The following is a 72,089-nucleotide window of genomic DNA, read 5'->3' as shown; positions in this document are numbered from 1 at the left end:
TACATCTCATATCTCTTAGCTAACATCTGTCACAACTCACTAGTGAGGACTACTGTTTCATCTCATATCTCTTAGTTAACCTCTCTGTCACAACTCACTAGTGAGGACTACTGTTACATCTCATGTCTCTTAGTTAACCTCTCTGTCACAACTCACTAGTGAGGGCTATCCAATTGCGATCCAATTACGATCTTGTCTCATCGCTGCAACTCCCCAACGGGCTCGGGAAAGGCGAAGGTCAAGTCATGAGTCATCCAAAACATGACCCGACGAACCGTGTTTCTTAACACCTGGCCACTTAACCAGGAAGCCAGCTGCACCAATGTGTCGAAGGAAACACCGTTCAACTGATGACCACCGTCAGCCTGCAGGCGCCCGGCCCACCACAAGGAGTCGCTAGAGGGCCAAGTAAACCCCCCCTGCCAAACCCTCCTCGGACGACGCTGGGCCAATTGTGTGCCGCCCTATGGGACTCCCGGGAACGAACCAGGGTCTGTTGTGACGTCTCTTTTAAAGGAATGAACACTTAAACAAATATGACATAATGAAGATGGACATTCTTCGCACAGGAAACCATAATGCTGTACAATCAGTATATAAACAGACAGTAACGTATACACGGACAGAGTGACCTGAACTTACGGTGCCTGACCTTAAAGGACAGTAATGTTATAAAGCACAGCATATCTGTACAGACACACACCATCTAAACATTCAGTTTACATGAACTTCACAACCTTACACACGCACGAAAGCTTGGAAAACAGTCCTCCCATCCAAGCCTTCTGCTACATGTGAAATGAGAAGATTGCTGGATATCTGGCTTGTGTCAACAGACTATTAAAGCCTGGTCAATATTCCCCTTGACCCTCTTGTATGAGAGGAATGCCAGAGGTTTACCTCTGGACTGCGATTTAGTGATAACAGTGTATGAGTGCATACAGAGTTCTCATAACATCACACACACACACATAGGCGAAGAGGAGAAAACAGGGTCCACCTAACAACATTGTCAATGCATACCATCACCCCTCACTCACACCTAACACACACTGGCTTCTCTCTCTCACACACACACACACACACACACACACACACACACACACACACACACACACACACACACACACACACACACACACACACACACACACACACACACACACACACACACACACACACACAGAACAAGAATAAACATGTACACAGATGGATGTAAACTAAAGAAGAACACAAAGCCACACATTAGTTAATTTAGAACATTCCACACACACACAACGACGTGACGTTAATATGAACAAAGGTTTAAGATTTCTATCTAGATCCTCGTAAGAGTCTTGTCCATGATTTAATAGCACTAGATGACAGGGACCCAAAAGGATGACTTAGTGAAGCTCCCTGAGACACAGCCACACTTTAAACCACCACACTATGACAACACCGATCACCTGGAACTAACAAAAGGTATTACATTATTCCAGCAGCTCCCTCTGTTCTCAGACCAATAGGGTTCACTAAAATCCCCAAAGTCAGCTGTCCAGTGAAAAGTGTTCTCACCTGGGCCATAGTAGTGCTGCTGTGGCATCCTCTGACAGCCAGCGAAGACACAGGGAAACGTGAGGCTACTAGCTAGGCTAGGCTAGCTGTGGAATTCCAACACACCCAAGCCGAGCGTTCATTCCAGAACGTTAGACAGTTTCCCCTCACGGCACGCCAACACTACAGCTACAGCTTGTTTTCTCAGTCCGGAGGCAGCGAGCCCAACCCCAGAGAAGCACAAGAGAGGGAGGAGGGAAGGTGGAGGGAGGGAGGTTGGAGGGAGGAGGGACGGTGGAGGGAGGGTGGAGGCTGGCTAGCAGTTAAGTCTCTGAAAAAAAATATGTTTGCAGGATAGCAGAGGGCCAGCTGGTTGCGTGTGTGAGACTGTGTGTGTGGCATCCCTTTCGGCTAGCCTTTCTCACACAGGAAACGGGTCCAGGTGAGACTGTTAGCATCCGTTAGCGGGATGCTAGCACCAGGTAGATGGCTCCCGTCTACTTACTACTTTCCTCTTGAAGACTAAAAAGGGGAAGTGCCATCTCACCCTGTCTACCAGGAAGCATGTGGAAATATCTGCCCTCATTAACCTTAACATAAAGGAAGGAATTAAGACATCCACATCCAAGATGTACACCTGTTTTACCAATCAAGGCCATTGAATGTAAGGGCACCTCCAGTAAGCTTTATCTCTATTGGTCAATTCAGTGTCCGTTCAAGGTTGGTTGGCTCTGCAGAACAAAGGTCTTGATGTGGCTGGCTGACACAGTGGGTCTTAGACTTTAGCAGCTAGCCAAACGCAAAGAGCTCCCCAGCTACTCCCCGGCTACGACTTCAACGCAGGGAAACTTAAATCCGTTTTTACCAAATTTTTACCATCAAGTTAAATGTGCAACCAGAGGGAAAAAAAAAACTCTGGACCACCTTTACTCCATACACAGAGATGCATACAAAGCTCTCCCTCGCCCTCCATTTGGTAAATCTGACCAGAATTCTATCCTCCTGATTCCTGCTTACAAGCAAAAATGAATGCAGGAAGCATCAGTGACTAGATCAATAAAAAAGTGGTCAGATGAAGCAAATGCTAAGCTACAGGACGGTTTTGCTAGCACAGACTGGAATGTGTTCCGGGATTCCTCCGATGGCATTGAGGACTACACCACATCAGTTATTGGCTTCATCAATAAGTGCATCGATGACGTCGTCCCCACAGTGACCGTAAGTACATATCCCAACCAGAAGCCATGGATTACAGGCAACATCCACACTGAGCTAAAGACTAGAGCTGCCGCTTTCAAGGAGTGGGACTCTAACCCGGAAGCTTATAAGAAATCCCACTCTGCCCTCTGACGAACCATCAAACAATCAAAGCATAGTTCACCGGCTCTGACGCTCATCGGATATGGCAGGGCTCGCAAACCATTACAGACCACAAAGGGAAGCACAGCCGAGAGCTGCCCAGTGATACGAGCTAAACTACTTCTATGCTCGCTTCGAGGCAAATAACACTGAAACATGCATGAGAGCACCAGCTGTTCTGGAAGACTGGGTGATCACGCTCTCCGCAGCCGATGTGAGTAAGACCTTTAAACAGGTCAACATTCACAAGGCCGCAGGGCCAGACGGATTACCAGGACGTGTACTGCGCTAACCAACTGGCAAGTGTCTTCACTGACATTTCAACCTCTCCCTGTCCGAGTCTGTAATACCAACATGTTTTAAGCAGACCTCCATACTGCCTGTGCCCAAGAACACTAAGGTAACCTGCCTAAATGACTACCGACCCGTAGCACTCACATCTGTAGCCATGAAGTGCTTTGAAAGGCTGGTCATGGCTCACATCAACACCATTATCCCAGAAACCCTAGACCCATTCCAATTTGCATGCCGCCCCAACAGATCCACAGTTGATCAAATCAAAGTTTATTTGTCACGTGCACCAAATACAACAGGTTGAAAGGAACCTTACAGTGAAATGCTTACTTACAGGCTCTAACCAATAGTGCAAAAAAGGTATTAGGTGAATAATAGGTAGGTAAAGAAATAAAACAACAGTAAAAAGACAGGCTATATACAGTAGCGAGGCTATAAAAGTAGCGAGGCTACATACAGACAGCGGTTAGTCAGGCTGATTGAGGTAGAATGTACATGTAGATATGGTTAAAGTGACTATGCATATATGATGAACAGAGAGTAGCAGTAGCGTAAAAGAGGGGTTGGCGGGTGGAGGATGGGACACAATGCAGGTAGCCCGGTTAGCCAATGTGCAGGAGCACTGGTTGGTCCGCCCAAATGAGGTAGTATGTACATGAATGTATAGTTAAAGTGACTATGCATATATGATAAACAGAGAGTAGATGATGCAATCTCCACTGCACTCCACACTTCCCTTTCCCACCTGGGCGTAAGGAACACCTATGTGAGAATGCTATTCATTGACTTCAGCTCAGCGTTCAACACCATAGTACCCTCAAAGCTCATCACTAAGCTAAGGACCCTGGGGATAAACACCTCCATCTGCAACTGGATCCTGGACTTCCTGACGGGCCAGGTGGGAAGCGTAGGTAACAACACATCCGCCACGCTGATTCTCAACACAGGGGCCCCTCAGGGGTGCGTGCTCAGTCCCCTCCTGTACTCCCTGTTCACTCACGACTGCATGGCCAGGCACGACTCCAACACCATCATTAAGTTTGCCGATGACACAACAGTGGTAGGCCTGATCACCGATAACGACGAAACAGCCTGTAGGGAGGTGGTCAGAGACCTGGCCGTGTGGTGCCAGGACAACAACCTTTCCCTCAACATGATCAATACAAAGGAGCTGACTGTGGAATACAGAAAAAGGAGGACCGAGCATGCTCCCATTCTCATTGATGGGGCTGTAGTGGAGCAGATTGAGAGCTTCAAGTTCCTTGGTGTCCACATCACCAATATGTTCCAAGCACACCAAGACAGTCGTGAAGAGGGTACGACAAAGCCTATTCCCCCTCGGGAAACTACAAAGATTTGGCATGGGTCCTCAGATCCTCAAAAGGTTCTACAGCTGCACCCGAGAGCATCCTGACTGGTTGCATCACTGCCTGGTATGGTAACTGCTCGGCATCCGACCGTAAGGCACTACAGATGGTAGTGCGTACAGCCCAGTACATCACTGGGGCCAAGCTTCCTGCCATCCAGGACCTCTATACCAGGCGGTGTCAGAGGAAGGCCCTAAAAAATGTCAAAGACTCCAGCCACCCTAGTCATAGACTGTTCTCTCTGCTACCGCACGGCAAGCGGTATCGGAGCTCCAAGTCTAGGTCCAAGCGGCTTCAAAACAGCTTCTACCCCCGAGCCATTAGACTCCTGAACATCTAATCAAATGGCTACCCAGACTATTTGCATTGCCCCCCCTTTTACACCGCTGCTACTCTCTGTTGTTATCATCTATGCATAGTCATTTTAATAACTCTACCCACATGTACATAATACCTCAACTAACCGGTGCCCCCGCACATTGACTCTGTACCGGTACCCCCATGTATATAGTCTCGCTATTGTTATTTTACTACTGCTCTTTAATTACTTGTTACTTTTATTTCTTATCCGTATTTTTTTTAACTGCATTGTTGGTTAGGGGCTCGTCAGTAAGCATTTCACTGTAAGGTCTACTACACCTGTTGTATTCGGCGCATGTGACTAATACAATTTGATTTGATCCGGAAGATGTTCTGGAAGGGAGATGTGAACAGTGTCATTCCACTGGGTAGAAAGGAAAGCTCTTGGCAGCAGAGTGTTAAGACTGAGTGGCCCAGTGGGTCAGCCTTCAGATGACTGGTCTTTCAGTTACCCTCCTCTACTAATCCTAATGCCTGCCAACACAAACCCAACGAATGATCCAGCCATGTGAACAACAACTACTGTTCACGTTAAGATGAACACCAGTCAGCTTCTTCAATTCTGCAGGAAATTATAGCTAGAAAGTTTTGAAGGCAACAAAGGAGTTGGCAGAGGTTAGGATTATAAATAGTTTCTAAGAATTAACAGCCATTGAAAGCCAGTGTTTGATCAGGTTTTGAGCAAGGCTAATTGGCTCAGATAAAAATATTTCTTCCTGACAGAGAGGTATCTTTTTACGGAACTAAAGCCTACACTAAAAAGGTTTCTTTGGCTGTCCCCATAGGAGAACCCTTTGAAGAACCCTTTTTGGTTCCAGGTAGAACCCCTTGGATTTAATGTAGAACCCTTTCCACAGAAGGTTCTACATGGAACCCAAGCGTTCAACATCAAACCAAAAAGGGTGCTACCTGGAACCAAAAAATGGTTCTCCGATGGGAACAGCCGAAGAACCCTTTGGAACCATTTTTTCTAAGAGTGTACCGGTGAATCACAAATATCATTGCTCAAGAAAAGACCATTGGTACTCACACTTTCCATTATAGCTGTGCTGTAGTTTCAGAAAACATATAGAGAGCATTGTGGTGGAACTTAACCCCTAGTTATCCCAAGCAGCAGCTCCCTCACTGGGTCATGACAGCATAAATTACACAGGCTCCACCTTTCACCCAGAAAAGCCCTTTGAAAGTGTTGCCCGGGCTTTGGTTTGCATTGGCACAGTGAATCTACCTCCCTGGAAGACCGAGCGCGAGGGGACTGGTACGGCTGCCAATTTCACTGCCTTGTACAGCACAGCACACACACACGGATATACACTGAGTGTACAAAACATTAGGAACACCTGCTCTTTCCCTGACATCGACTGACCAGGTGAATCCAGGTGAAAGCTATGATCCCTTATTGATGTCACCAGTTAAATCCACTTCAAGCAGTGTAGATGAAGGGGAGGAGACAGGTTAAAGAAGGATTTCAAGCCTTGAGACAATTGAGACATGGATTGTGTACGTGTGCCATTCACAGGGTGAATGGGCAAGACACCAGATTTACGGATTAGTAGGTGCCAGGCACACCGGTTTGACTGTGTCAAGAACTGCTGCTGGCTGCTGATTTTTTAACGCTCTAACAGCTTCCTGTGTGTATCAAGAATGGTCCACCGCCCAAATGACAGCCAGCAAACTTAACACGACAATTGGAATTATTGCAGTCAACATGGGCCAGCATTCCTGTGGAACGCTTTCGACACCTTGTACAGTCCATGCTCCGGCGAATTGAGGCTGTTCTGAGGGCAAAAGGGATGCAAATCAATATTAGGTAGATGTTCTTAATGATTTGTACACTCAGTATACGTGTACACACACACACACACACACACACACACACACACACACACACACACACACACACACACACACACACACACACACACACACACACACAGAACAGCTCGACTGAAATAAAATACAATTTGATTTGATCAGAAAAGAAGCCTCAGCAACAAAGAGAAATGGCCATAGGATTTTCATTTTCAGCTTGTGGAAGTCAATTCCACTGGCTTCTCTCTGCTTTGTGCCTTATATTACGAAACAAGAGTTGGCTTATTTTTTTCCAGATCTCCACGAGGGCTAAGCCCCTGTGAACATTTCTGCAAGCCTCGTAATACAAAGCCCTTGCTTCAGTATTTACTTAGGGTTTTTATTAATGTAAAGGCCTCAGCATTTCAACCGGCTGTGAAAATCTAAACGAGTGGTGTAATACTGTAATCATACGGATCTAACTAGGAGTTTGAAGCTGCTTGAACCTTTGAACTCATCATTAGTCAAAGATCCAGCAAACATTGGACAGGTAGAGAGAGAACACAGAAAGTCCCAGGGCATCCAAAACAGCTGAACAATCATTACAAACCTGGCTGTAATGACAGATTCCGGCATCTGCTGACAATATGTCAAATCAAATCCCTTCAATCCAATGTTCTCTCGGAAGGATTTGTATGTATTGTCCGATACTACTGCACGTTTGGAGCTAGGAACACAAACGTTTCCCTACATCCGCAATAACATCTGCTAAAAAATGTGTTTGCCACCAATAACAATTGATTTGAACAAAGCTCTGAAGAAACCGGTTGAGGTGAAAAGGTAGTGAGTGAGTGAGTGAGTGAGTGAGTGAGTGAGTGAGTGAGTGAGTGAGTGAGTGAGTGAGTGAGTGAGTGAGTGAGTGAGTGAGTGAGTGAGTGAGTGAGTGAGTGAGTGAGAGAGAGCCATGATTCCTTTCTTCCAGTTCTGTCGATACCGCTTAGTTTATTTAACACAGATATTTAAATGACACAAGATCCAGACAAACAAGCTAAAACTTGAACTTGTAGAAATCCCGACTTCCCATCCCAGACATCCTAGAGCGTAGTTGACTGGAAGTCATCTATAAGAAGCCCAGCCCTGTATTACAGTAGCTATCCAAACAACACGCCTCCATGCTCTGAACATTCACAAAACATTCACCAGTATCTCAACGTTCCAATCCGTAAAACATCAGAGCTGTTCACATTTTAAATACCCACCTTATTATTCAAAATGGGTTTTACATTAGGTGTACCCCAAATGGGACCCTATTCCACATATACAGCAAGTAGTGCACTACTTTTGACCCAGAGGCCTATGGTAAAATGTCCATTGAAATGGATGTAAATGTCTATTAAAACATTTCTTCCTCACCTGTGGAGAGGCAGGCGCACATCGTAGTCTCTGTGAAGAGGACAAGAGAACAGAACATTAGAGGTCGTGCACCGCCCTGCAACAGACGCCAGGCCTGTTAGCTATGGTGTCAACAAACAAACAAACAAACAAAAAGATTCAAAAATACAGCAGGCTAGCTCTGTTCTTTTAGGTAGCATCCCTGACCTTTCAGAAGTGCTAGAAGCGTGTAGCTTCATTAAAATATACTTTAAAATGAGGAAACCCACAAACTACACATAAATATAATCTCAGTTCAGAAAGACAAGCTAACTGTAGCATATGATGCGTTTAGCGCCACGTTGATACTGAGGGAAGCCTGTCTCAGCACCAACTGATATGGCAGTATGACACAAAGTGCAAATGGCACCCCCATTTACTTTGTAGTGCACTACTTTAGAGGGACCTATAGGGTAATAGGGTGCCATTTGAGATACATTCAATAAAGCAGCTACACATAAACATATTCTCACTTCAAGCTAAGCTAACTGTAGCGTACAGTGTGGTGCGTTTACTACCACGTAGATATTGAGGGAGCAGTATGAAGCAGCTACACATACATATTCTCACTTCAAGCTAAGCTAACTGTAGCGTACAGTGTGGTGCGTTTACTACCACGTAGATATTGAGGGAGCAGTATGAAGCAGCTACACATAAACATATTCTCACTTCAAGCTAAGCTAACTGTAGCGTACAGTGTGGTGCGTTTACTACCACGTAGATATTGAGGGAGCAGTATGAAGCAGCCGTGTACGGCTACAAACAGACCGTCGTAAAATGACAGACACAAGACAACAAAAAATATCTGCCTAATAAAGATAAACTGAAAATACATCAGGGGGACTGGATAGTAATACATCTGTATACTCATGGTGCTGCATTCAGAACTGGTTGTTTCCCCACTGGGGATTTCCCAGGGAGCACCACAGAGGCTACTGCAGCTGCTGGTGCACGTCAAACCTCTTTTGCTAGGGGGCAGACGTGTGTGTGTGTGTTTATGCATTTGTATATAGGAAGAGGAAGTGTGTACCAAAGGTACCTCATTATGACACGTACGACTTTCAGAGGTTGACGTCAATACCGGTGTTTCCACTGAACCGAGAACAAGCCTCATTAATTAATCTTGACTATCAAGTTCTCGTTTCCTGACTGGTTGCTAACTCGTTAAGTCTAAAAAAAAAAGGTCAAAGGCGAAACTAATGGAAAAACAAGCATCACTTGACCAGGATATCAATCTTTTAAAATAACCCGGTAATGAGCATTGTTTCGTGGCCTACTGCACGTTAAGTTCCGTGACTATAAAAAAATGCATGTGTTTTTGATCTACTTGGTGTGTGTGTGTGTGTGTGTGTCCTTGACTGACAGAGTTAACGAGAGCAGCAGACCTGACACGACCTCTGACCATAGAATTAGGAATTAGAATACTACTAATAGTAATTTAATAGGATCACTATGGTTGTGGTTCTCGGACGTGTGACCCTCGACCCCACCAAATCTCCTCCCAGACTGGGACCCGGAGCGGTTCTTTAAAACCTATTCCTTCCCTCTACGTGCTCACACCAAAAACATTCCAGACTCATCTGGACCAGCCCTGACTACAGCGGGTGGCTTTCACCTCAGCACAGGGCAAGCGGTTATGCACAAAGAGTTTACATTACATCATGTATACGTTGTAAATATGTTATTAGATTATTATAACTAGACGTCCTGTATACATTTCAAACTATTGAAGTGAACCGTTAATATTACGTTGATTCCGACAGGTTGAATTAAGCGACCTGCCAGTGCACACCTTCCCTGATTACCATATCTCAAAGCCATCATACCCGTAGGAATTCAGAGAGGCAGTTCAAAGTGAACTAAGAGGTTTTACGTGATAAGAAGAGCTGAATCTGTGCACGAGTTGAGACTGGGGCTGTGCTCTGTGTGTGCTCTGTGTGTGTGTGTGTGTGTGTGTGTGTGTGTGTGTGTGTGTGTGTGTGTGTGTGTGTGTGTTTGGCTGAGCTTGTTGTCCCTGTGGTTACTTCCTGCACAGTGTGGAATGTTAGAGGAGTTACAGGGAGACCTAGGGAGAAGTTTCTTGTCCTGACAGACAGACAGACAGACAGACAGACAGACAGACAGACAGACAGACAGACAGACAGACAGACAGACAGACAGACAGACAGACAGACAGACAGACAGACAGACAGACAGGCAGGCAGACAGACAGGCAGGCAGACAGACAGACAGCACCACAGAGGGCGATATCCACAGTGACATTCGTTACACCCAACAGAGAAGTGTTCCTGACCTGACTCATAATGGGTGTTATAATGTTACCTGCTGCGTCAACCCGATGTGCCCGTGGATCTGTCAGACTCATCCCTCTGATACACTTCAGGAACCATTTCAGGGCTGATCACACAACAGAAGTCGGAGGGAACTGTAATACATGAGGATTCACTGTGAACAACCTGACTAACAGAGCCAAGCCACCCCCTGTCCCCGTGATCTTTTAAATGACACTTCATTAGACGGGAAAACAGGAAATACATGTTCCACATCAACACTTTACAGGAAGTACAGTACAGGTTCCTATTGTCCTGATCTGCTTCCCAAATTAAGCAGTACTTCTCACCAGGACCTATGTGGCTCTTGTCAAAAGTAGTGCACTACATAGGGAATAGGGGTCCATTTGGACAAGCCTATACATTAAGTACATCTACCTGTCATGCTGATAACACTGACAAGCAGACGTCAAAACAGAGTGAACCGGAAAAATTGTTTGACAGCAACACACACTTTTCCATAACACCCAAATAGATTGATTACACTTCTGGGAAAGTGTGACTTTATTTGGATGAGCCGAGGTGCTGTATGACAAAACATACAAGTTTATTCTACCGGGGGACAACTGAGAGTCCAACACATGACCTCAAATCTATAGGGTGTGTCTAATATGGGTTGGGCCATCCTGATATCTTTACCCCTGGGTAAATGGGACTGTGTTTATAAGGGCCTATATCCTGATATCTTTACCCCTGGTTGAATGGGACTGTGTTTATAAGGGCCTATATCCTGATATCTTTACCCCTGGGTAAATGGGACTGTGTTTATAAGGGCCTATATCCTGATATCTTTACCCCCGGGTAAATGGGACTGTGTTTATAAGGGCCTATATCCTGATATCTTTACCCCTGGGTAAATGGGACTGTGTTTATAAGGGTCTATATCCTGATATCTTTACCCCTGGGTAAATGGGACTGTGTTTATAAGGGCCTATATCCTGATATCTTTACCCCCGGGTAAATGGGACTGTGTTTATAAGGGCCTATATCCTGATATCTTTAACCCTGGGTAAATGGGACTGTGTTTATAAGGGTCTATATCCTGATATCTTTACCCCTGGGTGAATGGGACTGTGTTTATAAGGGCCTATATCCTGATATCTTTAACCCTGGGTAAATGGGACTGTGTTTATAAGGGTCTATATCCTGATATCTTTACCCCTGGGTAAATGGGACTGTGTTTATAAGGGCCTATATCCTGATATCTTTACCCCTGGGTAAATGGGACTGTGTTTATAAGGGCCTATATCCTGATATCTTTACCCCTGGGTAAATGGGACTGTGTTTATAAGGGTCTATATCCTGATATCTTTACCCCTGGGTAAATGGGACTGTGTTTATAAGGGTCTATATCCTGATATCTTTACCCCTGGGTAAATGGGACTGTGTTTATAAGGGTCTATATCCTGATATCTTTACCCCTGGTTGAATGGGACTGTGTTTATAAGGGCCTATATCCTGATATCTTTACCCCTGGTTGAATGGGACTGTGTTTATAAGGGTCTATATCCTGATATCTTTACCCCTGGGTAAATGGGACTGTGTTTATAAGGGCCTATATCCTGATATCTTTACCCCTGGGTAAATGGGACTGTGTTTATAAGGGCCTATATCCTGATATCTTTACCCCTGGGTAAATGGGACTGTGTTTATAAGGGCCTATATCCTGATATCTTTACCCCTGGTTGAATGGGACTGTGTTTATAAGGGTCTATATCCTGATATCTTTACCCCTGGTTGAATGGGACTGTGTTTATAAGGGCCTATATCCTGATATCTTTACCCCTGGGTAAATGGGACTGTGTTTATAAGGGTCTATATCCTGATATCTTTACCCCCGGGTGAATGGGACTGTGTTTATAAGGGTCTATATCCTGATATCTTTACCCCTGGGTAAATGGGACTGTGTTTATAAGGGTCTATATCCTGATATCTTTAACCCTGGGTAAATGGGACTGTGTTTATAAGGGTCTATATCCTGATATCTTTACCCCTGGGTGAATGGGACTGTGTTTATAAGGGCCTATATCCTGATATCTTTACCCCCGGGTGAATGGGACTGTGTTTATAAGGGTCTATATCCTGATATCTTTACCCCTGGGTAAATGGGACTGTGTTTATAAGGGCCTATATCCTGATATCTTTACCCCTGGGTAAATGGGACTGTGTTTATAAGGGTCTATATCCTGATATCTTTAACCCTGGGTAAATGGGACTGTGTTTATAAGGGTCTATATCCTGATATCTTTACCCCCGGGTGAATGGGACTGTGTTTATAAGGGCCAATATGCTGCTGTTTAGCCCTGCAACCATGACAACAGGCATCTTGTCTAAAGAGCCAGCTAAGCTAGGGGGTTTGGCAGGGCAGGACCGAGGACCCAACCACAGAGACACTTTTGTCCACTTCCACAGCTGTCTGCTCTGGCAGCCCACGTAATCTTACCGCACTTCCAGCCAACACAAAGAGGATTCTCTCTCGATCCAATAATGGGACAAACACGACAAAGAGAATCTCTCAATCAATATGCCAATGATCAATATATCACTAATTTGACCTTACTTCGTTGTCTGTTGCTTCTCTTCTGGTTTCAATCGGTTTCGACTGTGATCTTAGGAAGTCCTTGGCAGCCTGGAACGGTACTTTAAAGGCTTTACTGACGAAGAGATAACAGTAATGTGCCAGGTATAAACATGCCTTTCATGGTGCTAAGTGTAGGTGTTTCAGCGGGTTGGCTTGGTGAAACATTCCCATGCATTGATCATTTGGCCCTGTTATAAAATATCAATGCAGGAGCCCAGGAGAGCCAACCAAAAGGGTTTTTCCATAGCGACCGATTGTATGAGAGTAAATGCATGTCACTTTGGCAGAAAGAGGGAGAATTAGTGAAACACAAGACAACATCATTTGCAGATGATTATTAGACTCTTGGGAAAGATTTTAGTTTGATATCTGGTTTAGGAATAGACTAGTTGTTGTGGTATAGCGCCTCATATTTGAGTACATAATACAGGACACATTTTACACAACACTTTGAAGAGGTTTGTATAAGCAACCACAGAGATCATTTCAGTGGCTCCATATAGTTCAGAAGAATATACCCTTCATCTGCACTGACTGAAGGGGATTTAACAGGTGACATCAATAAGGGATCATAGATTTCACCTGGATTCACCTGGTCAGTCTATGGCATGGAAAGAGCAGGTGTTCTTAATGTTTTGTACAGTCAGTGTAATTTAGAGGATGTGGGCAACAATAACATGACCATATAACCTTTTCAAATGACTAGATTTGCCTAAACTAAAAAAAGACAACAGAGTGCATAGCATACATTGGTCATTACTATTGTGATTTTTAATTCTAGTATGGGGAGGACTTCACAACAAAAAAGTACTACTCCACTCAGAGAGAGAGAAGCATAAACATTCCATTAACTTCGACTGCTTCAGTGAGACCATCTTACCTGGTAGAGTTTCAGTACTGCCCAGCAGAGCATATATGCTGATAAGGTGTATTTAGCCGTCATGTATCACTCCGGTAGGCAGGTGAGATGTATCTGAACCTCTTCCAGATCTCCTCCAGCATTGTTTCCTGCTGCTGCCCAGCTATCAGCTGACGAGTCGCCCTGGCAGTCAGACAACTTGCAGCGAGCGTTCTCATTGTTGTTGTCATCCATGTCCCTTGCCTGTAGTATTCTAGGACGTTTTCAACAGTCTACTCTCGAGGCATCGTAGCCAACAGCCGCCTCCGATTTCCACGTTCCACGAATTCCCACGTTGTGCCCGCACATGGAAGGCAAGTTTCTAAATTGTCAACATGATTGTTGTAGCCTACTTAATTAGAAAAAGCTGTTATCATAAACAACGACAAACGTTCACCAAACCATGCCATACTTGTCTCCTTGTATGCAAAACCAGAATACAGTTACAAAACGTCCATATGGAGCGCGGCCGAACGGAGACAGTGGCGCACTGTTCATTATAGGGTACTCCGTTTTAACGAGTCCCCTGGGGTAACTGCCCCGCCCCTCTGTAAATCACATTAATATGATGTTACGACCACAAGATGTCATCAAATTATTTCCCCAACACTTTCCCTGGCTGCCACAGCTCTTGCTCAACAACAAAAAATGTCCTCCGTGTCATCACAACTTTTGGAGATATAAGTTGATAATAAAAAAAATTGAAAATGAAAAAATGGTAGATATGTTTAAATGAAGTTCGATCTATATATGTTTCTAAATTTACAAAGCGGGGACCGAGAGACTGAAAAACAGCTTCTATCTCAAGGCCATCAGACTGTTAAACAGCCATCACTAACATTGAGAGGCTGCTGCCAACATACTGACTCAACTTTAGCCACTTTAACAATGGAAAAAATGATGTAATAAATGTATCACCAGCCACTTTAAACAATGCCACTTTATATAAATGTTTACATACCCTACATTACTCATCTCATATGTATATACTGTACTCTATACCATCTACTGCATCTTGCCTGCCGTTCGGCCATCACTCATTCATATATTTTCATGTACATATTCGTAATCATTCATTTACATTTGTGTGTAAAAGGTAGTTGTTGTGAAATTGTTAGGTTAGATATTACTGCACGGTCGGAACTAGAAGCACAAGCATTTCGCTACACTCGCATTAACATCTGCTAACCATGTGTATGTGACCAATAACATTTGATTTGAAAGCCATAAGATAAAGATAATAATTTAGGTAATTTTTGAGTAAAGGAGTAATAGGTTGGATGAGTGTGTTGGTGGCAACTCGCTCCCCCCCCCATCAAATCAAATTGTATTGGTCACATACACGTATTGAGCAGATTTTATTGTGGGTGTAGTGAAATGCTTGTCTTCCTAGCTCCAACAGTGCAGTAGTATCTAACAATTAATAACAATACATACACCTAAAAGTAAAAGAATGGAATTAAGAAATATATAAATATTAGGACGAGTGGCATTGACTAATTACAGTAGAATAGAATACAGTATATACATATTAAATGAGTAAAGCAGTATGTAAACATTATTAAAGTGACCAGTGATTCCATGTCTATGTCTATAGGGCAGAAGCCTCTGAGGTGCAGGGTTGAGTAACTGGGTGGTAGCAGGCTAGTGATGGCTTTTCAACAGTCTGATGGCCTTGAGACTGAAAAACAGCTTCTGTCTCTCGGCCTCAGCTTTGATGCACCTGTACTGACCTCGCCTTCTGGATGATAACGGGATGAACAGGCCGTGGCTCGGGTGGTTGATGTCCTTGATGATCTTTTTAGCCTTCCTGTGACATCGGGTGCTGTAGGTGTCCAGGAGGGCAGGCAGTGTGCCCCGGTGATGCATTGGGCAGACCGTACCACCCTCCGGAGAGCACTGCAGTTGCGGGCGGTGCAGTTACCGGACCAGGCAGTGATACAGCCCGACAGGCTGCTCTCAATTGTGCATCTGTAAAAGTTTGAGGGTTTTAGGGGCCAAGTTGAATTTCTTCAGCCTCCTGAGGTTGAAGAGGAGCTGTTGCGCCTTCTTCACCACACGGCCTGTGTGGGTGGACCATTTCAGATTGTCAGTGATGTGTATGCAGAGGAACTTGAAGCTTTCCACCTCCTCCAAGTCCACGATCATCTCCTTCATTTTGTTGAAGTTGAGGGAGAGGTTATTTTCCTGGCACCACTCCACCAGGGCTTTCACCTCCTCCCTGTAGGGGGGCTCCTGTGTTGAGGATCAGCGAAGTGGAGGTGTTGTTTCCTACCTTCACCACCGGGGGGGGGGTGGCCCATCAGGAAGTCCAGGACCCAGTTACACAGAGCTGGGTTTAAACCCAAGCTTAACGATGAGCTAGGAAGGTACTATGGTGTTCTGACATAGGTATTAATCTTGTCCAGATGGGATAGGGCAGTGTGCAGTGCGATGGCGATTGCATCGTCTGTGGAGAGCCCACAGTCTTTGGGCGTCGGTGGCACTGTGTTATCCTCAAAGCGGGTGAAGGTGTTCAGCTTGTCTGGGAGCCAGATGTCAGTGTCAGCGATGTGGCTGGTTTTCCCTTTGTAATCTGGGATGGTCTGTAGACCCTGCAACATACGTCTCGTGTCTGAGCTGTTTAATTACGACTCCACTTTGTCTCTGTACTGACGTTTTGCCTGTTTGATTGCCTTACGGAGGGCATAACTGGACTGTTTGTACTCATATTCCCAGTCACCTTGTCATGGTTAAATGCAGTGTTTCGCACTTTCAGTTTTGTGAGAATACTGTCATCTTTCCACGCTTTCTGGTTTGGGTAGGTTTTAATAGTCACCTTGGGAACAACATCCCCTATACACTTCCCAATGAACTCAGTCACGTGTCCGGGTAAGTGTCAATGTTATTCTCAGAGGCTACCCGGAACATATCCCAGTCCGCGTGATCAAAACAATTTGAAGCATGGATTGCGATTGGTCAGACCAGCGTGGAATAAACCTTAGCACTGGTACTTCCTGTTTGAGTTTCTGCCTATAGGACGGGAAGAGCAAAATGGAGTCGTGATCTGATTTCCCGACATTAGGAGGGCCTTGTAGACGTCTCGAAAAGGCGTGTAGCAGTGATCTAGTGTTTTTCCTAATCGAGTACTACAGTCAATGTTTTAATTGAACTTCGTTAGCATTTTCCTCAAAGTTGCTTTGTTAAAATCCCCAGCTACAATAAATGCGGCCTCAGGATATATGGTTTCCAGTTTGCATAAAGTCCAGTGTAGTTCCTTGAGGGCCATTGTGGTATCGGCTTAAGGGGGAATATACACGGCTGTGAATATAACCGAAAAGAATTCTCTTGGGAGGTAATACGGTCAGCATTTGATTGAGGTATTCTAGGGTCAGGTTAACAAAAGGACTTGAGTTTCTGTATGTTTTCACAAACACACCATGAGTAATTAATCATGAAACATACACCCCCGCCTTTCTTCTTCCGGATAGTTCTTCATTTCTGTCTGTGCGATGAACTGAGAACCCAGCTGGCTGTATGGACGGGGATAGTATATCCAGAGAGAGCCATGATTCCCTGATGTCTCTCTGGAAGGAGATCCTCACCCTGAGCTTGTCTACTTTATTGTCCAGAGACTGAACATTAGAGTGTAATATACTCAGAAGCGGTGGATGGTGTGCCCGCATCCTGAGTCGGACTAGAAGTCCACCCCAACTACCTGTTCTCTGCCAGCAGTGACTTGGAGCAGCCTCTGGGATAAGTAAAATTGCCCTGGGGGGTAAAAACAAAGGATCAAATTCGGGAAAGTCGTATTCCTGGTCGTAATGCTGGTGAGTTACAGCCACAGTTACCTCTGGTACTTAAAAAAAAAATTATATACATTAAATGAAATACCAAAAAAAAATACATTTCATGAAATACCATTTTTTTTTAAAATAAACTGTAGCCATCTATTACCCTTAATAGTTTATTCACCTAAGCATGACCATCTACATAAAAAAATGTTTCTCCAAACATTGCTTTTTTGTGTCAGGAATTAGACATTGTTCTTAAGGGGGGATGAATTACCCCCAAGTACCCCTGTAGACGCCTTTACTAACTGGAAGCAGAGCCGACTGCACTTTAATCGCGAGACAGAGAGGCGCTCTTGTAGTACTCCAAACTCGAGTTTACTTTATGAACCGAAATATTCCGGTAGAAAAACACATTATCACCCATGCTTAATGTGCGCAAATAAAGACACTGTTGCGTAAATTAGTTTTTGGCTCTGTTTGGTTTCTGCATTCAATTGTTTCCCGGAATCTACATTGAGCGCCTAGAGGGGGTAGATGGATGCCAGGGTAATTATTTAGGTGACTTTTCCAAAGTAGCCTATGACTTCTATAACAATAGATAAATCCATCAATGTGTTTTATAGCAGATGCTTTATGGTCTAGTTTACAGTCTATATACATTATCAAGACCTTGCTGGTCAGAAAAGGAATTCTGATAATTCTGTGTGTGTTCTATGTTGTTATTTTGGATTGTTTTTAATAATTTTTAAGCACCTTTGGTGTGAGAAAAGCACTTTACAAATTAAATGAATTATTATTATAGATCATACAATTTCAGCCATGTTATATCGTGAGGATTAACACATCAATACAATGTGTCACAAGGGGTCTTTCTAGACAGTACTTCCATAAACGTCAAGACATCAGAGGCTTGAAAAGGTATCGTTTATCCCTTACTACCGACACTTCCAAACTGAATCAGTCTCTGTCCCCATGTCTTTATCCAAGGGGCCACACACGCGCAGTGTTCCCATGTCTTTAACTGTGAGGCCATCCTCTATAGATCACATCTGTGCTTTAGGTTTTTACTTCCAGAGGAGTGGTCCAAGCCAGCCTTAATGGCCATGCAGTGTCTCAGCAAGACAGACTTTCTCCCAGTATTGTACACATGGATGGGACTCAACACATCCGGCATCATGGAGACAGTTTACCATTGTATCTTTGGCTAAACTCCACTGGGGATCTGTGAGGACAGATGCAGGGCTCTAAACAAGCAAGGACTCTATTCCAGATAGACAGATAAACAGATAGTTTCTCTAATCTGACAGCACATCATTCCTTCAGCACAGGGCTTTCCCATGGAACAGTTACACAGCAAACACCCCAAATCCTATCCTGGCAAAGACAACGGTTCTTTCTCACCGAGGCTCGTAGCACATAGTGAGCGATATGTAAGACACATTACAGTGTTAGGTAGCCCCAGAGAGAGAGAGAGAAAGTAAGAAAGAGAGTGTGTATGTGTGTAAGCACACATTTTTCAGTACATCCATCTGTTCTTTCCCAGAAACACGACCGAGTGGGACTGAGAACTGATGGCAAAACTTCTGTGCTTGAGATGTTGATGTGTAGGCAACTTTTAAAAAGGTCAACAACATTAAAAACAAATGAATAACACAATACAGGATTGTTAGAAGTCTCTAGAATTGTGAACCTTTAAAGCAGCATCATACTGTCACCTAGTGGATATGTAGTTTAATAAAAACAATCTGTGTGGCAGAGCTTTCTGGATATCAACTTCTATACCATCCCTCGTGGATATATCCCTGTTCGCTCAAGTGTAACCAGAGTAGATGTTTATTAAAATGTACTTATGTAGACCATGACAACGGAGTAGCAGAGTTCACCATCTGATGTAGTGTCCACCCGGTCGCGGCCGGCTGAGACAGAGCCTGGACTCGAACCCAGAATCTCTGGTGGCACAGCCTTAGACCACTGAGACAGAGCCTGGAGTCGAACCCAGAATCTCTGGTGGCACAGCCTTAGACCACTGAGACAGAGCCTGGACTCAAACCCAGAATCTCTGGTGGCACAGCTAGCACTGCGATACAGTGCCTTAGACCTATACACCCAGCAAGGAATGAACTCAACCAACTTTGTTTAACCTTGAAAAACATTAGGGCCTCCCGGGTGGCGCAGTGGTCTAAGGCGCAGTGCTAGCTGTGCCACCAGAGATTCTGGGTTCGAGTCCAGGCTCTGTCGCGACCCGGAGGCCCATGTGGCGGCGCACAATTGGCCCAGTGTCGTCCGGGTTAGGGGAGGGTTTGGCCAGCAGAGATTTGTCTCAGTGCGCACTAGCGACTCCTGTGGCGGGCGCAGTGCACGCTGACCAGGTCGCCAGGTGTACGGTGTTTCCTCTGACACATTGGTGCGGCTGGCTTCTGGGTTGGATGGGCATTGTGTCAACAAGCAGTTGGGTTGTGGTTGGGTTGGGTTGTGTTTCGGAGGACGCATGGCCCTCGACCTCGAAAAACATTTAAATCGTTGTTTTTGCTTTTAAAGATATGCGTAGTCTAAGTTACACATCATCTGATATGTTTATTTCTACAAAAGGAAGCAGTTGGGCTTGTATATTTTCAGTGTTGTCAAGTACAGTTCCAAACTTCCTCCCGTTTCCACCTCTGCCATTACAGACTGAGCAAGAATCTTTGTCTGTTTGGGGTGTCCTCAGGCACAGAACAGCCATATGTTTAATACCAGCGCTGAACAGGTACATTAGGATTCCTGTCTGTCAGAAAAGACTGACTGATCTATTACCTGTTGAACTTCTAACAGTTCTATCTTCTAACTGACCTCAAATTCATTCTGGTGTCGTCTGTAGAGAAATACTGCTTATTTGGTTTGTGTCAAAATAGAGGAAACGGACTGAACCAGCAGGGGGGAGAAGACTTCTAGGACTTGTCTGAAACGATTTGCGTTCCAAAAAGTTAAAGGACAAATTTATTTTTTATTATGAATCCTTTTTATTAATTTATGAAAAAAAGAAAAGGATATCATGGGAAAAAAAAGACTACATCACACACTGGGGGTGTGGTCTACTACAAGGATTAGCCCTATTGGGCGGTGGAAGAGTGGGCAGGACACATATCCAGATCATAATTTCTTATTATTCGGGTTAGATCCATTCTGGCAAAATGTGTTTAGTCCCAACATGGCAACCCTGCTGGATCCATTTAGTCCCAACATGGCAACACGGCTAGATCAAGAGACACCACACCTGGCAACCAGGCTGGATACATCGAGACCCAACATGGCATACCCATTACTCCTTCCTCTTCATCATCCTCTTCTTCACAGGAACATTCAGGCAGGGAATGGAGCAGCCACTCCAGTTTATTATATTATTTATCCATCACTGGAGAGGGGGTGTGTATGGTGGAGGTTGGGGGGGGGTGTATAGAGGAGAGTGAACAGGGATATGATTTGTCAGTGTTTGCTCTTCTTTGATTTCTTGTGGGACCGATGCGGAGACCGTGATTTTGACCGTGACTTCTTAGCGGATTTCTTGGGTGTTCTGGAGCGTGATCTCCTGGAACGTTTGGGCGTGCGGGGTAAAGAGGGAGACCTGGGGAGAAAGCGCACACACAGGAGAGTTAAGGAGAACTGGAGACCCAAGCTGTAATGGCCTTTAAGGACGTTTCTGAAAGTTATCCCACCACAAAGATAGAAGGATCAGATATTTTATGGACAAACAGCTGTTCTTCCTCTCAAAAGGTAAAAGGAAAAGTATAACAACATAGTTGTAGAAGAATGTTTTCAAGACATCTAAACGTTTCCTGACCTTTTGGACAACTTCTTGCTGCTGGTGACGCGAGGGGAGTCTTTGTGGGAGGAGCGGGATCGTGACGACACTACGTCCTTGGAGTAGGAGCGGTCCGAGCGTTCGGAACGTTCTGACCTCTCCGAGCGGGGAGAAGGGGAGCGAGCCCGTCTGCTGCTGCTCCTCGGGGGGCTGCCGGGCGAGCCGCTGTGACGCCGTTTCTTAGCAACCACAGGAGACAGACCACGCCTGGCAGAGATGATGAAATTAGCAGAATAATAGTTTTTTTTTGTCATACAACGACTGGCTATCGGTTTTTAATTTGAATCCTAGTGAGATATGAATCTCTGTCAAGGAAGCCCTGAACTGCCCCTCTTTTCAAGGGTGCATATGAATGGTATTTAACCCTAATAGGAAGTGCTTTCCTAGGATCTGATAGGAACCCATCACATAGCTCTATCACTAAGTTTTCTCTTGCTGTCCAACCATTATTTATGTCAATCTTCATTTTAGATTTGCATAGAAAAGTTTTGTTTCATCTTTCTCACCTTGTATTATTTTATTTCTTAAGCACTTTGAAAGGCATTTGTTGGAAGAAATGTGGTCTATAAATAAATCTTGATTGATTGATAGAGCCACTAATGTCATTAAGTCTAATGAATGCATCAGGAAAACTATGAGGGACTAACCTGTCTCTCCTGGTCGGAGTAGACTCCTCCTTCTCCTTCTTGGCGTCTTTTAAACGAGCTTCGCTTTTCTCCCTCTCTTTCTCCCTCTCTTTCTCCCTCTCTTTCTCCCTCTCTTTCTCTCGTTCCAGTTTCTCCTTTTCTTTTTCCTGAAAAATAGGCGTTAAGTTATATTACTGAATGGAAAGCAACATTATCCATCATTTCCTTTATTCAGCTATGATAGTACACCCAGTAACAATTGGAACTGTTCTCCAGGGAGTCCTGGGCTGTTAAATACGTCAATATCTGAAGTATCCTCTTGGATATGTCCTTCAGATTTAAACTTCAGGTAATATTGAGGTAAATAGCAATGACTGTAATTCATGTAATAAAGGGTCCCATAACATTGGCAAACAATAGTTCAGCTCCTACAGTGCATTCGTGAAGTATTCAGACCATTTCTCTTTTTCCAATTTTTGTTACGTTACAGTCATTCTAAAATGGATTAAATAAATAAAAAATCCTCAACAATCTACACACAATATCCCATTATGACAAAGTGCAAACAGGTTTTTAGAAATTTGTGCAAATATGAAAAATAAAAACCAGAAATACCTTATTTACATAAGTATTCAGACCCTTTGTATGGGATTAGAAATTGAGCTCAGGTGCATTCTGTTTCCATTGATCATCCTTGAGCTGTTTCTACAACTTGATTGGAGTCCACCTGTGGTAAATTCAATTGATTGGACATGATTTGGAAAGGCACACACCTGTCTATATAAGGTCCCACAGTTGACAGTGCATGTCAGAGAAAAAAAAACTAGCCATGAGGTTGATGGAATTGTCCGTCGCGCTCCGAGACAGGATTGTGTCTAGGCACAGATCTGGGGAAAGGCACCAAAACATTTCTGCAGCATTGAAGGTCACCAAGAAAACAGGGCCTCCATCATTCTTAAATGGAAGAAGTTTGGAACCACCAAGACTCTTCCTAGAGCTGGCTGCCCAGCCAAACTGAGCAATCGGGGGAGAAGGGCCTTTGTCAGGGAGGTGACCGAGAACCCGATGGTCACTCTGACAGAGCTCCAGAGTTCTTCTGTGGAGATGTGAGAACCTTCCAGAAGGACAACCATCTCTGCAGCACTCCACCAATCAGGCCTTTATGCTAGAGTGGCCAGACGGAAGCCATTCCTCAGTAAAAGGCACATGACAGCCCACTTGGAGTTTGCCAAAAGGCACCTTAAGACTCTCAGACCATGAGAAACAAGCTTCTCTGGTCTGATGAAACCAAGATTGAACTCTTGGCCTGAATGCCAAGCATCACGTCTGGAGGAAACCAGGCACCATCCCTACGGTGAAGCATGGTGGTGGCAGCATTATGCTGTGGGGATGTTTTTCAGCGGCAGGGACTAGGAGGCTAGTCAGGATGGAGGGAAAGATGAGCGGACAGAGAGATCCTTGATGAAAACCTGCTCCAGAGTGCTTAGGACCTCAGACTGGGGCAAAGGTTCACTTTCCAACAGGAAACGACCCTAAGCACACAGCCAAGAGAACGCAGGAGTGGCTTCAGGACAAGTCTCTGAATTTCACTGAGTGGACCCAGCCAGAGCCAAGACTTGAACCCAATCGAACATCTCTGGAGAGACCTGGAAATAGCTGTGCAGCAACGCTCCCCATCCAACCTGACAGAGCTTGAGTGGATCTGCAGAGAAGAATGGGAGAAACTCCCCAAATACAGGTGTGCCAAGCTTGTAGCATCATACCCAAGAAGAATCGAGGCTGTAATCGCTGCCAAAGGTGCTTCAACAAAGTACTGAGTAAAGGGTCTGAATACTTATGTAAATGTGTGTTTTTTAATTTTTTTAATAAAATGTAGGAAAAAAAATACAAACCTGTTTTTGCTTAGTTGTTATGGGGTATTGTGTGAAGATTTATGAGGAAAAAACCAACGTAATCAATTTTAGAATAAGGCTGTAACGTAGCAAAATGTGGAAAAAGTCAAGGGGTCTGAATACTTTCCAGAATGTACTGCATGTTCCTTCAGGAACCAAGAGGATTTGGTTAATTAGTAATACCTTGTGTAACAGTTTGTCTCTGTAGTGTTCCACCTGTTCTTGGAGACTCTGGCCAGACTTCTTGGGCCTTTTCCCAGACTCCAGCTCGTCCTGGAACTTCATCACTTTGACCTGAAGAAAACATTATTTTAACATTTAGAAAAATACGACAGCGTTAACTTACATGGTGTGGCCGTTGAACAAGTGGAGGAAACCAAACGTCTTGGTATCCTTATTATTTTACTATTAAATTAACAACTCCGAGCCTCATGTGAGTTGTACTTGTTTGTCTGTTAATTTCCTGCTATCTGATAATAATATTATATGCCATTTAGCAGACAGTCAAGCGTCAATTTTATTTGTTTTTTGTATATATGGGTGGTCCCAGGAATCGAACACACTATCCTAGTGCTCTAACAACTGAGCTCCAGTCAAATGCTGCCATGTTTACCTCTATCTCCCGTAGCTTGGTGCGTCTGTCCTCATTCATCTCAGAGTGCTTGGTCTTGGAGTCCAAGTCGTCTCTGATGGGGTTGGAGTAACTGGGAGGCTCCTCTGAACGAGAACTCTTGGTGTCATCATCACTGTCGTCCTCGTCCTTCTTCTCCTCCTCTGGCTGCTCAAAGATCTCCCACTTTGAGGTGGTCACGGCTGAGGAGGAGACAGATACACAATTAAGACAAAATCATAGCTTGATAGAAATTGCCACAAAAAAACAGGTTCAGGATCATTTCAAGTGGAATCCTAGCTTGGTAGAAAGTAGCCTACTCAAATGGAATCCTAGCTTGGTAGAAAGTAGCCTACTCAAATGGAATCCTAGCTTGGTAGAAAGTAGCCTACTCAAGTGGAATCCTAGCTTGGTAGAAAGTAGCCTACTCAAATGGAATCCTAGCTTGGTAGAAAGTAGCCTACTCAAATGGAATCCTAGCTTGGTAGAAAGTAGCCTACTCAAATGGAATCCTAGCTTGGTAGAAAGTAGCCTACTCAAGTGGAATCCTAGCTTGGTAGAAAGTAGCCTACTCAAGTGGAATCCTAGCTTGGTAGAAAGTAGCCTACTCAAGTGGAATCCTAGCTTGGTAGAAAGTAGCCTACTCAAATGGAATCCTAGCTTGGTAGAAAGTAGCCTACTCAAGTGGAATCCTAGCTTGGTAGAAAGTAGCCTACTCAAATGGAATCCTAGCTTGGTAGAAAGTAGCCTACTCAAGTGGAATCCTAGCTTGGTAGAAAGTAGCCTACTCAAGTGGAATCCTAGCTTGGTAGAAAGTAGCCTACTCAAGTGGAATCCTAGCTTGGTAGAAAGTAGCCTACTCAAGTGGAATCCTAGCTTGGTAGAAAGTAGCCTACTCAAGTGGAATCCTAGCTTGGTAGAAAGTAGCCTACTCAAGTGGAATCCTAGCTTGGTAGAAAGTAGCCTACTCAAGTGGAATCCTAGCTTGGTAGAAAGTAGCCTACTCAAGTGGAATCCTAGCTTGGTAGAAAGTAGCCTACTCAAGTGGAATCCTAGCTTGGTAGAAAGTAGCCTAATCAAATGGAATCCTAGCTTGGTAGAAAGTAGCCTACTCAAGTGGAATCCTAGCTTGGTAGAAAGTAGCCTACTCAAGTGGAATCCTAGCTTGGTAGAAAGTAGCCTAATCAAATGGAATCCTAGCTTGGTAGAAAGTAGCCTACTCAAATGGAATCCTAGCTTGGTAGAAAGTAGCCTACTCAAGTGGAATCCTAGCTTGGTAGAAAGTAGCCTACTCAAGTGGAATCCTAGCTTGGTAGAAAGTAGCCTACTCAAATGGAATCCTAGCTTGGTAGAAAGTAGCCTACTCAAATGGAATCCTAGCTTGGTAGAAAGTAGCCTACTCAAGTGGAATCCTAGCTTGGTAGAAAGTAGCCTAATCAAATGGAATCCTAGCTTGGTAGAAAGTAGCCTACTCAAGTGGAATCCTAGCTTGGTAGAAAGTAGCCTACTCAAGTGGAATCCTAGCTTGGTAGAAAGTAGCCTACTCAAGTGGAATCCTAGCTTGGTAGAAAGTAGCCTACTCAAATGGAATCCTAGCTTGGTAGAAAGTAGCCTACTCAAGTGGAATCCTAGCTTGGTAGAAAGTAGCCTACTCAAGTGGAATCCTAGCTTGGTAGAAAGTAGCCTACTCAAGTGGAATCCTAGCTTGGTAGAAAGTAGCCTAATCAAATGGAATCCTAGCTTGGTAGAAAGTAGCCTACTCAAGTGGAATCCTAGCTTGGTAGAAAGTAGCCTACTCAAGTGGAATCCTAGCTTGGTACAAAGTAGCCTAATCAAGTGGAATCCTAGCTTGGTAGAAAGTAGCCTACTCAAATGGAATCCTAGCTTGGTAGAAAGTAGCCTACTCAAGTGGAATCCTAGCTTGGTAGAAAGTAGCCTACTCAAGTGGAATCCTAGCTTGGTAGAAAGTAGCCTAATCAAGTGGAATCCTAGCTTGGTAGAAAGTAGCCTACTCAAATGGAATCCTAGCTTGGTAGAAAGTAGCCTACTCAAGTGGAATCCTAGCTTGGTAGAAAGTAGCCTGTAGTCGTGGTCTCACCCTGTGCCTCCAGCTCAGACTCGTCCACTGCTTCCCATTTTGAAGGTGCTACTTTAAAGGATGCAGCTTTGGCCGCAGCACGATCCACTAAAAGACAAGAAGGAGGTTGATTAGAAAACTGTCCTGTTGACGTTCGTAAATATGAAGTATCCCTTTAATAATCAACGTGTCCGTATGTGGATGTGTAAAGGTCAAATGGTCACTCACAGGGCAGTCCGTCTATGTCCTCCTCCGGGGCTTTGATGGGCACTCCATCCAGATCATCCAGCCCCAGGGAAGCTCCGTCTAGAGGGGCGCCGGCCACCACGGCACCCCCGTCCAGTCCTATAGGAACCCCATCCACGTCCTCCAGTGGGGCCCCATCCATGTCCTCCCCAATGGGGGCCCCGTCGATGTCCTCCACTGGCTCAGGCTGGGCCAACAGACTAGGGGCTAGGTGTTCAAACGGTGGTTTCTGTAGTGAGGAGAAGTGGAGTGGTTTAGGAATACATTCAAAACAAAAAGAAGCTTCCAGAAGTTATTAGGGCTGGGTGGACGAGATCACACATCATCAAATCGTAAGATTTCCAAAAGTCACACAATATTGTCAAACCATGACAACATTTTCAAATCGTAGCTAATAATATGGTTAGCAAGCATTCATTAGCATAACCATGAGAAAGAGGACAAGAGGCTAGCTGACCTCTACTGTGATGGGAGTGGAAGACGCCTCCTCAGTTGACAGGTTGACTAGACCCAGGAAGACGTTCTGTAGCTTGATGAGGAAGGGATCTGGGTACACGGCCCAGTCCTCCCACGCACGGAAACATGACATCACTCGTTGCTGTTGGCCAAGAGAAAATACTACTTTAGAAAGTTGAAACGGTAAAACCCTGTCCAGAAGCAAACCCTAGCCCCTAAAACCCAGGTCCTACACCCTAGCCTAGGCCCTGTGTAGTTCTGAAAGATAGGTGAGGATTAAACTGATTGGAAAATTTATACAATTGAATATACCTTGAAGTTCTCTGATTGAAGGTGACCCTGTATGGTCTTGTATGTTGCATTGAGGTCTGAGAAGACCTGGCAGAGCTTAGCCTCAAAGCTGTGTGAGGGACAAGTTCAACATATTAACTTGTGTAGGAAAACATCTTCAATGCCAATATATACACTACAAAATTATACAAACCAAAAGCAAGCAAGGTCCTTGACACCCACAGTCACAACCAAACATCACAACCACTGAACCCAAACTCTTCGACTTACTATTTTCTGTAGTAGGACGCGTTGGCTACTTTAGCAGATGAGTTGTACAGCACATCAGACACAAGATATAACCGTGCAATCTGAAAAACAAGGAAGGAATTATTTTAAAAAAAACATTCAGACAAACTGGCCAGTCCTCCCTGATAGAATGGAATAACTACGATAAAAAGTATTCATTTTACACAAGCCACTCAAAGCTCTTTCAAAAAAACAAACACAAGGCAAAAATGAAGAAAAACAAAGCAACAAACATGGGTGAACGCGAAACAAAGTTGTGCCTACGACTCGATAAAGTATCTTTATTTGCCCATTTACATGGAAATTCATTTTGTTGAGGTAAGCATGCAAAACAATAGTATATACATGCAATAGAAAAAGGAAGAAAGATGCCTATCTAACATAGTATGTCACCTAACAGACACTTGGTTTTCATCCTGTTTACCTTCTTGGGAAGTGGTGTCTTGAGGATGGAGAGAGACTCTGTGACACACTCCACGATCTCCTCTGCAGCCTCGGCATGACTCAGACAGAACAACATGGCCTCTGCTATGTCACCCTTCCTAGGAGTCAGACCTCTCAACAGCTCTTCTAGTTGATCACGTTCTCTGGAGGGGGGGGAGATAAGTAATTTAACATCATTTTTTATGTTTAAAGTTAGTAGCCTTGTCTGACCCCGAATGGCACATAGAGGAGTCTATCTCCTGTTTGTGTAGTGTGAGGCAGCGTGATGTACCAGTACACCCCCTGGACAGGACACTAGTCTATCTCCTGTTTGTGTAGTGTGAGGCAGCGTGATGTACCAGTACACCCCCTGGACAGGACACTAGACTATCTCCTGTTTCTGTAGCATGACGCAGCGTGATGTACCAGTACATCCCCTGGACAGGACACTAGTCTATCTCCTGTTTCTGTAGCATGACGCAGCGTGATGTACCAGTACACCCCCTGGACAGGACACTAGTCTATCTCCTGTTTGTGTAGTGTGAGGCAGCGTGATGTACCAGTACATCCCCTGGACAGGACACTAGTCTATCTCAGGGTCTTTAGTGTTAAGGTGAGAGTAACTTCGTCCACGTGTTATTGTGCACATATAAGCCTGGTACATCAAGAAATTCAAAGTTGGCCTTAGTGACCATAGAACTCTATGAGACTGACCTACTGAGTAAAGCATTTGTCATAATTCAATTTTTGCGAATCACATGACTGCAAAGCATGGCTCTACGCTTGTGGTGTGCTTGCCTAAAGGGAAGGGGGAAGGTGTTGTGGGAGATGATTGGTTGGTAGAATAAGCTGATTAAACCAATGCCTATGTGCCGGGAGTTTCTCCAGGTCTTTCTCTGTTGGCTAACGAAGGCCAAGGTCGACTCGTTGCTTGACCAGATTCTTGTGAAGTGTCTGGGAACGAGATCAGGGTGACAGTAAACATTAGAGAATACCAATATGTTCATGACATTACAAACAACGTACACGTCTTTTAAACATCCTTTCTTCCCAGGTTCCTCCTCTTCGTCCTCTGGCTCCTCCCCCTCTTCAAAGTTGCCGTGTAAGTAGGGGTTAAGGGGAGGAGGGCGCCACAACGAGCCGTTCTTGAACATGCGGAATTCGTCCGTCCGCCATTTTGTTGGCGCTTCTCCCTGTGGGGGGTTAGGACATCATTCACATTAGATTAGACAACGAGGACATTGTTCAGGGTATCAAACAGTAGCGAGTTGAACAATGCCTCTTCTTCCTCCTTTTCAATGTGACAATATTAAGAGAACAGACATGTTTGACCTATACTGCTTTCCACCGAACCAGTGATGAGAGGACAGACATGTTTGACCTATACTGCTTTCCACCGAACCAGTCATGAGAGAACAGACATGTTTGACCTATACTGCTTTCCACCGAACCAGTCATGAGAGAACAGACATGTTTGACCTATACTGCTTTCCACCGAACCAGTCATGAGAGAACAGACATGTTTGACCTAACCAATCATAAGAAGACAGACATGTTTGACCTAACCAATCATAAGAATACAGACATGTTTGACCTAACCATTCATGAGAGGACAGACATGTTTGACCTAACCAATCATAAGACAGACAGACATCAGAGGTGCTAAAGAAGAAGGTAAAAAGGGGAGGATGTGATGCAGAAGAAGATGCCACATGATTGGCTGGTCCATACTGACCTGTAGTATGGAGTAGAGTTTCCAGCGGTAGTAGACATGTGCTGGGCTCTGGTTCTCAAACAGAAACCTGGCCAACAGAGGCAACACAATGACTAACAGTCAGCTTGTTGATGAACAAAATACACTATGGTACATGACATAACCAAAACGGCCATCATAGGAGACACACAAACATACCGGTACATGGGATTGCTAAGCTCTCGATTCATGATCATGGCTTCGAACATGGGGCCCTCACGCACCACAAACTCGATCATTCGGTGGATGAGAGAGAGCAAATTCCTAGAAGAAAAACACAGTTAAAACAAACGGATTCAGAGCAGTCGACCCTTCTTCTCCTGAAGCCCAGTCTGTCTGTCTGCTAGTGAGACCTAGAACAGCCTCTGGGCTACACACTATCACAACACATCCAGATGTACTAGATCAGGGTTTCCCAAACTCGGTCCTGGAGACCCCAAGGGGGTTTTGGTTTTTGCTCCAGCTGATTCAAATAATTAAAGCTTGAGTTCATTACTTGAATCAGCTGTGTAGTGCTAGGACAAAAACCAAAACGTGCAAACCTTGGGGGTCGGCAGGACTGAGTTTGGGAAACGCTGTACTAGACAATTAAACTTGAACTATTTCTTACATTGTATTGTTTGACTACATTAACTAATCTAATGTGTAAGAAACATCTTCCTAAATGTTTGACCTTAGCATTTCTGATATTATAAAAATACCTTAAAATCAATTTTAAGAACCATTAAGGGTCTAAAACATAAGCATGCATGGGTCTTTATGAATCAACATAACAGGCAATGCTAACTACCATCTCCCCACAGTAAAGACTAGAAGGAAGGGAGGACAGTGAAGCTGGATAATAATACAAGTGTGATAGAGAGGTTTGAGTGACTCTTTATTGAGTGACGTATCAGCCAATACAGTGCCTGTCAAATCCACCCTGAACTCCTAACTGACTGGCTGGCTGGCTGGCTGACTGGAAGAACCAAAGCAGTACAGGATTGTTGGCCTAAATAGGCTACGTAACAAAAAGACCCTCTATTGGTCATATGAATCACTAGTTAATGATGTATGAATAAATACCAACGTGTAAATGGGTGAGAATTAGGCCTCAGAGTGATCTAATATTGCTGCATGTTGGACAAATTAGTGGCCAACAAAAAACAACACAGGATGTCTTTCATTTATTTGTAGACAACACAAATCACATTGACGAGATAGTATTGGAGCTGATCCTACCAATGCATGGTGGGTAAAATTCTGTATACTTTCCCAATCCATCCCATGATGCTTTCAGGTCCCTCGCTGCCGCAGACAGTTCAACTTGTTCTGCTCACCAAGGCCAATGTCAAAGGTCACTGAGACTAATGGGAGGTTTGGATTGGATGTCTGAGCTGGGGTCAGGTGTTGCTGAGCCCGTGATTGGATGACAGAGGCCAAGGGGGCGTGTCGGTGGGAGTGAGCAATAGTCAGAGGGCAGGACCGGTCACTCTAAAGAACACAACTACCAGAATGGTATGGTATGTACGTCATGTGAGAGTGTAATATGTAGCTAGCGTCATAACACAGATATTATTAGCCTATGCATGCGAGTGGTGATATGGTGTAGTGAAAATGCTTTTGATGTCCTCTATACCATCAAACAAGTAATGGCATGGTGGTTCACAGACTGTATTGATGTTTGCAGGGAGAGTTGGATAAATGTGTTAAGAGAAGAGCATATGGACACTGTGGTGGCAGGAAGCCAATGGTGTGCTGTAGGAATGAGCATCTTGCAGTCTGCTAGCATTAAACCTGATGGGACTATAAGGCTACGTCTGCTAGCATTAAACCTGATGGGACTATAAGGCTACGTCTGCTAGCATTAAACCTGATGAGGCTGTTTGGCTACATGTGCTAGCATTAAACCTGATGGGGCTGTTTGGCTACATGTGCTAGCATTAAACCTGATGAGGCTATTCGGATACGTCTGCTAGCATTAAACCTGATGAGGCTATAAGGCTACGTCTGCTAGCATTAAACCTGATGGGACAATAAGGCTACGTCTGCTAGCATTAAACCTGATGGGACTATAAGGCTACGTCTGCTAGCATTAAACCTGATGGGACTATAAGGCTACGTCTGCTAGCATTAAACATGATGGGACTATAAGGCTACGTCTGCTAGCATTAAACCTGATGGGACTATAAGGCTACGTCTGCTAGCATTAAACCTGATGGGACTATAAGGCTACGTCTGCTAGCATTAAACCTGATGGGACTATAAGGCTACGTCTGCTAGCATTAAACCTGATGGGACTATAAGGCTACGTCTGCTAGCATTAAACCTGATGGGACTATAAGGCTACGTCTGCTAGCATTAAACCTGATGAGGCTGTTTGGCTACATGTGCTAGCATTAAACCTGATGAGGCTGTTTGGCTACATGTGCTAGCATTAAACCTGATGGGACTATAAGGCTACGTCTGCTAGCATTAAACCTGATGGGACTATAAGGCTACGTCTGCTAGCATTAAACCTGATGGGACTATAAGGATACGTCTGCTAGCATTAAACCTGATGGGACTATAAGGCTACGTCTGCTAGCATTAAACCTGATGGGACTATAAGGCTACGTCTGCTAGCATTAAACCTGATGGGACTATAAGGCTACGTCTGCTAGCATTAAACCTGATGGGACTATAAGGCTACGTCTGCTAGCATTAAACCTGATGGGACAATAAGGCTACGTCTGCTAGCATTAAACCTGATGGGACTATAAGGCTACGTCTGCTAGCATTAAACCTGATGGGACTATAAGGCTACGTCTGCTAGCATTAAACCTGATGGGACTATAAGGCTACGTCTGCTAGCATTAAACCTGATGGGACTATAAGGCTACGTCTGCTAGCATTAAACCTGATGGGACAATAAGGCTACGTCTGCTAGCATTAAACCTGATGGGACTATAAGGCTACGTCTGCTAGCATTAAACCTGATGGGACTATAAGGCTACGTCTGCTAGCATTAAACCTGATGGGACTATAAGACTACGTCTGCTAGCATTAAACCTGATGGGACTATAAGGCTACGTCTGCTAGCATTAAACCTGATGGGACTATAAGGCTACGTCTGCTAGCATTAAACCTGATGAGACTATAAGGCTACGTCTGCTAGCATTAAACCTGATGGGACTATAAGGCTACGTCTGCTAGCATTAAACCTGATGAGGCTATTCGGATACGTCTGCTAGCATTAAACCTGATGGGACTATAAGGCTACGTCTGCTAGCATTAAACCTGATGGGACTATAAGGCTACGTCTGCTAGCATTAAACCTGATGGGACTATAAGGCTACGTCTGCTAGCATTAAACCTGATGGGACTATAAGGCTACGTCTGCTAGCATTAAACCTGATGGGACTATAAGGCTACGTCTGCTAGCATTAAACCTGATGGGACTATAAGGCTACGTCTGCTAGCATTAAACCTGATGGGACTATAAGGCTACGTCTGCTAGCATTAAACCTGATGGGACTATAAGGCTACGTCTGCTAGCATTAAACCTGATGGGACTATAAGGCTACGTCTGCTAGCATTAAACCTGATGGGACTATAAGGCTACGTCTGCTAGCATTAAACCTGATGGGACTATAAGGCTACGTCTGCTAGCATTAAACCTGATGGGACTATAAGACTACGTCTGCTAGCATTAAACCTGATGGGACTATAAGGCTACGTCTGCTACCATTAAACCTGATGGGACAATAAGGCTACGTCTGCTAGCATTAAACCTGATGGGACTATAAGGCTACGTCTGCTAGCATTAAACCTGATGGGACTATAAGGCTACGTCTGCTAGCATTAAACCTGATGGGACAATAAGGCTACGTCTGCTAGCATTAAACCTGATGGGACTATAAGGCTACGTCTGCTAGCATTAAACCTGATGGGACTATAAGGCTACGTCTGCTAGCATTAAACCTGATGGACAATAAGGCTATGTCTGCTAGCATTAAACCTGATGGGGTCATAAGCCTACTTGTGCTAGCATTAAACCTGATGGGACTATAAGGCTACGTCTGCTAGCATTAAACCTGATGGGACTATAAGGCTACGTCTGCTAGCATTAAACCTGATGGGACTATAAGGCTACGTCTGCTAGCATTAAACCTGATGGGACTATAAGGCTACGTCTGCTAGCATTAAACCTGATGGGACTATAAGACTACGTCTGCTAGCATTAAACCTGATGGGACTATAAGACTACGTCTGCTAGCATTAAACCTGATGGGACAATAAGGCTACGTCTGCTACCATTAAACCTGATGGGACAATAAGGCTACGTCTGCTAGCATTAAACCTGATGGGACAATAAGGCTACGTCTGCTAGCATTAAACCTGATGGGACAATAAGGCTACGTCTGCTAGCATTAAACCTGATGGGACTATAAGGCTACGTCTGCTAGCATTAAACCTGATGGGACTATAAGGCTACGTCTGCTAGCATTAAACCTGATGAGGCTGTTTGGCTACGTCTGCTAGCATTAAACCTGATGGACTATAAGGCTACGTCTGCTAGCATTAAACCTGATGGGACTATAAGGCTACGTCTGCTAGCATTAAACCTGATGGGACTATAAGGCTACGTCTGCTAGCATTAAACCTGATGGGACTATAAGGCTACGTCTGCTAGCATTAAACCTGATGGGACTATAAGACTACGTCTGCTAGCATTAAACCTGATGGGGTCATAAGCCTACTTGTGCTTGCCTCAACCATTGCTCACCCATACTGAACGACCCCCGTAGCATGCAGAGATCAAACTTTAAAATGTGGGTTTATTCATTATGGGTTGTTTTTATACGTTTTACACCAATTAAAAAAATAAAAACATGTACCTTTCTGTTGGGATAACCACTTTGACTATGGCTTGGGACAGAGTCTGTATATGAAGTCACATCAGATAATAAACATAGAATATGTGAGTATTATTAAAAGGCAACAGGTGAAAAATATAAATATAAAATGCATTATAAACTGCATCATATGAAAAACAACTTTCCTTTACTGCTGTCAATTTTACTAAAGGTCAAATGTATACAGTTCTTAAATTCCCACACAACTTACCACAGCTTTTTTATTTAGACTAAACACACACACACCTCTCTATACAGCCATTGTTCCTGTACTGTCATCTTAAATGACTTTCCTTCTAGCCCAGCTAGGAAAACAGAAATTCAAAATCTCACCTCAATAAAAGTAGAAATCTTTAAATGGAACAAACCTATGACTAGTAGACGATATGCCCCAAAACATCACTGGCTGCCCAATGGTCTAAGTAGGCCTATGTCTACCAAAATAGTTAAAAACCACTGGTACAACAGGCCTAATAGAGCAACATCCCAGACATGGTGAATTACCTTGTCGAATTCATCCTTGTTCTTGGGCGGAGGGAGCAAGGCGGCGTTGGGGTTCTTCAGCCTCTCGCGGGTCTGTGCGTTGAAGGGCAGGCCGGAGGGGGGCGGGGGGAGGGTTTTCTCCACCATGGAGGGGGGGGATGTAGATTGGGTGAGGTGGGATAGGTACACCTTTACCCCAGCCCAGCTTCATCTCAAAGTTCATCATCATCTTCCCTGGAAGCAGCGGAAAATATTCTCTTAAAAGTAATAACACTAGTAGCCTATTTACCTTCCATCACATCTGATCTTACTAGCAATTATACTGAATCAGCTGCTGTTTCCAATATGCTAGGAATGCCAATGTGTCATGGCCATTGGCATTACGTAGCCTTATAGTCCCATCACGTTTAATGCAAGGAACCACTTCACAAAATAACCCTTATTATCCGTGGAATTGACAATAGAAGGCTGCTGATCCCATGCATCATATGTCTTACTGTTCTGGCCTTGAGCAAGGCACTTAACCCCCCCCCTCAAAGTAAAACACCGCACTGATGAGCACTGATACATCTGATCCATCAACCCTCCATCTGGAGAGCTACTGGGTGTGCAGGCTTTTGATCCAACCCTGCTCAAACACAGAGTCAGCTTATCAAGGTCCTGTTGAGCAGCTGATATATATTCTTTTTTTTACAATGTGGTGTGTTCGAGCAGGGCTGGAGTAAAACCCTGCACGCCCAGTAGCTCTCCTGGACTCTCCAGGAGGAGGGTTGGCTAACCCTGCACGCCCAGTAGCTCTCCTGGACTCTCCAGGAGAGCTGGGGAGTCCAAGGCGGTGACCCGATCCTGTAGGTTCATGCTATACAACATTCGCAGAGTACGACCCTGCCTTACACAGGAAGCGGCGCAGGTCCTAATCCAGGCACTTGTCATCTCCCGTCTGGATTACTGCAACTCCCTGTTGGCGGGGCTCCCTGCCTGTGCCATTAAACCCCTACAACTCATCCAGAACGCCGCAGCCCGTCTGGTGTTCAACCTTCCCAAGTTCTCTCACGTCACCCCGCTCCTCCGCACACTCCACTGGCTTCCAGTTGAAGCTCGCATCTGCTACAAGACCATGGTGCATGCCTACGGAGCCGTGAGGGGAACGGCACCTCCGTACCTTCAGGCTCTGATCAGGCCCTACACCCAAACAAGGGCACTGCGTTCATCCACCTCTGGCCTGCTGGCCTCCCTACCTCTGAGGAAGCACAGTTCCCGCTCAGCCCAGTCAAAACTGTTCGCTGCTCTGGCACCCCAATGGTGGAACAAGCTCCCTCACGACGCCAGGACAGCGGAGTCAATCACCACCTTCCGGAGACACCTGAAACCCCACCTCTTTAAGGAATACCTGGGATAGGATATAGTAATCCTTCTAACCCCCCCCCAAAAAAAATAATATAGATGTAAAGTGGTTGTTCCACTGGATATCATAAGGTGAATGCACCAATTTGTAAGTCGCTCTGGATAAGAGCGTCTGCTAAATGACGTAAATGTAAATGCATGCTAATAGCTAAATAGTTAACTAGCCAGATAGACAATTCTAAATATAGTGTGTAGTTTGGTCTGTTGTGTATCATCATTATAAAGAAAAATATGATCTGCTGTGCAATGCCTCTCTCTATTCTAGCTACGGGCCCAAACGCAGGTCAATGCCTCTCTCTATTCTAGCTACGGGCCCAAACGCAGGTCAATGCCTCTCTCTATTCTAGCTACGGGCCCAAACGCAGGTCAATGCCTCTCTCTATTCTAGCTACGGGCCCAAACGCAGGTCAATGCCTCTCTCTATTCCAGCTACGGGCCCAAACGCAGGTCAATGCCTCTCTCTATTCCAGCTACAGGCCCAAACGCAGGTCAATGCCTCTCTCTATTCTAGCTACGGGCCCAAACGCAGGTCATGCCTCTCTCTATTCTAGCTACGGGCCCAAACGCAGGTCATGCCTCTTTCTATTCCAGCTACGGGCCCAAACGCAGGTCATGCACACACCATGACTTTTCAAGGATTTTTCATTGCTGACCAAAAACCTGCTATGACTGGGCAAATAACTCGCTAGCAATTATTATCAACAAATGCGCTTTGATCTCAAAAACGCATCTTGCGACTGCATGATTGAAAAGGCAGCTCGTGCCTGTCAATGCAGGCCTACAATCGTTCTACTGTGATGCATTCCGCAGCGATTGGGAGGACAGTGAGCAAAACGTTGCATCAGGAGGACACTTTGATCCAATTATGATCGGAGTAGCCTAATTATTTGATATTGTGATTTTTGCATGATTTGTTTTACTTGTCCAACCGGACAAATTTAAATCTATAATCTGCTTGTCCAACAAATGTTTTTACTTGCCCCCGGGCAAGAGTTAATGTTGAGCCCTGACAATGTTTTTCATCCATGATCAGTTCTCATATCATAACCATCAACATGATCAGTTCTCATATCATAACATGATCAGTTCTCATATCATAACATGATCAGTTCTCATATATAACATGATCAGTTCTCATATCATAACATTAACATGATCAGTTCTCATATCATAACATGATCAGTCTCATATCATAACATTAACATGATCAGTTCTCATATCATAATCAGTTCTCATATCATAACATGATCAGTTCTCATATCATAACCATTAACACGATCAGTTCTCATATCATAACATGATCAGTTCTCATATCATAACATGATCAGTTCTCATATCATAACCATTAACACGATCAGTTCTCATATCATAACCATTAACACGATCAGTTCTCATATCATAACCATCAACACGATCAGTTCTCATATCATAACCATCAACATGATCAGTTCTCATATCATAACCATTAACACGATCAGTTCTCATATCATAACACGATCAGTTCTCATATCATAACCATTAACACGATCAGTTCTCATATCATAACCATCAACACGATCAGTTCTCATATCATAACCATCAACATGATCAGTTCTCATATCATAACATGATCAGTTCTCATATCATAACCATCAACATGATCAGTTCTCATATCATAACATGATCAGTTCTCATATCATAACATGATCAGTTCTCATATCATAACATGATCAGTTCTCATATCATAACATGATCAGTTCTCATATCATAACATGATCAGTTCTCATATCATAACCATTAACACGATCAGTTCTCATATCATAACATGATCAGTTCTCATATCATAACCATCAACACGATCAGTTCTCATATCATAACATTCATCATAACATGATCAGTTCTCATATCATAACATGATCAGTTCTCATATCATAACATGATCAGTTCTCATATCATAACCATTAACACGATCAGTTCTCATATCATAACCATTAACACGATCAGTTCTCATATCATAACCATCCACACGATCAGTTCTCATATCATAACATGATCAGTTCTCATATCATAACATGATCAGTTCTCATATCATAACATCCGATCAGTTCTCATATCATAACATGATCAGTTCTCATATCATAACACGATCAGTTCTCATATCATAACATGATCAGTTCTCATATCATAACATGATCAGTTCTCATATCATAACATGATCAGTTCTCATATCATAACACGATCAGTTCTCATATCATAACATGATCAGTTCTCATATCATAACATGATCAGTTCTCATATCATAACATGATCAGTTCTCATATCATAACATGATCAGTTCTCATATCATAACATGATCAGTTCTCATATCATAACATGATCAGTTCTCATATCATAACATGATCAGTTCTCATATCATAACATGATCAGTTCTTATATCATAACATGATCAGTTCTCATATCATAACATGATCAGTTCTCATATCATAAACATGATCAGTTCTCATATCATAACCATCAACACGATCAGTTCTCATATCATAAACATGATCAGTTCTCATATCATAACATGATCAGTTCTCATATCATAACATTAACATGATCAGTTCTCATATCATAACACGATCAGTTCTCATATCATAACCAGTTCTCATATCATAACATGATCAGTTCTCATATCATAACCATCAACATGATCAGTTCTCATATCATAACATGATCAGTTCTCATATCATAACATGATCAGTTCTCATATATAACATGATCAGTTCTCATATCATAACATGATCAGTTCTCATATCATAACATGATCAGTTCTCATATCATAACCATCAACATGATCAGTTCTCATATCATAACATGATCAGTTCTCATATCATAACATGATCAGTTCTCATATCATAACATGATCAGTTCTCATATCATAACATGATCAGTTCTCATATCATAACATGATCAGTTCTCATATCATAACATTATCAGTTCTCATATCATAACATGATCAGTTCTCATATCATAACCATTAACACGATCAGTTCTCATATCATAACCATTAACACGATCAGTTCTCATATCATAACCATCACGATCAGTTCTCATATCATAACATTCCGATCAGTTCTCATATCATAACATGATCAGTTCTCATATCATAACCATCAACACGATCAGTTCTCATATCATAACATGATCAGTTCTCATATCATAACATGATCAGTTCTCATATCATAACATGATCAGTTCTCATATCATAACATGATCAGTTCTCATATCATAACATGATCAGTTCTCATATCATAACACGATCAGTTCTCATATCATAACATGATCAGTTCTCATATCATAACATGATCAGTTCTCATATCATAACATGATCAGTTCTCATATCATAACATGATCAGTTCTCATATCATAACATGATCAGTTCTCATATCATAACCATCAACATGATCAGTTCTTATATCATAACATGATCAGTTCTCATATCATAACATGATCAGTTCTCATATCATAACATGATCAGTTCTCATATCATAACCACCAACATGATCAGTTCTCATATCATAAACATGATCAGTTCTCATATCATAACCATCAACACGATCAGTTCTCATATCATAACATTAACATGATCAGTTCTCATATCATAACACGATCAGTTCTCATATCATAACCAGTTCTCATATCATAACATGATCAGTTCTCATATCATAACCATCAACATGATCAGTTCTCATATCATATCATAACATGATCAGTTCTCATATCATAACATGATCAGTTCTCATATCATAACATGATCAGTTCTCATATCATAACATGATCAGTTCTCATATCATGATCAGTTCTCATATCATGATCAGTTCTCATATCATAATCAGTTCTCATATCATAATCAGTTCTCATATCATAATCAGTTCTCATATCATAACATGATCAGTTCTCATATCATAACATGATCAGTTCTCATATCATAACATGATCAGTTCTCATATCATAACATGATCAGTTCTCATATCATAACATGATCAGTTCTCATATCATAACATGATCAGTTCTCATATCATAACATGATCAGTTCTCATATCATAACATGATCAGTTCTCATATCATAACATGATCAGTTCTCATATCATAACATGATCAGTTCTCATATCATAACATGATCAGTTCTCATATCATAACATGATCAGTTCTCATATCATAACATGATCAGTTCTCATATCATGATCAGTTCTCATATCATGATCAGTTCTCATATCATGATCAGTTCTCATATCATAACATGATCAGTTCTCATATCATAACATGATCAGTTCTCATATCATAACATGATCAGTTCTCATATCATAACATGATCAGTTCTCATATCATAACATGATCAGTTCTCATATCATAACATGATCAGTTCTCATATCATAACATGATCAGTTCTCATATCATAACATGATCAGTTCTCATATCATAACATGATCAGTTCTCATATCATAATCAGTTCTCATATCATAACATGATCAGTTCTCATATCATAATCAGTTCTCATATCATAACATGATCAGTTCTCATATCATAACATGATCAGTTCTCATATCATAATCATTAAAACGATCAGCTCTCATATCATAACCATTAACACGATCAGTTCTCATATCATAACACGATCAGTTCTCATATCATAACCATTAACACGATCAGTTCTCATATCATAACCATTATCATCATCAGCTCTCATATCATAACCATTAAACTCTACCTGTTTTAAAAAGTCACCATTGGCCTCATGGTGAAATCCCTGAGCCGTTTCCTTCATCTCCGGCAACTGAGTTAGGAAGGACACCTGTATTCTTGGGTGTATTGATACACCATCCAAACCCTAATAAATAACTTCACCATACTCAAAGGGGTATTCAGTGTCATTATTAATATATATATATATATATATTTTTACATGTCTACCAATCAGTGCCCTTCTTTACAAGGCATTGGAAAACGTCTCTAGTCTTTGTGGTTGAAGCGTGATTGAAATTCATTACTCGAATGAAGGACCTTACAGACAATTGTATGTTTGGGCTACAGAGATGGGGTAGTCAATGCAACTTAATATGTGATTTGTTAAGTGTATTTTTACTCTCGAACGTATTTAGGTTTTGAATACTTATTGACTCAAGATATTTCATCTATTCATTTTTAAATAACTTGTATAAAAACATAATGCCACATTGACATTATGGGGTATTGTGTGTAGGCCAGTGTAGTGACACAAAACCTTAATTTATACCCTTTTATATTCAGACTGTAAAACAACAAAATATGGAAAAAGTCAAGGGGTGTGAATACTTTCTAAAGGCAGTACATGTGATACCTGCTGGTTTACTCTACAACTCCCATGTCCCACAGTGCAAAAGGAAAGCCCAGGAAGCAGAACCGTTATATGATGTAATGTTAGTGAAGTTGCATTGCGATGGGTGGGTGAGTGGTGTGATGATAAATAAAGCTTTAATACCGTTGAGGTTCTTCAGAGCTCTCTCCGCATCCCTCCGGTTCATGAAGGCCACAAAGCCACAGTTCCTCTCCCTGGCCCTCTCCTCGTCCGTCCGCGGCCACATGATCTTCACGCTGGCCAGAGGGCCGTAACGCCCAAACTCCTGACACAGCATCTCCTCGTTCATCTACACGGCAACCAGAAGAACAGCGAGAGGGAGGGAGGGACTTTTTGTTATTGGTGTCATTTTACATGGAATATCCTCAGTAATACAATGTATGAGTAGCATTTCAGTTACTAATATAAGCAATTAGGAATATAATACATTCATACAACACAATCATAACCAATTTCTAGACCACAAAAAAGGTTTACCTGTGGGTTGATGTTCCCGAGATATAAGTTAGTCGTAGAGGGGTCTCCGACGTCATGGGAACCAGGTGCAGAGTCGTCCAGAACTGCAGAGAGAGCAGAGCAGAGAAGTCTTTCTATAATATAGAAACTTAGTGAGACGTAGATATTAAAAGCAAGCCACTGTATTAAGTTATCAAATTACCACTGGACGGACGGTTTCTTCTTGAAGAACCATCCACTAAAAAAAGCAGAAAAGCAGGATAAATGTTGTTTCCCAGCGAAGTGGAAATGGGATGGGTGGAGGACGGAGGCAGTCGGCACGAGGTGGGGGGGGGGCAGTCGGCACGAGGTGAGGGGGGTGTCAGTCAGTATGAGGAGGGGGGGTCAGTCAGTGGGTGGGGTAAGGTTGGCGGTATGGGGTTTTCGAGAGTCAGCGTGGGGGGGTACGAGACAGTCAGCGTGGAGGGGTTCGGGTCAGTCAGCGTGGAGGGGTTCGGGTCAGTCAGCGTGGAGGGGTTCGGGTCAGTCAGCGTGGAGGGGTTCGGGTCGGTCAGCGTGGAGGGGTTCGGGTCAGTCAGCGTGGAGGGGTTCGGGTCAGTCAGCGTGGAGGGGTTCGGGTCAGTCAGCGTGGAGGGGTTCGGGTCAGTCAGCGTGGAGGGGTTCGGGTCAGTCAGCGTGGAGGGGTTCGGGTCAGTCAGCGTGGAGGGGTTCGGGTCAGTCAGCGTGGAGGGGTTCGGGTCAGTCAGCGTGGAGGGGTTCGGGTCAGTCAGCGTGGAGGGGTTCGGGTCAGTCAGCGTGGAGGGGTTCGGGTCAGTCAGCGTGGAGGGGTTCGGGTCAGTCAGCGTGGGGGGTTCGGGTCAGTCAGCGTGGAGGGGTCCGAGTCAGTCAGCGTGGGGGGGTTCGGGTCAGTCAGCGTGGGGGGTTCGAGTCAGTCAGCGTGGGGGGGTTCGAGTCAGTCAGCGTGGGGGGGTTCGAGTCAGTCAGCGTGGGGGGGTTCGAGTCAGTCAGCGTGGGGGGGTTCGAGTCAGTCAGCGTGGGGGGGTTCGAGTCAGTCAGCGTGGGGGGTTCGAGTCAGTCAGCGTGGGGGGGTTCGAGTCAGTCAGCGTGGGGGGTTCGAGTCAGTCAGCGTGGGGGGTTCGAGTCAGTCAGCGTGGGGGGTTCGAGTCAGTCAGCGTGGGGGGGTTCGAGTCAGTCAGCGTGGGGGGGTTCGAGTCAGTCAGCGTGGGGGGTTCGAGTCAGTCAGCGTGGGGGGTTCGAGTCAGTCAGCGTGGGGGGGTTCGAGTCAGTCAGCGTGGGGGGTTCGAGTCAGTCAGCGTGGGGGGGTTCGAGTCAGTCAGCGTGGGGGGTTCGAGTCAGTCAGCGTGGGGGGGTTCGAGTCAGTCAGCGTGGGGGGTTCGAGTCAGTCAGCGTGGGGGGGTTCGAGTCAGTCAGCGTGGGGGGGTTCGAGTCAGTCAGCGTGGGGGGGTTCGAGTCAGTCAGCGTGGGGGGTTCGAGTCAGTCAGCGTGGGGGGGTTCGAGTCAGTCAGCGTGGGGGTTTCGAGTCAGTCAGCGTGGGGGGTTCGAGTCAGTCAGCGTGGGGGGGTTCGAGTCAGTCAGCGTGGGGGGTTCGAGTCAGTCAGCGTGGGGGGTTCGAGTCAGTCAGCGTGGGGGGTTCGAGTCAGTCAGCGTGGGGGGGTTCGAGTCAGTCAGCGTGGGGGGGTTCGAGTCAGTCAGCGTGGGGGGGTTCGAGTCAGTCAGCGTGGGGGGTTCGAGTCAGTCAGCGTGGGGGGGTTCGAGTCAGTCAGCGTGGGGGGTTCGAGTCAGTCAGCGTGGGGGGGTTCGAGTCAGTCAGCGTGGAGGGGTTCTAGGCAGTCAGCGTGGGGGGTTTGAGTCAGTCAGCGTGGGGGGGTTCTAGGCAGTCAGTAAGGGAGGGGTTCGAGTCAGTCAGCGTGGGGGGTTCTAGGCAGTCAGTGAGGGGGGGTTCTAGGCAGTCAGTGAGGGGGGGGTTCTAGGCAGTCAGTGAGGGGGGGGGTTCTAGGCAGTCAGTGAGGGGGGGGTTCTAGGCAGTCAGTGAGGGGGGGGGTTCTGGGCAGTCAGTGAGGGGGGGGTTCTAGGCAGTCAGCCAAAGGGTCTGAGAGGCGGGGGCCAGTCAGCCAAAGGGTCTGAGAGGCGGGGGCCAGTCAGCCAAAGGGTCTGAGAGGCGGGGGCCAGTCAGCCAAAGGGTCTGAGAGGCGGGGGCCAGTCAGCCAAAGGGTCTGAGAGGCGGGGGCCAGTCAGCCAAAGGGTCTGAGAGGCGGGGGCCAGTCAGCCAAAGGGTCTGAGAGGCGGGGGGCCAGTCAGCCAAAGGGTCTGAGAGGTGGGGGGCCAGTCAGCCAAAGGGTCTGAGAGGCGGGGGCCAGTCAGCCAAAGGGTCTGAGAGGCGGGGGCCAGTCAGCCAAAGGGTCTGAGAGGCGGGGGCCAGTCAGCCAAAGGGTCTGAGAGGCGGGGGCCAGTCAGCCAAAGGGTCTGAGAGGCGGGGGCCAGTCAGCCAAAGGGTCTGAGAGGCGGGGGCCAGTCAGCCAAAGGGTCTGAGAGGCGGGGGCCAGTCAGCCAAAGGGTCTGAGAGGCGGGGTCCAGTCAGCCAAAAGGTCTTTATGTATTTTAGATAGTCTAGCGGTTTCCTAGCCTGAAATCTTAACTGAGATGCTCTGTTTGACCATTGAAACAGAGCAAATGAGTTTGGACTCCAGCCTAACCTTACCCTGTCAGTAGTTATACAGCAGACACTTACCTGAGGAGCGTTTTCCCTCCATCCCAGAGAGAGGTTCGAATCGACTGACTCTGCCTTTTATCTTGTGTCTTTCATCCCTCTCTTCCTGTATTCTGGGAGATACAGACAGAGAATATGATGTTTTGCAATAAACAAGTACATTGTGACGACCTTCCCAGTCTGTCTGCCGAATTCTTTCTCTTTGCTCTTGTTTTCCTTAATAGGATGTCGGTGGGCGGAGCCGGGAGGGTCGTCAGGGACATACCTGGGCTCGGGTGTGTCCCAGGATAAATAAACCTCTTCCCCATGCACACACACTGATAGATTTTGGTTGTGGCTCTTTTGTTTGTTTGCGTTGGCACCTTTCAACACTCCTCATTATCACACTACTGATTACTGACACCATTGTTAATTGTATTTAGTTTACTTTAGTTAATAGTAATATTTTGTTATTCCTTATCTCCACGTTGTCTCCCTTTTTGTTACGAACTTCGAGCCGGTTCGTGACAACGTGGAGCAATAGATGAGGGATGTGAAATTGCTTACTGTTTCAGTTCTTCCTTAAAGAGCTCTAAGTTGCTTTTCTTCTTTCCCTTTTCAGTTGTTTTCTTCAGTGTCTGAAAAGTAAGTACAGAAAAGTTTTTTCTTCTTCGTTTTTTGAAGAAGCCAGTAAAAGGACTACCTATTTGGTTAGTCTAAAAACAGTCAAATAAATGATTGTTACAATGATACATACATGTTTTTTATCTAATGTTAAAAACTGTGGAGGGGTTTCCAAAGGCAGGAAGCTGCTTTTCGGTGGTGCTGCGGTTTCGAAGCGAGACTTGGGTTTATACAGCTTGCCCTTCTTGTCATCGGAAGCAGCCTCCTCTGTAGGAAAAAGCATACAGTATGTCAACACGAGATAGTTTGGTTTTTTACTAGAATGTACAATACAATAGTTCACAACTGTATTTATCCAATACACAGAGACAATGGAAAATGGTCATTTGACTCCCCAACATACAGTTGAAGTTTACACACACTTAGGTTGGAGTCATTAAAACTCGTTTTTCAGCCACTCCACTCCACACTATAGTTTTGACAAGTCGGTTAGGACAACTTTGTGCATGACACAAGTAATTTATCCAACAATTGTTTACAGACAGGTTATTTCATTTATAATTCACTGTATCACAATTCCAATGGATCAGAAGTTTACATACACTAAGTTGACTGTGCCTTTAAACAGCTTAGAAAATTCCAGAAAATGATGTCATGGCTTTAGAAGCTTCTGATAGGCTAATTGACATCATTTGAGTCAATTGGAGGTGTACCTGTGGATGCATTTCAAGGCCTACCTTCAAACTCAGTGCCTCTTTGCTTGACATCATGGGAAAATCAAAAGAAATCAGCCAAGACCTCAGAAAACAATTGTAGTCCTCCACAAGTCTGGTTCATCCTTGGGAGCAATTACCAAACGCATTAACCTGTTGGGTCTAGGGGGGCAGCATTTGCACGTCTGGATAAAAAAAAATGTACCCGATTTAATCTGGTTACTAATCCTACCCAGTAACTAGAATATGCATATACTTATTATATATGGATAGAAAACACTCTAAAGTTTCCAAAACTGTTTGAATGGTGTCTGTGAGTATAACAGAACTCATTTGGCAGGCAAAACCCTGAGACATTTTCTGACAGGAAGTGGATACCTGATGTGTTGTATTGACTTTAAACCTCTCCCATTGAAAAACACAGGGGTTTAGGAATATTTTGGCACTTCCTATTGCTTCCACTAGATGTCACCAGCCTTTACAAAGTGTTTTGAGTCTTCTGGAGGGAGATCTGACCGAACAAGAGCCATGGAACGGTGATGTCCCATTAGACACCTGGCGCGCTACTTCATGTTGGGTACCCTCGTTCCAATACGTTATAAAAGGCTATGCATTCGTCCACCTTGAATATTATTCATGTTCTGGTTAAAAAAGGCCCTAATGATTTATGCTATACAACGTTTGACATGTTTGAACGAACGGAAATATATTTTTTCCCCTCGTTCATGACGAGAAGTCCGGCTGGCTTACATCATGTGCTAACGAGACGGAGATTTTGGACATAAATGATGAGCTTTTTTGAACAAAACTACATTCGTTATGGACCTGTGATACCTGGAAGTGACATCTGATGAAGAGAATCAAAGGTAATGGATTATTTACATAGTATTTTCGATTTTAGATCTCCCCAACATGACGTCTAGTCTGTATCGCAACGCCGTATTTTTCTGGGCACAGTGCTCAGATTATTGCAAAGTGTGATTTCCCAGTAAGGTTATTTTTAAATCTGGCAAGTTGATTGCGTTCAAAAGATGTAAATCTATAATTCTTTAAATGACAATATAATATTTTACCAATGTTTTCTAATTTTAATTATTTAATTTGTGACGCTGACTTGACTGCCGGTTATTGGAGGGAAACGATTTCCTCAACATCAATGCCATAGTAAAACGCTGTTTTTGTATATAAATATGAACTTGATAGAACTAAAAATGCATGCATTGTCTAACATAATGTCCTAGGAGTGTCATCTGATGGAGATTGTAAAAGGTTAGTGTATCATTTTAGCTGGTTTTATGGTTTTGGTGACCCTGTCTTTGACTTGACAAAACATTACACACAACTCTTGTAAATGTACTGTCCTAACATACTCTAAATTTATGCTTTCGCCGTAAAACCTTTTTGAAATCGTAAAACGTGGTTAGATTAAGGAGATGTTTATCTTTCAAATGGTGTAACATAGTTGTATTTTTGAAAAATTTGAATTTTGACATTTATTTGGATTCAAATTTGCCGCTCTTGAAATGCACCTGCTGTTGATGGAGTGCACCACAGGTGGCACGCTAGCGTCCCACCTAGCCCCAAGAGGTTAAGGTACCACATTCATCTGTACAAACAATAATACGCAAGTATAATCACCATGGGACCACGCAGCTGTCCTACCGCTCAGGAAGGAGACGCGTTCTGTCTCCTAGAGATGAACGTACTTTGTCGCAAAAAGTGCAAATCAATCCCTGAACAGCAAAGGACCTTGTGAAGATTCTGGAGGAAACAGGTACAAAGGTATCTATATCCACAGTAAAACAAGTCCTATATCAACATAACCTGAAAGGCCGCTCAGCAAGGAAGAAGCCTCTGCTCCAAAACCGCCATAAAAAAGCCAGACTACAGTTTGCAACTGCACATGGGGACAAATATCGTACTTTTTGGAGAAATGTCCTCTGGTCTGATGAAACAAAAATGGAACTGTTTGGCCATAATGGCCATCGTTATGTTTGGAGGAAAAAAGGGGAGGCTTGCAAGCCGAAGAACACCATCCCAGCCGTGACGCACGGGGGTGGCAGCATCATGCTGTGGGGGTGCTTTGCTGCAGGAGGGACTGGTGCACTTCACAAATTAAATGGCATCATGAGGAAGGAAAATGATGTGGATATATTGAAGCAACATCTCAAGACATCAGTCAGGAAGTTAAAGCTTGGTCGCAAATGGGTCTTCCAAATGGACAATGACCCCAAGCATACTTCCAAGGTTGGGGCAAAATGGCTTAAGGACAACAAAGCCAAGGTATTGGAGTGGCCATCACAAAGCCCTGACTTCAATCCCATAGAACATTTGTGGGTAGAACTGAAAAAGTGTGTGCGAGCAAGGAGGCCTACAAACCTGACTCAGTTACACCAGCTCTGTCATGAGGAATGGGCCAAAATTCACCCAACTTATTGTGGGAAGCTTGTGGAAGGCTACCCATAACATTTGACCCAAGTTAAACTATTTAAAGGCAATGCTACCAAATACTAATTGAGTGTATGTAAACTTCTGACCCACTGGGAATGTGATGAAAGAAATAAAAGCTGAAATAAATAATTCTCTCTACTATTCTTCTGACATTTCACATTCTTAAAATAAATTGGTGATCCTAACTGACCTAAGACAGTGAATTTTTACTAGGATTAAATGTCAGGAATTGTGAAAAACTGAGTTTAAATGTATTTGGCTAAGGTGTATGTAAACTTCCCACTTCAACTGTATCTACACATTTAATATTTAGCTAAAAATATCCCTGATAGTTTTGTGCGGTTTGAGTTGGTTCTTCTTACCTTTAGTTGCATTAGCAATGCCCCCCCGGACAAAGGCCTTGACCTTGCCCTCTCCTCCCTCGAACGCAGCCAGGAACTCTTCATAGATCTCTGCAGCTGCACGCTCATCCTCCTGCCAAGGACCAGACCATCAACATCTCTCACAGGCCATCTCACAATACCAGAGCACTTGTCCAATAATAAAGACTTATTTTACTTTCTGTTGCAAAAACGTTCGCTACCGTTTGCTCTAATGAACACGACACTGATTCAACAATCCAATTTAAACACAAACAGCTAATGCTACATGAATCCACTTTGGAATGTTCAAGTTTATAGAAAATGCAAGGTGCATTAGGGTGTTGCCCAAAACAAATACGTCAGATTTCAATTTGATCCCTTGTGTGGGCCACAACTTGTAACATGAAATACATTTGACACTTATATTTACCTTCTTTTTGATTTCCTCTTGTTCCTTCTTGCTTAGGGTCCTCTTGGGCACGACCGTTTTGCCAATGCTGAAGGACTTCAACTTGCTCTCTAGTAGCGCCTACAAATGTAAAAGACAACTTCGATAGCTAAAGAGTTGAATACACTCACATGTCTCATTACAATAACAGTTAAGATAACTGTGCATTTTCCTTGAGGTTGCTTGATATTCTTCCATGCATTAGTTAGCACGCTGACCTGGCAGACAAAGTTGTGAGACAGCCAGCTTACAGTATGCTAACTGGTGAAATGACAGGTTGTTGCTAGCTAGCTGCTACCTAGCTAATAGCCAACTGGCTATTTATAAATACTGTGATGTGTTGAATTGGAATGATCGAAATGTTGAGAGTTTGTCAGTAGCTTAGCTAACTAAGGTAGTTATCACAGCCTGTCAGGAGGCCTACGGCGGGTCCAATGTTTTTTGTACACCAACTACAGCTTCCCAACGGCAAAGGACCAGTGGAGGCTATTGTTAGCTAGCCAGTATTTATTTATTCACCACGCTGGTGCAACAACCAAAAACAGGCACCAACTCACAGCACCTAGCTAAATGGAGCCAAATGCTACAATAGTAATCAGCTAACTAGGTAAACACATGGCGAAATCAGTCCAATGTTTGAAAACAGGGAAAATACCGGTGTATCAGGCCCTTACAGTAGCTAGCTAGCTAGCTAGCGTTAATTAGCTAAGTGGTCTTTCCGTAAACAAACGCTCCTTATAATTAGGAACACGTATGGCAACAGCTGCACAACGTTTATAACCACACAAACTACAATAAACAGTTCGTATAAAGTTTAATTGCCAATGCATCAAGTAAATGTCGATTAATAAATTCACCTTTGCGCTAGATTTCTGCGAACCACCTGGCGTTCGGTCCGCCATCTTGGTTGTGCTGCCTCTAATCAATTACCGATTTTGGGATACGCTTTTTTTTACCTAGTCCAAAATAGTCGAATAAAGAAATATCGATGGCTGTTTGCATAGCTTAGTAGTGGTTTGAATGGCCTACTGCCTACCTAAATGGTGGCCTTGCTATAATACGCTTGTGGATAAAACAACAACTAGAACTATTAATTAATCAGCCAACTGTAAATCACAGTCGTGATTTCATTTGTGTGGGGTTGATGCCTACTCCATATTTAAATTCAATGGTATAAAGTACTTAAGTATATTTTAGCAATTACAATTACTTTTGATACTTAAGTATAATTAAAACCCAATACTTTTAGACTTTTACTCAAGTAGTATTTTACTGGGTGACTTTCACTTTTACTTGAGTCATTTTCTATTAAGGTATCTTTACTTTTACTCAAGTATGACAATTGGGTATTTTATTCACCACTGTTTAAATTGCATTACCCAACTTGTTCTATTGATGACCTGTTGACACATGGTTTTTCAAGCCAATATCACACATTCAGACAACCTGAAAACAACATGTATTTGAGAAGCGATGCTTAATTTGTTCCACCAGATGGAGGCATTTATAGCAAACCCCTCTGTGTGTGTGTGTGTGTGTGTGTGTGTGTGTGTGTGTGTGTGTGTGTGTGTGTGTGTGTGTGTGTGTGTGTGTGTGTGTGTGTGTGTGTGTGGGGGGGGGGTGTACGTGTTAAACAATCTAAAATTTGACCAACTTTTTCTTGGGGTTTAGTGTTAATCCCCCCGATTCCTATGGGGGTTTGGTGCTGTGAGAATTAGAGTTAGAATTAGAATTACATTAAAGATTAGGGTTAGGAACTAGGGTTAGTTTTAGGGTTAGGAGCGAGGGTTAGTTTTAGGGTTAGGAGCTAGGGTTAGTTTTAGGGTTAGGAGCTAGGGTTAGTTTTAGGGTTAGGAGCTAGGGTTAGTTTTATGGTTAGGAGCTAGGATTAGTTTTAGGGTTAGGAACTAGGGTTAGTTTTAGGGTTAGGAGCTAGGGATAGTTTTAGGGTTAGGAGCTAGGGTTAGTTTTAGGGTTAGGAGCTAGGGTTCGTTTTAGGGTTAGGAGCTAGGGTTAGTTTTAGGGTTAGGAGCTAGGGTTCGTTTTAGGGTTAGGAACTAGGGTTAGTTTTAGGGTTAGGGGCTAGGGTTAGTTTTAGGGTTAGGAGCTAGGGTTAGTTTTAGGGTTAGGAGCTAGGGTTAGGAGCTAGGGTTAGTTTTAGGGTTAGGAGCTAGGGTTATTTTATTTTTATTTTTATTTCACCTTTATTTAACCAGGTAGGCTAGTCGAGAAGAAGTTCTCATTTGCAACTGCGACCTGTCCAAGATAAAGCATAGCAATTCGACACAAACAACAACACAGAGTTACACATGGAATAAACAAAACATACAGTCAATAATACAGTAGAACAAAAGAAAACAAAAAGTCGATATACAGTGAGTGCAAATGAGGTAAGTTAAGGCAATAAATAGGCCATGGTGGCGAAGTAATTACAATATAGCAATTAAACACTGGAATGGTAGATGTGCAGAAGATGAAGGAGGAAGATAAATAAATAAATACAGTGTGGGGATGAGGTAGGTAGATAGATGGGCTGTTTACAGATGGGCTATGTACAGGTGCAGTGATCTGTGAGCTGCTCTAACAGCTGGTGCTTAAAGCTAGTGAGGGAGATATGAGTCTCCAGCTTCAGAGATTTTTGCAGTTCGTTCCAGTCATTGGCAGCAGAGAACTGGAAGGAAAGACGACCAAATGAAGAATTGGCTTTGGGGGTGACCAGTGAGCTATACCTGCTGGAGCGCGTGCTACGAGTGGGTGCTTCTATGGTGACCAGTGAGCTGAGATAAGGCGGAGTTTTACCTAGCAGAGACTTGTAGATAACCTGTAGCCAGTGGGTTTGGCGACGAGTATGAAGCGAGGGCCAACCAACGTGAGCGTACAGGTCGCAATGGTGGGTAGTGTATGGGGCTTTGGTGACAAAACGGATGGCACTGTGATAGACTGCATCCAGTTTGTTGAGTAGAGTGTTGGAGGCTATTTTATAGATGTCATCGCCGAAGTCGAGGTTAGTTTTAAGGTTAGGAGCTAAGGTTAGGTTTAGGTTTAGGGTTATGGTTAAGGTTAGGTTTAGGGTTAGGGTTAGGGTTAAGGTTAGGTTTAGGGTTTGGGTTAGGTTTAGGGTTAAAGTTAAGGTTTAAAAAAACAACAACAGATCAGAGGCAGTAGGGATGACCAGGGATGTTCACTTGATAAGTGTGTGAATTGGACCATTTTCCTGTCAAAATGTTTATTTTATTTATTTTTATTGAACCTTTATTTAACTAGGCAAGTCAGTTAAGAACAAATTATTATTTACTATGACGGCCTACCAAAAGGCAAAAGGCCTCCTGCGGGGACGGGGGCCTGGGATTAAATAAAATACAATATAAATATAGGACAAAAGACACATCACAACAAGCGAGACAACACAACACTACATAAAGAGATACCTAATACAACAACATAGCAAGACAGCAACACATGACAACACATCATGGTAGCAACACAACATAACAACAACATGGCAGCAACACAACATGGTAGCAGCACAAATCATGGTACAAACATTATTGGGCAAAGACAACAGCACAAAGGGCAAGAAGATAGAGACAACAATACATCACACAAAGCAGCCATAACTGTCAGCAAGAGTGTCCATGATTTCCTAGGTACTGGGAATTACACCACAAATGTAACGAGTACTTTTGGGTGTCAAGGAAAATGTATGGAGTAAAAAGTCCAATATTTTCTTTAGGAATGTAGTGAAGTAAAAGTAAAAGTTGGCAAAAATATAAATAGTAAAGTAAAGTACAGATACCCCCAAAAACAACTTAACAAGTACTTTAAAGTATTTGAGCTTATGTACTTTACACCACTGGTATACAGTCCATATATTAGAAGTGTCCGGGATATGAGGTACACTATATATACAAAAGTATGTGGACACCCCTTGAAATGAGTGGATTCGGCAATTTCAGCCACAACCGTTGCTGACAGGTATATAAATCGAGCACACAGCCATGCAATCTCCATAGACAAACATCTGCAGTAGAAAGGCCTTACTGAAGAGCTCAGTGACTTTCATAGGATGCCACCTTTCCAACACGTCAGTTCGTCAGCTTTCTGCCCTGCTAGAGCTGCCCTGGTCAACTGTAAATGCCATTATTGTGAAGTGGAAACATCTAGGAGCAACAACGGCTCAGCTGTGAAGTGGTAGGCCACACAAGCTCATAGAATGGGACCGCCGAGTGCTGTAAAACGTAGCATGTAAAAATTGGCTGTCCTCGGTTGCAACACCCACTACCGAGTTCCAAACTGCCTCTGGAAGCAACTGTGTTTGTTGGGAACTTCATGAAATAGATTTCCATGGCCGAGCAGCCGCATAGAAGCCTAAGATCACCATGCGCAATGACAAGCGCCGGCTGGTGTGGCGTAAACCTCGCCGCCATTGGACTCTGGAGCATTGGAAACGCATTCTCTGGAGGAATGAATCACGCTTCACATTCTGGCAGTCCAACAGACAAATGTAGGTTTGGTGGATGCCAGGAGAACGCTACCTGTCCCAATGCATAGTGCCAACTGTAAAATTGGGTGGGGGAGGAATAATGGTCTGGGGCTGGGCCCCTTAGTTCCAGTGAAGGGAAATCTTAACGCTACGGCATACAATGACATTCTAGGCGATTCTGTGCTTCCAACTTTGTGGCAACAGTTTGGGTAAGGCCCTTTCCTGTTTCAGCATGACAATGCCCCCGAGGTCCATACAGAAATGGTTTGTCGAGATTGGTGTGGAACAACTTGACTGGCCTGCACAGAGCCCTGATCTCAAACCCATCAAACACCTTTGGGATGAATTTGAACACCGACTGCGAGCCAGGCCTAATCGCCCAATATCAGTCCCCGACCACACTAGGGCTCTTGTGGCTGAATGGTAGCAAGTCCCTGCAGCAATGTTCCAACATCTAGTGGAAAGCCTTTCCAGAAGAGAGGCAGTTGTAGTAGCCAAGGGGGGAACGACTCCACATTAATGCCCATGAATTTGGAATGAGATGTTTGACGAGCAGGTGTCAACATACTTCTGGTCATGTAGTGTAGTAGGGTGATTGATTGAGGTAATATGTACATGTAGGTAGGGATGAAAAGCAGAAAGTCCAGGTACCCATTTGATTAATAGGGTATTCAGCAGTCTTTTTTATGGCTTTGGTATAGAAGCTGTTCAGGAGCATTTTGGTCCCAGAATAGATGCTCTGGTACCGCTTGCCATGCGGTAGCAGAGAGAACAGACTAAGAAGGGTGGATTCTGGCAATTTTTAGGGCCTTCATTTTTTAGAGGCTTTTTTAGGGCCTTCCTCTGGTATAGAGGATACATATGGTGTACTGCACATATGATGCATAAGGGCACATTTTGGAATATGTACTGTAAATACTGTAACATATAGTGCATTCAGAAAGTATTCAGACCACTTTTTCCACATTTTATTCCGTTAGACTTATTCTAAAATGGATTTTTTTTAAAACTATCTTCATCAATCTACACACAACACCCCATAATCACAATTCAAAAACAGGTTTAAAATTTTTTTTTACAACTGTATTAAAATCAAAAAACAGAAATACCTTATTTACATAAGCATTCACACTCTTTGCATGAGACTCGAAATGGATCTTAGGTACATCCTGTTTCCATTGATCATCCTTGAGATGTTTCTTCAACTTGATTCGTGTCCACCTGTTGAAAATTCAATTGACTGGAAGCAAAAACCAAGCCATGAGGTCAAAGGAATTGTCCGTAGAGCTCCGAGACAGGATTGTGTCGAGTCACAGATCTGGGGAAGGGCACCAAACAATGTCTGCAGCATTGAAGGTCCCCAAGAGCACAGTGGCCTCCGTCATTCTTAAATGGAAGAAGTTTGGATCCACCAAGACTCTTCCTAGAGCTGGCCGCCTGCCAAACTGAGCAATCAGGGGAGAAGGGCCTTTGTCAGGGAGGTGACCAAGAACCCAATGGTCACTCTGACAGTGCTCCAGAGTACCTCTGTGGAGATGGGAGAACGTTCCAGAAGGACAACCATCTATGCAGCACTCCACCAACCAGGCCTTTATGGACGCCACTCCTCAGTAAAGGCACATGACAGCCCTCTTGGAGTTTGCCAAAAGGCACCTAAAGAATCTCAGGCCATGAGAAACAAGATTCTGTCGTTTGATGAAACCAAGATTGAAATCTTTGGCCTGAATGTCAAGGGCCACTTCTGGAGGAAACCTGGCACCATCCCTACGGGAAGCATAATGGTGGCAGCGTCATGCTGTGGGGAGGGACTGGGAGGCTAGTCAGGATCGAGGGAAAGATGAATGAAGCAAAGTAAAAACCTGCTCCAGAGTGCTCAGCACCACGGACTGGGGCGAAGGTTCACCTTCCAACAGGACAACGGCCCTAAGCACACAGCCAAGCAACGCAGGAGTGGCTTCAGGAAAAGTCTCTGAATGTCCTTGAGTTGCCCAGCCAGAGCCCGGACTTGACACCGAATTAACGACCTGAAAATAGCTGTGCAGCAACACTCCCCATCCAACCTGATCTTGAGAGGATCTGCAGAGAAAAATAGGAGAAACTCGCCAAATATAGGTGTGCCAAGCTTGTAGCATCATACCCAAGAAGACTTGAGGCTGTAATCGCTGCCAAAGGTGTTCAACAAAGTACTGACTTAAGGGTCTGAATACTTGGGTAAATGTGATATTCCAGTTGTTCTTTTTAATAAATTATCAACATTTTCTAAAAACATGTTTTACTTTGTCAAATTGATGAGGGAAAAAACATTTCATCCACTTTTGAATAAGGCTCTAACATAACAAAATGTGGAAAAAGTGATAGGGTCTGAATACTTTCTGAATGCACTGTATATGCCTACCGTAATAGTCTTATCTAAAAAAAATTACAGACTTATTGGATATTTTAGTTGTTTAGGCATATTTTGCAATGATGTATTCATTATTCACTTAAAAAAAAAAAAAATGCATGTCATTCTGAAGACCACAAAGAAACAGTCTATATTCAAAGTGCATACATTTTGTTCATGTGGAACTCTGTTCCCTGGATAAATGTTTCACTGGGGATATTCACATTATTCTATCGAAGGTAAGTTATTATGCCAGGTGTGGTATTAAACTAAAGCAAGAGTCCCCACTCCCCCCATACTCCTCCCACCCCAATACTTCCAGTGAGTCTTTGATCCCAGGTTTTGGAAAAAGGCAACTGCCTGCCGATTGCTCCCTCCTACCACGCAGAACAAACGCTATATTCAGTCTGTGTTCCAGTTTGCAGCCTGCGAAACTCCCTCCAGGAACTTTCCTGGGTAGTTTTCCCCACCGCTCCAGCCACTGACTGTCATTCATGCCACGGAGCGAAAACAGGCGAACTGGTGCCTGGTCCGTTCACCCGACAATGTGGAGAATATACAGTATTTTTTGTGCTTGGGGTGTCCTGTCCTTGACAGAGGTCTGCGCGCAGTCTCTACTGGGGTCACGACGGAGGTAGGTTACCTTTTTCCCTTCACTTTAATCAAACAATCTATAGTTTTTTGGGCTCTGTGTTAGGCTATTGGTCAGGAAAAACAACTGTGTAGCACTAGCCTATTGTACAACGCCTTATCATGAGTTGTCAAGGATACGTTAGTCTACAGCACAATGATGAAGGAACCGCATCAATCATCATCATCATCATTTATCATCATCACCACCCGGGAGTTATTATTTTGGAGGAATCTGCAGTGTGCGCTGCGGGCATGAGGACGCACACAGGGTGCCTAACCGAGACATCCCATAATAAACACCAACAATACCTTTACGCCTAGGGTTTTTCTCCTTTCAAAGATTCCTTGATAGACATTTGTATTAGAATGAGAAGTTGTCACAAATATTTTTCTCATGTTTCCAGACCGACGTTTACATGCGGAGGCAATATAACGGAGGATTCTGGGGTCGTTGGGAGCCCGGGGTATCCAGGGGTGTATCCCTCAAATACCAAATGTGTTTGGAGAATCACGGTGAGCCAAACATACTTGTAGCCTACTGTAAATACATGATCCATGTTTAACTGTTATCAACTTAGTGTGTTCCTAATTAGCTACTGAAGGCTATTACTTTACCAGCGCCATGTCAGACAGAACGAGAAGCAATATCAGTGAACTAAAAATGATGCAATGATTCTGTAAAACACTTCAATGGTATACTAATCCACTAATCCTAACTGTGTAATTGGTAGTCTGGTATTTGGCTAGTGGCCACAGCACCCCTCAGGCACTTTGAGCTGCCTGCTTGGTATTTTCAACATGCAGTCTGGTCACATGGCTGGAAGGAATAAACGGTAAATCAAGGAAAATAATCATCAACAGCAAAGTCCTGTAATTAAAGAAAAACTGTATGTTTATTACTTGTTAATAACATGTGTATCCTTGCTAGATTTAGACTTGGAATGCTTTGACTGTTGATTGCAGTTTGGTGTTTTTAAAAGGGGAAGAGTTTCATATAGGTTCATTCATTGCATATCAGCGGAAGATCAGTTTCCTATTATATTGAGTTGTCAGATAGGCCCCTTATGTGATTGTATAGATTGTACTGTATACTGTATGTGATTGTATGTTGTTTCAGGTCCCTGAGGGTAAAGTGGTGGTCCTGTCCTTCCGCTTCATTGACCTGGAGAGTGACAACCTGTGTCGCTATGACTACATAGATGTGTACAGCGGCCATGTGAGTGGCCAGAGGCTGGGCCGCTTCTGTGGGACCTTCAGGCCAGGCGCCTTGGTCTCCACCGGCAACAAGATGCTGATTCAGATGGTGTCTGATGCCAACACGGCTGGGAGTGGCTTCCTGGCGGTGTACTCGGCTGCCGAGCCGCACGAGAGAGGTAAGCAGAAAAGAATATAGACGAAGAATAGAATAATACTATAGTCATTTTTAAGGGTTTACGTGTCTTACTCAAGCGCACAGTGGCAGGAGACGGATCTAGGATCCTATTTAGGATCCTATTTAGGATCCTATTTTTTCCTATTGGACTTGAGATTCTAACCGGTGACCCGCCATTTGCAGGCGGGTCACCGGTTGTCTAGGCTACGTCCCGGGCCAGGAACCACTGTGTGGGTTGAAGAGGGGCTGTGCCATCTCTAAGCTGTTGTAGCCCTAGGTGTAGTGTGTAGGGAACACTGTAGTCATCTGTATCCAGCCTCTACCCAAGCATGTTCAGCAGAGCCTTAGAGGCCGAGTCCAAGCCGTGACTCTTCTCTGACACATCGTGACACATCTTAAAGACATCCGATGTCAGTGAGTGTTTGTGTGTTTAGGGCCAAGGGTCACATTCTAACAAGCTAATTAACGGGCCTCTTAACCTCCTCTAGCTGCCCCTAGTAATGATACAATACCCAGATGGAGATATCTGAGAGGGGAATTATTTACATCTGAGAACGAAAAGGTAGCTTGATAAATCACTCCCAACGGATAGCAGGTCATACAACAGCAAATGAGTGGAAGGAACAGTGGAACTTGGTAAGATAAAATTCAGACTTCTTATGTAGCTAAGACGAGACCTATTGACTTAAAACTTGCTCGAGGACGAGGTGAATGAAAAACAGGACCGTCTCGACACATTTCACAGTATGACGAGGAATTTGTCACGGCTTGTTTTTCCTGGACGGAGTGCTCTAGAGGCAGACAGGTCAGCGCTGTCCCGTCCTCTTCTCACCCGGTGATGTCTCCCTGAAGGAGTTTGTGGAATTTGAATGGTTGGTTGTTTACCTTCTCTCTGTCTCCGTACCTCTACAGTAGCTGACAGCTAGAATGTCTCTGGGTCTGACTGGTGTTCTTCACATACCTGATGTTGGAGCAGATAGACTGTGGTTGCTCTGTCTGTCTCCCCGTTCCTGGGAGTGGTTCAAACTGAAAAGCACCACACAGGCCTCTTCCATTGGTTCAATGTCTATTTTAGTTACTCAGACAAATTGCACTTGCCGTCGTCTGCCAGCCATGACTATGGGAGCTCAGCTGTAGTGGAAACACTGTTAGTCACTGTTAGTCACAAACAACTGTGCTTTTTAAAGATCCACAGATCTCTTGCCAGTCCAAGCAGCTTGTGTGGTAGGCTGACGTGTTCTTTCTCCGATGTGTGATGGCTTGCCTGGCGTGTGGACTTCCTGTCAACAACACATTCCAGCAGGGGACCAAGGCATAGAGACAGACAGTTGTCTTCTTTAGTTACTCATAATCACAAAGGAAGCATGAGATGAGAGTTAGCCTACTGATTAGAACATTCTAGAAGGTCTCATTATAGAATTATTTCATGCACAACATTCCGTCCTTTGACATTAAAGAGGAAGAGATATTTTGCACATAAAGGAACAGTCACAGGAGGATGTCCAGTGCTGCTTTAAAGTAATAGCATGTGAAGCAGTACCATCTGCCAGGGACGATAACTAAACGTTGTGGTTTGACTTTGCACCCACCAGGGGACCAGTACTGTGGAGGTCGTCTGGATAAACCGTTTGGATCAATTAAAACCCCTAACTGGCCTGAGAAGGACTACCCCGCTGGGGTCACCTGCTCATGGCACATAGAGGCTCCTAAGAACCAGGTGAGCGTTACTACCAGATGCCTCAGCAGTAGTTCATTGGGGATCCTAACAAATACTAATACTACTCACAGTTCAACTTGACGAATGACACCATTGAGAGTGATTGAGATCGTTTGAGATTTTCACATCATTGCTTTGTGGTTTGCTCTTGTTTAGTGCTGCACAGTGTAATACACCTTTAGAATGTGGGCTGAAAGTAATGTGTTATTTGTAACCCGTGTTCTATGTAACCTGTGTTCTATGTAACCTGTGTTCTATATAACCTGTGTTCTATGTAACCTGTGTTCTATGTAACCTGTGTTCTATGTAACCTGTTCTATGTAACCTGTGTTCTATGTAACCTGTGTTCTATGTAACCTGTGTTCTATATAACCTGTGTTCTATGTAACCTGTGTTCGATGTAACCTTTTCTATGTAACCTGTGTTCTATGTAACCTGTGTTCTATGTAACCTGTTCTATGTAACCTGTGTTCTATGTAACCTGTGTTCTATATAACCTGTGTTCTATGTAACCTGTGTTCTATGTAACCTGTTCTATGTAACCTGTTCTATGTAACCTGTGTTCTATGTAACCTGTGTTCTATGTAACCTGTGTTCTATGTAACCTGTGTTCTATGTAACCTGTCCACTAACACAGATCATTGAGTTGAAGTTTGAGAAGTTCGATGTGGAAAGAGACAACTACTGTCGCTACGACTACGTGGCCATTTTCAACGGGGCAGAGATCAACGATGCAAAGAGGATCGGGAAGTACTGTGGCGATAGCCCTCCAGCGTGCGTCACACACCTGTTTCTACTATGCATTTATCTTGCTAATGTAGCTACTGCTTATTGTGTTGATCTTGATCAACAGATCAATTCACATTTGATTTGTCACTTGCACCAAATACAACAGGTGTAGACTTTACCGTGAAATGCTTACGAGCACTTTCCCAACAATGCAGAGTTAAAAAGTAAGAAAATAATTACCCCCAAAATAAAAAAGGAAACAGTAACAGAATAAAATAACAATAATGAGACTATATACAAGGAGTACCAGTACCGAGTCAATGTGCAGTGGTACCAGGTAGTAATGAGACTATATACAAGGAGTACCAGTACCAAGTCAATGTGCAGTGGTACCAGGTAGTAATGAGACTATATACAAGGAGTACCAGTACTGAGTCAATGTGCAGTGGTACCAGGTAGTAATGAGACTATATACAAGGAGTACCAGTACCAAGTCAATGTGCAGTGGTACCAGGTAGTAATGAGACTATATACAAGGAGTACCAGTACTGAGTCAATGTGCAGTGGTACCAGGTAGTAATGAGACTATATACAAGGAGTACCAGTACCAAGTCAATGTGCAGTGGTACCAGGTAGTAATGAGACTATATACAAGGAGTACCAGTACCGAGTCAATGTGCAGTGGTACCAGGTAGTAATGAGACTATATACAAGGAGTACCAGTACCGAGTCAATGTGCAGTGGTACCAGGTAGTAATGAGACTATATACAAGGAGTACCAGTACCGAGTCAATGTGCAGTGGTACCAGGTAGTAATGAGACTATATACAAGGAGTACCAGTACCGAGTCAATGTGCAGTGGTACCAGGTAGTAATGAGACTATATACAAGGAGTACCAGTACCGAGTCAATGTGCAGTGGTACCAGGTAGTAATGAGACTATATACAAGGAGTACCAGTACTGAGTCAATGTGCAGTGGTACCAGGTAGTAATGAGACTATATACAAGGAGTACCAGTACTGAGTCAATGTGCAGTGGTACCAGGTAGTAATGAGACTATATACAAGGAGTACCAGTACTGAGTCAATGTGCAGTGGTAGCAGGTAGTAATGAGACTATATACAAGGAGTACCAGTACTGAGTCAATGTGCAGGGGTATGAGGTTATTGAGGTAATTGTGGTAATATTCCCATGTAGGTAGGGGTAAAAGTGACTAGGCAATCAGGATAGATAGTAAACAGGATAGATAATAAACCTACTAACGTCTGATTTACTGATAAACCTATACACAATGTATTCATTAGCCTATGTGATCTCACTCTCTCTCTCTCTCTGCCCCCCTTCAGTCCAGTATTCTCTGAAGGTAACCAGCTCCTGATCCAGTTCCTCTCAGACCTCAGTTTGACTGCAGACGGGTTCATCGGCCACTACAAGTTCAGACCTAAGAAGTTCCTCACCACCCCGGAACCACTGACCACCACCACCCCAGCAGCTACCACCAGACCCATACGTAGGTAGCTCTCTTTTCTCTGTTTAATCCAAGCAGGAGATATATTTCCCCTTGTCCATCACGTCACAGTCTTGTTGTTACAATGTAAAATGCTTTTAGCACTACATAAATCCAATTCAGAATCATCATCTTCATCATCTTAAGGCCACACGTGTGGCCTGAAGATCTACTGTGGCGTTAGCCTGGTCCCAGATCAGATCTGGTAAAGCGGCATTTACTGGTTCTAACAGCAGACCTATAAGCTTGCTGCCAGCTCTTAGCAAACTGTTGGAAAAAATGGTGTTTGACCAAACACAATGCTATTTCTCTGTAAACAAATTAACAACAGACTTTCAGCATGCTTATAGAGAAATTGATAATAAGAAGATTGTGGGAGCTGTACTGGTAGATTTCAGTGCAGCCTTTGATATTATTGACCATAACCTGTTGTTGAAAGAATGTGTGTTATGGCTTTTCAACCTCTGCCATATTGTGGATTCAGAGCTATCTGTCTAATAGAACTCAAATGGTTTTATTTAATGGGAGCTTCTCTAATGTCAAACATGTAAAGTGTGGTGTACCGCAGGGCAGCTCTCTAGGCCCTCTACTCTTTTCTATTTTTACCAATGACCTGCCACTGGCATTAAACAAAGCGTGTGTGTTCATGTATGCTGATGATTCAACCATATACGCATCAGCAACCACAGCTAATGAAGTCACTGAAACCCTTAACAATCTCATATTGCTCAAATAAACAGCAAACCTGGTTTCAAAAACCAGATAAAGCAACGCCTTACGGCACAGCGCCTTACGGCACAACGCCTCTCCCCTATTTGACCTAGATAGTTTGTGTGTATGCATTGATATGTAGGCTACGTGTTCCTTTATGAAAAATTATGTAGTTCTCTCCTTGAACTGTTCTTGTCTATTAATGTTCTGTATTATGTCATGTTCCGTGTTACCCCAAAAATAAAAAAGGAAACAGTAACAGAATAAAATAACAATAATGAGACTATAACAAACCTCCTACATCCTGTTGACTCTGTACATAACAAACCTCCTACATCCTGTTGACTCTGTACATAACAAACCTCCTACATCCTGTTGACTCTGTACCTAACAAACCTCCTACATCCTGTTGACTCTGTACCTAACAAACCTCCTACATCCTGTTGACTCTGTACATAACAAACCTCCTACATCCTGTTGACTCTGTACCTAACAAACCTCCTACATCCTGTTGACTCTGTACCTAACAAACCTCCTACATCCTGTTGACTCTGTACCTAACAAACCTCCTACATCCTGTTGACTCTGTACCTAACAAACCTCCTACATCCTGTTGACTCTGTACCTAACAAACCTCCTACATCCTGTTGACTCTGTACATAACAAACCTCCTACATCCTGTTGACTGTGTTCATAACAAACCTCCTACATCCTGTTGACTCTGTACATAACAAACCTCCTACATCCTGTTGACTCTGTACATAACACACTTCCTACATCCTGTTGACTCTGTTCATAACAAACCTCCTACATCCTGTTGACTCTGTTCATAACAAACCTCCTACATCCTGTTGACTCTGTACATAACAAACCTCCTACATCCTGTTGACTCTGTACATAACAAACCTCCTAAATCCTGTTGACTCTGTACATAACAAACCTCCTAAAGGCACATGTTCCTGGTTGTTTGTGGACACCCACTCACACACACACACACACACACACACACACACACACACACACACACACACACACACACACACACACACACACACACACACACACACACACACACACACACACACACACACACACACACAAAGATATAGATGTACTATTGTAAAGTGGTTGTTCCACTGGATATCATAAGGTGAATGCACCAATTTGTAAGTCGCTCTGGATAAGAGCGTCTGCTAAATGACTTAAATGTAAATGTAAATGTTTTGTGTGGACCCCAGGAAGAGTAGCTGCTGCTTTTACCAAAAATCTAATGTGATATTAGCCTGATCCCATATCAGATCTACTGTGGTATTGCCTGGTCCCAGATCAGATCTACTGTGGTATTGCCTGATCTCATATCAGATCTACTGTGGTATTAGCCTGGTCCCAGATCAGATCTACTGTGGTATTAACCTGGTCCCAGATCAGATCTACTGTGGTATTAACCTGGTCCCAGATCAGATCTACTGTGGTATGAGCCTGGTCTCAAATCAGATCTACTGTGGTATTAACCTGGTCCCAGATCAGATCTACTGTGGTATTAGCCTGGTCCCAGATCAGATCTACTGTGGTATTAGCCTGGTCCCAGATCAGATCTACTGTGCTATTAGCCTGGTCCCAGATCAGATCTACTGTGGTATTAACCTGGTCCCAGATCAGATCTACTGTGGTATTAGCCTGGTCCCAGATCAGATCTACTGTGGTATTAACCTGGTCCCAGATCAGATCTACTGTGGTATTGCCTGATCCCATATCAGATCTACTGTGGTATTAGCTTGGTCCCAGATCAGATCTACTGTGGTATTAACCTGGTCCCAGATCAGATCTACTGTGGTATTAGCCTGGTGCCAGATCAGATCTACTGTGGTATTAACCTGGTCCCAGATCAGATCTACTGTGGTATTAGCCTGGTGCCAGATCAGATCTACTGTGGTATTACCCTGGTCCCAGATCAGATCTACTGTGGTATTAACCTGGTCCCAGATCAGATCTACTGTGGTATTAACCTGGTCCCAGATCAGATCTACTGTGGTATTGCCTGATCCGATATCAGATCTACTGTGGTATTAGCCTGGTCCCAGATCAGATCTACTGTGGTATTAGCCTGGTGCCAGATCAGATCTACTGTGGTATTAACCTGGTCCCAGATCAGATCTACTGTGGTATTGCCTGATCCGATATCAGATCTACTGTGGTATTAGCCTGGTCCCAGATCAGATCTACTGTGGTATTATCCTGGTCCCAGATCAGATCTACTGTGCTATTAGCCTGGTCCCAGATCAGATCTACTGTGGTATTAGCCTGGTCCCAGATCAGATCTACTGTGGTATTAGCCTGGTCCCAGATCAGATCTACTGTGTTTTTAGCCTGGTCCCAGATCAGATCTACTGTGTTTTTAGCCTGGTCCCAGATCAGATCCACTGTGGTAGTGGCTGTTGCCCAGGATGAAAGGCAATGGAGCACACACCAAGGCTGGATGGCAGTTCATCTCCTTGTAGATTGGAAGCCAGTCATAACATCAGTCCACTACACGTTATCACTTTCTTCTAGTCTTTTTACATCTGTGATTTGTCAACTAGCACAGAGCTAAGGGGAGGGGGGCAAGTAAACACCCCAAAGAGACACCCTGTTCATTCTTACTGACAGACAAACTAGATGTCCTGGAGCCCTAAATCCTGTTGACTCTGTACATAACAAACGTCCTACATCCTGTTGACTCTGTACCTAACAAACCTCCTACATCCTGTTGACTCTGTACATAACAAACCTCCTACATCCTGTTGACTCTGTACATAACAAACCTCCTACATCCTGTTGACTCTGTACCTAACAAACGTCCTACATCCTGTTGACTCTGTACATAACAAACCTCCTAAATCCTGTTGACTCTGTACATAACAAACCTCCTACATCCTGTTGACTCTGTTCATTACAAACCTCCTACATCCTGTTGACTCTGTACATAACAAACGTCCTACATCCTGTTGACTCTGTTCATAACAAACCTCCTACATCCTGTTGACTCTGTACATAACAAACCTCCTACATCCTGTTGACTCTGTACATAACAAACCTCCTAAATCCTGTTGACTCTGTTCACAACAAACCTCCTACATCCTGTTGACTCTGTTCATAACAAACCTCCTACATCCTGTTGACTCTGTACATAACACACTTCCTACATCCTGTTGACTCTGTACCTAACAAACCTCCTACATCCTGTTGACTCTGTTCATAACAAACCTCCTAAAGGCACATGCTCATGGTTGTTTGTGGACACCCACTCTCTCACCCACCCACACACACAGACACACACACACACACACACACACACACACACACACACACACACACACACACACACACACACACACACACACACACACACACACACACACACACACACACACACACACACAGAGGTTCTGATGAAGCCCAGAACTTAAGCCAATTGTTTGTTTCTTCCAGATTTATGCAGCAACAGAGAGGTCCTTTTTCTTTATTATCCTGGATAGTCACCAGTTGAAGTATCCTGGGGAGGAATGATAGTCACCAGTTGAAGTATCCTGGGGTAAGGAATGATAGTCACCAGTTGAAGTATCCTGGGGAATGATAGTCACCAGTTGAAGTATCCTGGGGTAAGGAATGATAGTCACCAGTTGAAGTATCCTGGGGTAAGGAACAATAGATCCCAGTTGAAGTATCCTGGGGTAAGGAATGATAGTCACCAGTTGAAGTATCCTGAGGTAAGGAATGATAGTCACCAGTTGAAGTATCCTGGGGTAAGGAATGATAGTCACCAGTTGAAGTATCCTGGGGTAAGGAATGATAGTCACCAGTTGAAGTATCCTGGGGTAAGGAACAATAGATCCCAGTTGAAGTATCCTGGGGTAAGGAATGATAGTCACCAGTTGAAGTATCCTGAGGTAAGGAATGATAGTCACCAGTTGAAGTATCCTGGGGTAAGGAATGATAGTCACCAGTTGAAGTATCCTGGGGTAAGGAATGATTGTCACCAGTTGAAGTATCCTGGGGTAAGGAATGATAGTCACCAGTTGAAGTATACTGGGGTAAGGGATGATAGTCACCAGTTGAAGTATCCTGGGGTAAGGAATGATAGTCACCAGTTGAACTATCCTGGGGTAAGGAATGGTAGTCACCAGTTGAAGTATCCTGGGGTAAGGAATGATAGTCACCAGTTGAAGTATCCTGGTGTAAGGAATGATAGTCACCAGTTGAGGTATCCTGGGTAAGGAATGATAGTCACCAGTTGAAGTATCCTGGGGTAAGGAATGATAGTCACCAGTTGAAGTATCCTGGGGTAAGGAATGATAGATCCCAGTTGAAGTATCCTGAGGTAAGGAATGATAGTCACCAGTTGAAGTATCCTGGGGTAAGGAATGATAGTCACCAGTTGATGTATCCTGGGGTAAGGAATGATAGTCACCAGTTGAAGTATCCTGGGGTAAGGAATGATAGTCACCAGTTGAAGTATCCTGGGGTAAGGAATGATAGTCACCAGTTGAGGTATCCTGGGGTAAGGAATGATAGTCACTAGTTGAAGTATCCTGGAGTAAGGAATGATAGTCACCAGTTGAAGTATCCTGGGGTAAGGAACAATAGATACCAGTTGAAGTATCCTGGGGTAAGGAATGATAGTCACCAGTTGAAGTATCCTGGGGTAAGGAATGATAGTCACCAGTTGAAGTATCCTGGGGTAAGGAATGATAGTCACCAGTTGAAGTATCCTGGGGTAAGGAATGATAGTCACCAGTTGAAGTATCCTGGGGTAAGGAATGATAGTCACCAGTTGAAGTATCCTGGGGTAAGGAATGATAGTCACCAGTTGAAGTATCCTGGGGTAAGGAATGATAGTCACCAGTTGAAGTATCCTGGGGTAAGGAATGATAGTCACCAGTTGAAGTATCCTGGGGTAAGGAATGATAGTCACCAGTTGAAGTATCCTGAGGTAAGGAATGATAGTCACCAGTTGAAGTATCCTGGGGTAAGGAATGATAGTCACCAGTTGAAGTATCCTGGGGTAAGGAATGATAGTCACCAGTTGAAGTATCCTGGGGTAAGGAATGATAGTCACCAGTTGAAGTATCCTGGGGTAAGGAATGATAGTCACCAGTTGAAATATTCTGGGGTAAGGAACGATAGTTACTAGTTCAAGTATCCTGAGGTAAGGAATGTTTTTTTGGGCACACACACAACCCTTTATTGTTTTTTTCCTTCACTGAGGCCAGTACTCACAATATCAAATCCCTAGTCTGATGATTGCCTTGGCAGCCCCCCACCATGATGTCATCTGGGCCCTGTGATGACTGCCTCAGATTGTCTTATCTTTCAGCCGTTTTGTTCTCCACCAGTAAAAATAACATTTGGACAGTGGTTGGAGAGTCATTTTCTAGTCTTCCCTATACCACAACCATAGTGCTTTGATTGTAAAAACAGATGGTAGCCAGCAGTAACCCATTTTTGTTTTATCTTTATTTAACTAGGCAAGGCAGTTAAGAATTCTTATTCATGATGATAGCCTAGGAACAGTGGCCTTGTTCAGGGGCAGAACAACAGATTTTTACCTTGTCAGCTCAGGGAGTTGATCGAGCAAACTTTTGGTTTCGAGTCCAATATCTCTAACCACTTGGCTAGCTGCTGGGGCGGCACACCTATACTTTGAGCAAGCCCTTCGCTTGTGGACTTCAGTGCACAACACATCAGCTGTCTGTGAACAGGGCAAAAAAACATAATTATTTGATTGTTTTTATTAATATTATTATTTATATTTTTGCGCCTTGGGTGTAAGAAAAGTGTTTTAGAAATTAAATGAATTATTATTATGATTATTATTATTATTATTATTGCTATTACGTGGGCCAGCAGGTAGCATAGTGGTTAGAGCATTGGGCCAGTAACCGAAAGGTTGCTGGATCGAATCCCCAAGCTGACAAAGTCAAAATATGTCTTTCTGCCCCTGAACAAGGCAATTAACCCACTGTAGCCCGTCATTGTAAATAAGAATTTGTTTTTAACTTAACAAAGGTTAAAATAATAATGTGAACTGTTATGTAGGATTCAGTGGTGGTTGATGAGGGAGGATTAAAAAATTTTTTATGACTGTCATTCATATTTCATTCACCCAGCTCAATGTAACAGCAATAGGTTTAGTCTACTTCATAATACTACATTTTTCCCTGTACCCATCATGAGGTTGCTACAACCTAGCCTATGAATGAACGTTTACAACGTAGGTGCACACAGGTCAAGATAATTTTTAGTAATCAAGGTGGCAGACAGTGTCACATTCAATACCGCCTTTCACAATCTTGCCTTTATCTAGCTGATATAGGGTGTAATCATTAGTCCAACAGTTGCAAACAAGAGTTTCTATTGGACAAATTCAGGTATGTTTATCCCCATTTCATTCCGTTTAAGAAACGTTTTTCAACAGAATCGGGGCAATGAATACACCCCTGATCACATGCAAACACAGTTCACTTTCATAGCAGCCACATACAAACAGCTGGTTGTATATATAATTCCTTCTCGTATCTATCTACGCGCTCTCCTCCTCTCACCTTTTCCCTTCGCTTGTGGACTTCAGTGCACAACACATCAGCTGTCTGTGAACAGGGCAAAAAATACTTTCCAAGCCAAACATTCATATCATGACCGCTAACCGCTACACACAGCCACCATCATTGACACATTTTGTATTGAAATCAATGTACCCAGAGGAGGACGCAAGCTAGCTGTCCTCCGGCGACACCATGGTGCTACCTTACAGACTGCTGTTAAGGCTACTGTAGACCTTCATCGCAAAATAGTGCATTTTAATCAATTATTTGGTGACTTGAATATATTTAACTGTAGTTTTATCTCAAAATGTTTCACTATTTAAATTTTTCTGTAATTCACTGAGGAAGATGGTCCTCCCTTTCCTCCTCTGAGGAGCCTCCACTGGTAGGATTTTAAGTTACCTACAGTTTTCAATGGAACGTGTTTATACTAATTAATTAGCCTATGTTTGATTTCAATGCATTCCCTGAATTGTCTCGAGGTTAAATAATATCAACCCAAATCCTACTTACTAGCATCACCTGAATGTGGAAGAATGTGAATTAAGGGACTGTGTTCTCTTTTTTTTCTCTATGTCTCCCCAGCTCTGAAGTACTCTGTAGGTCTGTGCCAGCAGAAATGCAAAAGAAGTGGAACCGTTGAGAGCAACTACTGTACCAGTGACTTCGGTAAGAGAAATACTATCTTGGGTGTGTGTGTGTGTGTGTGTGTGTGTGTGTGTGTGTGTGTGTGTGTGTGTGTGTGTGTGTGTGTGTGTGTGTGTGTGTGTGTGTGTGTGTGTGTGTGTGTGTGTCAGTCAAATAACACGATAAAATATCAATAACGAGGCTATATACAAGTGGTACCGGTACCAAGTCAATGTGCGGTGGTACAGGTTAGTCGAGGTCGTTTGTACATGTAGGCAGGGGTGAGGTGACTGCATAGATAATAAACAGAGGGTAGCAGCAATGGGGGTGACAGAAAATCCTCCCAACATGAATCCCAGTCCATATGAACCATCCCTCCCACAACAAGCCCATGTTGTCATGGTCCCCTCCATCATGACACACTACCCTTGGCCTTCTGGGTTGTTTCAGCGCGTCACAGAAGCTTCCTTGAGTGTTTTCTGAGAGGGCAGTGAATTTGCGTGGGACAGACACAGTTCTCTTCTCACAGAGTAAACAGAGCCTGACTGAAGGAAAACTATTGCTAACAGAAGGTGTTGATTCAGCCAACATTCTCCATGACCTCAGTTTGCTGCCCTGTCCTTTAGACTACCTCTATTCGTTTTGTTTTTCTCTGAACAGATGTTGATGGAATGAGGCAGGTATTTTATTCATGCATTTTTCTCAGGGAGATTAGGTCAGATATTTGCATGGGAAAAGGTTCTGGCTCATTGGCTGTCAGTGAAGCCCAGTAATGTGGTGTTGGTGGAAAATGTTATTGTATAATACATTGGCAGACAGTCTGCAGTCATATCAAGCCAAGAGCGTTACATCACACGTTATAATGACTAGGCTAGACACAAAAGGACCTAACAGACAACTCGACTGACACGTCTTGTCCTTCATTATGTCCTATTCAACGAGTACATTTTGATGAAGGCCTCCATGGCTCTAAACGTCCCAGCATCACAGTATTTGTATTGAAAGATATTCAATCTTGATCCTACGTCACGTGTGTCAAGGCACACACAGAGCCGATCGACTTAATAGTGTCGAGAGTTATACTCCACCCTTTCATGACGATAACCGTTTTCAGACTATAAAAATCGAAAGCGGGTTTTGTTGAGCGCCTGTGGTTCTGTTCAGCACACCAATCCCAGCCCTCTAAACTCCCTGTGGTTCTGTTCAACACACCAATCCCAGCCCTCTAAACTCCCTGTGGTTCT

At 43.7% G+C, this 72,089-nt stretch overlaps 2 protein-coding genes across 2 annotated transcripts in view; one reads left to right on the top strand and one right to left on the bottom strand.

The window, feature by feature from the left end:
- Nucleotides 1–17,879: 17,879 nt before the first annotated feature.
- LOC106590627 (U2 snRNP-associated SURP motif-containing protein) lies at nt 17,880–51,058 on the bottom strand. The gene is given in 26 exon segments (XM_014181756.2): nt 17,880–21,321; nt 21,538–21,765; nt 22,206–22,351; nt 24,260–24,370; nt 24,690–24,889; nt 26,785–26,871; nt 26,992–27,238; nt 27,467–27,607; nt 27,778–27,865; nt 28,027–28,106; nt 28,469–28,631; nt 29,494–29,660; nt 30,203–30,269; nt 30,380–30,484; nt 35,080–35,123; nt 35,602–35,736; nt 35,738–35,814; nt 42,464–42,629; nt 42,818–42,900; nt 42,999–43,034; nt 45,546–45,637; nt 46,071–46,141; nt 46,261–46,394; nt 49,654–49,765; nt 50,084–50,182; nt 50,959–51,058. Coding segments are annotated over 26 exon segments (3,063 nt in total). The 5' UTR covers nt 51,004–51,058; the 3' UTR covers nt 17,880–21,182.
- A 6,236-nt stretch (nt 51,059–57,294) lies between these two features.
- The window catches only part of LOC106590626 (procollagen C-endopeptidase enhancer 2), a 19,014-nt gene continuing 4,219 nt past the window's right edge, over nt 57,295–72,089 (top strand). Inside the window, exons 1-7 of the mRNA XM_014181755.2 lie at nt 57,295–57,601; nt 58,005–58,113; nt 58,718–58,973; nt 60,565–60,689; nt 61,327–61,463; nt 62,766–62,929; nt 70,804–70,887. Of these exons, the coding sequence (XP_014037230.1) occupies nt 57,462–57,601; nt 58,005–58,113; nt 58,718–58,973; nt 60,565–60,689; nt 61,327–61,463; nt 62,766–62,929; nt 70,804–70,887 (1,015 nt within the window). The 5' untranslated portion in view covers nt 57,295–57,461. The remainder of the gene's footprint in view (nt 57,602–58,004; nt 58,114–58,717; nt 58,974–60,564; nt 60,690–61,326; nt 61,464–62,765; nt 62,930–70,803; nt 70,888–72,089) is intronic.

This window comes from Salmo salar, chromosome ssa29, assembly GCF_905237065.1.
Source record: "Salmo salar chromosome ssa29, Ssal_v3.1, whole genome shotgun sequence".
Lineage (NCBI taxonomy): Eukaryota > Metazoa > Chordata > Actinopteri > Salmoniformes > Salmonidae > Salmo > Salmo salar.
The sequence above is the reverse complement of the archived record's forward strand: the minus strand, read 5'-3'. Positions and strand labels throughout refer to the sequence as shown.